A 72,089-nucleotide genomic window follows, 5' to 3' on the forward strand; every position below is an offset into this window, starting at 1 on the left:
GAAGGAAAAGAAAGTATATTCTTATTATTTGAGAATCGAGAGGATAGTATTCCTGGTGACCACAGCAGCTGGAAAGTGAGACATAAACACTGTCCAGTGATCTGGTAACCTATGCCATGCAAATGTGTGTGATCAACCCCAGAATACCCAGATAAATGGAAAAGAACTGAACAAAGTTCAGCCTCTGCCTACTACAAGAGAGAAAGAGTTTAGACTTTGAGTTTAACTAAGTTAATTCTTTGCTCAAAAGACATAAAACATATCTGTACTCTACGGAGCATAATAAAATCTAGACAGATCACAGATTCAATGACTTACCCCAATATATAGGCAAAGTCCGTTATCAATCATAGTGGTGTCTATCATGTGTAAGCCTTGGCCTTTGAAAAATTAAATCAAATACCACTAGTAAACTTTGATTACATCTGTCACTAATTACAACTCTTGAACCTGTTTGCTACTACCGTAACAATGCTGATGAGGAAACTGGGGTAAAGTTACATAAGTAACCCTGAACCATTTATAGTTAACATGTGATAGAACCTCTATGCTTAGATTCTAGTTTTGATACTCAAAAAAATGGAAATTCAGCACTTCAAGTAATCTAATGTAAGAATGTAACTGCTGACAGAATATTCTGAGTTTATGGATCTGAAATGTTATTATTCATGGAACCTTTTGCCAGTAGAAAATCTCTAAATATCATTCATCTTCATGTCATTAGAAAAAAAGAAAAAATGTCAGAAAGAATGGTTTGGTGAAAAGATATTTCTAAAGATTTACTGATACTAAAGTTTTTGCATGTTTGAACTAAATGGTAAACTGATAATAAAGTTAAGAAAAATAATCCTTATTACATATATTACATATATTTTCTGTAAAAGCTAAGACAGGGGCTATCTTTGGACCCCTGAGCCTTGTTGAACACTAACCCTAGGCAACTCTTGTTTTTATTTTGTATCCTTGTGCTTCTAAATACCTTTGAAGCCATCCTATTTTATTGATCCTACTTTTACAATTCTATTTTATCCAGATATATTGACTAAGACCCAATTTTATAAAACTAGGGGGCCTGAAGCAGAAAGTATTGAAGTAGAAAGGCCTCACATTCTAGAACAGGACATCACTTCATCCAGGTGATAGGATGTTCTATTTTAGGGCTGATATCTTGGTACTCATTTCATTTCTGAGCATTGGCCTTACCTTTGCAGGTTAGTTTGGATGTCCATATTTTATTTTATCCATTTCTCAGAATTAAATATACAGTCTAACAACATATAAGTTTAACAGCCACTGATAATTTTCTCAAAAATTCAAATTTGTTTTCTAGTCTCTTTTTCCCAATGGCTGATACACCTTTTAGGATGACAATCATTCTCAGGACCTGCTTCTGTGCTCATTCTTCAGAGCTGTGCTCAGCCCACATTGGAGCATCCTTAGCTAAATCCAGGTCTAACTATCAGAATTGTAGCTTATGTAGTCAGCTCTTTTTCATATGTTAACACATTATTTGATAGTCAGCCTGAGCCTTCTGTTTCTAATCCTTTCTGGATTTCTCTTCAGCTCCTGTGTTGACCCATGTATTAATGCTTGACTTGTTAGTTACTGACCTCCCATTGTATAATTTCAAAATGAAAAAAATAATTTTCTACAATTGAGATAGTACATATATCTTTATATTAAAAACACAGATTGTTGGACAGGGAAATTTCAAAAAAGAATTAAATGCATGCTCAAGAAATTTTAGAATACAGAATTTAAAAAAAAATTTATTAGAAAAATCTCCAGTGAAAACCTAGGTGACTTACAACCAAACACAGATCATATTTTCACCAGCAATATTGAATTTGAAAAGGCAATGGGACATCATCTTCAAAGGTCTATGGGAGACTGACTTTGAATGAAGACCTCTCTGCCAAATCAAACTATTCATAAAGTATGAGAGTAAAATAAAGACATTCTCATATTTCTAATGTCTCAGAAATTCTTTAGAAATTACTAAGTCAAAACAAAAAGAAAACCAAGATGGGAAGAGAGACTACATGAAAGAACCATATGGAAACAGGTATGCAATAGAAGAATTCCTGAAATGACAACTGTTTGAAAGATTTAGAAAATAAGCTTATACTTCACTATTTAATACTTAATATAATTTAAAAGCTGAATGAAGATCTTATTTACATTAAGAAGACATTTGAATTTTTCTGTAGAAAATGAAAAACACCTTTAATCTTTAAATTTAAGCTTTTAATGGAAAAGCTGCCAATAAAATTAATGAAACAATATATAGTAAGATTGACTAGGTTTTTTTTTTTTTGAGATGGAGTCTTGCACTGTTGCCAGAGTGGAGTGCAGTGGTGCAAACTCCAACTTCCCGGTTCAAGTGATTTTCCTGCCTCCGCCTCCCGAGTACTGGAATTACGGGCACATGCCACCACACCCAGCTAAATTTTGTATTTTTTGTAGAAATATGTTTTCATCATGTTGGCCAGGAGGGTCTTGATCTCCTGACCTCATGATCTGCTTGCCTCAGCCTCCCAAAGTTTGGGAATTACAGGAGTGAACCGCAGTGCCCGTCCATGTGTGTGATTTTTTAAGTAGGATTTTTGAGTTGATGCATTATAGAAAAATGACTTGATGTACAAATATTTGTTCTCAAAATGTCACAGATTAAGATATTTGATTGCATTCTTACTGTGTAGTTCTAATAACCCCATTGAGTCTAAATGATACTTATATAATCATACATTTAAACTTATTATTATTTCAGAATTAATCTATAGGCAAAACAAGAAAGAATTAGAGTTGCATCAGCTGATGATGTAAAAGCAATGTGAAGCTGAGAATCACAGAAGAAGGTTGAGATGATAGGTAGTAGAGGGATCCTAACCCACTCATCATAAATGAGCACTGTATTTCATACAACATACATGTATATTTACATATACTTATTTATGGCTATATATGTACATAATGGGATAATTAAAACTGTAACCAACAAAATGGTCTATGGTGAGTCAATAAATAAAATCAAGAAATTAGAGAGCACAATATTTGGAATTATACTGTTAGACAACAGAAAAACTAATACAAGAATTTGTTAGAGGTGTTCATCTCTTCGGTGTAGGACAGACAGTAGCTGTGAGGGCAGATATCTTTCCTCTTCATTTAATATCTATATAGACTGATTATTTAGCAGATGGATTTATTACAAAATATCATACGTATCATAATGAATATACATATAAATTGGCAAAATACATATGTATTTGAATATATAAATTAATTAAATAAATAATTAGTAAATGAACAACTTTTAGAGAATCTCTTCCAAATCCTAGGCCTCTAAATTTGTGGAAGCAGAGAGCAGTTCCAGTTGCAGAATTTCTGTGCCTCCTCTATCAGAGATTTCTCTTAGACCTGAAATAGATTTGAAGTTTGCGTATGCTATTTATTCGTTATATGGCCTTTCTCAAATCATTTTACATGAGAGGTCAGTTATCAGTTTGTAGAATGAACCTTATAACACTGACCTTATTGAGTAACTATCAGCATTAAATGAGATAAAATAGATTAAAGGGTCTAGCACAATACTGGGCAAATAGTAAGCACTCAACAAGTATGTTTAGGTTGTTATGATGATCAAAAAGTGTTATGAGATTATCACAACAATTAAATTGATTCCAATTTTTAAGAAATCACACAAGAAAATGAGATTTGAACAAATACTTGTATGCCAATGTTTATCTCAACATTATTCACAGTAGGCAAAAGGTGAAAACACCCTAAGTATCCATCAACAGATGAATGGATAAACACAATGTAGTATATATGTATAGTAGAATATTATTCAGCCATAAAAAGGAATGATATCCTAACACATACTACAATATTTTAAAACTTAGTGTCGAGTAAAATAAGCAAGATAAGAAAGGATTAATATTGTATGATATCACTTGTGCAATTTTTCTAGAACAGGCAAATTCAAAGAGACAGAAAGTAGTTTAGAGGTTACCAAGGGCTGAGAGTTTATTGCTTGATGTTACAGAGTTTCTGTGAGAGTAAATGAATGAAAACATTTTTGAAATAGGTAGAGGTAATGGTTGCCTAATATAAAGGCAATAAATGCCACTGAATTGGACACTTACAAATAGTTAAGTGGCAATTTTGTTTTATATATATATGTGTGTATATATAATTTTTGTTTTATATATGTATATATAAAATAAATACATACATATATGTATATATATGCTCACATATATAAACACAAGTTTAAAAATAATGAAATATACCAAAAATTATTGAATATTATATTTTAAAAGAGGAATTGCATGTATATCAGGAATCCTGAAATATCATATCAGGATTAATATTTAAAATATTTAATAGTGCTAATCTCAAAGGACCAGCCAGTTAGAATGGACAGTAGCCCCCTCACTGTGCTAGTGTACCAGCTCAGAATCAGCCTTGATCTTTTGCTTCAGGATCCTCCAGGAAAATAATCAGAGGTAGTTTAAGTCAGTCTTATTGTGCTACGTTTTCTGAGTGACTGAGTTTTAAGAACTTTTTATTGAAGTACAATACACATAGAAATAATTTATATTTTCTAGGTTTAGAGTAGAGGCTCCCAAGCTATAAGACTAAAATGGCCAATCTCCAGTGTCTGCATGGCCCACAAATAAATCCATGTTTTCTATTTGTACACGATTACATGTTAAATAGTTATGTAAATATCTATATGATATCCTTGATTTTACCTCTTGGTCCACAAACCCTAAAATATTTATTAGCTGTTTTTTCAGGAAGGATTTGTCATTCCCTGGTTCAGAGACTAGCTGCATTCTAAAAGAGAAAATAAAAAAGTCAGGTAATCCTTGAAAACAGTACCCACAAAGCTATTTTATGCTGCAAATCACATGACATTACATACATTGAATATGAGGAATAAATGTAGCAAAATATATAGAAGTTTGGCATAGAACATGACACAATATTATTTTTATTTTCATAATAATTCTCATTTCAGATACATATCAATGGATGAATGTCTAGGAATAGGATAGCATCCTCATGACACTTCAGATGGGACCCTCTCTCCTCAGAATATGTACATAATGAGCTCACAATGAACTTGGCCATCGAAATGAGTTATGGAATTGCCTTGAACACAGGAAAGGGGTATGCTGCTCTAACACTTTTAGGCTGTCAATATGTAAAAAAAGAAAAAGAAATTATAGCCCAGATTCACCTGAAAGCAGAGCCTGATACTAGGTTTGTATGCAATTCGAAATAACAGGAGAGCAAGACAAGGCTAGGATTTAGATATGAAAGGACATAGAAACATTTGAGGCTATGTCAAGCTACTTACTAAGTCATCCACTTGCAAAGAGCTAATGGCTAGATGTCTTAACATCTCTGGACCATCTACTAAGAAACTATTCAGAACTTCATTTTGCATGGAGGTGATAAGGAAGACAAATTAATTCTCATCGACTATAGTCAAACGTTCCCTCCACAGAACAATAAATAAAAGTCTTTCCAGAAATCTTTCCTCTGCTGTGAGGCTTGCGAAGGGGTCAATAGAGGATCTTCAGCAAGGTAATCAAGATGTATGAGATGTGAGGCAAGAAGCAAGGACCTCAGGAGATGTTCTCTCTGGTTGATTTGCTGGCTGAAAGTTTGGCAATGTCCATGCAGAGCTGGTAATCACAGCAGCCACAGATGAAAATGAGACAGGTGTGGATGAGAGGATTCAGACCAACATGTAAAGAGTGACTCATACAACAAATTCAAAAAATAAATAAATAATTAAAATTCTTTTCAAAATCTCCCATATTTTCAGAATAATAATAATAAGTAAATCCTAGGAGATTCAATAGGATATAAAATTAGTAAGTACTTAATAAGCAAAAAAGATTGAAAAATCTCAAATATTTGTAATTGATCCAGCAAATTAATTTAATTAGTATTTAGTTTCAATTACTCTCTTCATTTTTTTTAAGTGTTTTATGTAAGGTTATATTGAAACATGTAGTGTTTTGGGGGTTTTAAATTTCCGGAGTTGCTTTTCCATGTGAAGACAAAGAAGTGAGTCTCATCTTTTCAGAAGTTGGAAAAGAACAAATAGCAATTTTGCCTGGTTATGTGATGGATGAACTGTATCCTCCCTGATTCGGCGGTATCCCTCTCTTCCATTTGTTTCTGCAGTGTGTTTGACTGCCACTTCAATGCCCTCAACTCCATTTGGTACCGTGCTTTGTATTTGCTCTCTCTCAAGTGACTGCAGAAATGGAAGCAGCTGGTATTTTCAATTCCAACAACCACTGTTAAGCGCTAACCTCAGGTTCAGATTGCAAATCTGTTACAGATTGATATTTTTCTGTAAAATGGCATGTAACTCCTTCTGCTGCATTTTAAATTGCTGAAAGCTTATTTTTTATTTTCTTTTTGCTGTTAAAAAAAACTTTAAAAAGGAATTAATTGAAGCTAACCTAAATGGCATTTATCTTATTGAGAATATCTATAAAATGTCCTTAAATATCACTCCTGATACCACATGCTGTACAATTCATCCAATTAAAATATAATATTCAATGATTTTTGGTATGTTTCATTATATTTTTTATATATGTGTTTATATATGTGTGTATAGATAGTACTATATATGTGTATATGTATTTTGTTTTATATATACTTATATAAAACAAAAAGCTATATAAATATATACACATATATAAAACAAAATTGCCATCTAACCATTTGTGTTAACTACCTTTATATTAGGCAACCCCTAAAAAATTTTTTCTGCAAAAAAAATGTATATATGTATTAAAGGATTATAAGACAGAACTGTGGTATCTGTATTTTTGCATGAAATTTCAGAAAGCTTGATCACTGTTCAAGGAGAGACAAATTTCTATGAGAGAATCAATTCTAATATGTTGAAAGCTATTGAAAATTAAGTGTACAACTTTTATGGAGACGTTATTATAAGCAAATCCTGTGTTAAGAAATGTATACCCCTTGTTTCATTTCATCACCATTTCACCCATCCAATAGGGATGCTGTTATTAACTCCATATAGATGAGTACTCTAGACTAGAATGTCTGCTTCTTAAACAAGGAGGTTTAGAAATTTTCCCTGAAGATAGTAAGTAAACAGTGTAGCCAGATGCAAAAAAATGGGAGGCCTATATACTCTTCCTAAGAAGAACCCTTGTTATCAAACTTGTACTGTGGTCTCAAAGGTGCCCACATTCTTTAACAACACAACTTACTTGGATGTATCATTTTTTTAAGGCTGCCACAGACTTGGTGGCTTAACCAAGATAAATTCATTTTCTCATAGTTCTAGAGACAGAAACTCCAAAGTGCCAGCAGGACTGTTTTCTTCTGAGTCCTATTTCCTTGCATTGCAGATGACACCCTTTCACTGCCTCTCTATCCATGTGGTTGGAGTTTACAAGGACATCAGTAATGTGGTGATGTCCACATAACATTATATATATATATATATATATATAGTCAAGATGGAATTGTCTGAGCCCTTAATCAAGTTGTCAAGCAGTTGAATTAACCCATCAACACAACACTATCTTTGCATGTCTTATATATTGCATGAGATACAAGACCTTTATGGCTTTAGCCCATAAGGGCTATTTTTAACCCAGTCATCTATACTAGGTATTCTGTGATTTGCAATGAAAAACATCCTACATGACACAGAAGACTGGAGAATAAAGACATGGATTCCACCAAGAAGTTTTTTCTTATCAAGATGAAGAAATTAAGAGAACCAAGATGAGACCAGGGAGATATAAATTTGAGACTTTTTCTATTTTTTTTTCTTCTTTTCTCCCTTCTCTTCTATTCCTTCCTACTACTTCTTTACTTCCTTCTTTCTTCACTCCTTCTCTTTCTCCTTTTTTCCCTAGGCCAGTTAAAAGAGAATAAGAGACAATGGTGCCACAGTGAAGTGTTAATAGAGGAAAAGAAATGCTAATGGAAGAGATAGGATGATGTTGGAGGAGAGAAATGGTCTAATCCTTGAGAACTTGTGTGGGGGTGTCTAGATCTCTCAGTCTACAGCACAGATGGAGAGCTGACATTATTTAAGACAAAGGTTGTTCATTTATTGCAATAATAGAAGGAGGCATTGAGGGGCTTAAAATCTGATAGTTTTATTGCATCTGGGAGTTGAAATTAATGATAATTTTAATCTGATTATTTGTTTACCTGTTAAACATGAAATAAAGTTAACGGTTATAACTGATGTATGAGCAGAGAGACTATAGAAATGAGCAAGGAGATAGGAGCTGAAAGTCATGCTGACTTTAGAGGTGATTGCTTACTGAAGGCTGCTGTTCTAACTGTAGCTTGGAATAGAGTTCTGCAACTTGGTTTGAAGGACAGGGGAAACAGGAGTTTATTTTCTCTTGGGTCTGTGGGGATGAGTAACAATAATGTGAAATTTGGAGCAGCAATGCCAGCAGGACTGTCACAGTTTGTATTATTTGTTTACTTTTTATTTATCTTGTTTGGTGAAAAATGACATTCATAAGATAGCTCAGCAAATAACAAAAAGTAAGTGCATGCTCTGTGGAATTTAGAGTAAAAAATGTACAGTGTAAAAAGATGAAAATTAAATATATGCTGAATAAAGATGGTATATAGCATAAGATTAATTCTTAGGTAGAGATAACATTTAATTTTCTTAAAACAGAGATTACAGTCTCTCTGACTCATAAAGAATGACACTTCACTGTTTACACCTGATACTTCAGAGGGTTGTATTATTTGAAGTGAGCCTTCCTTTTGATCAAAAAGAGTTTCTTTAATTTTATATATTAGGTAAAACCAATTAACTAGAGAATAATGAAAAGTTTTCTTTTTGGGGATTCAGATCTTAAAAAGTGGAATAAAAGAGTTTTTACAATGGGATTCAAGAAGCAAAAGCAGAGCCTTTGTGGTGAACTGATTAGTGTTTTGTCCTTTTTTTCTGTTTTGAACAGATGTGGAACTAGATGTGGGTAGTGTTCACTGTTAGTATAAAAATGAGCAACAATTATATAGAGCAACCTCTAAATATAAATTTTTATGTGAAGTTAATCAAATCTGTCTATAGATTTAGCAATAAGATGGGAATTATGTCAAGAGACTATATATCTGAATTGGCCGCAAATATATAAAAAGAGAGGAAAGATATCAATTATGATACATGACATAGGTAGACAACTTCCCAATATGTGTAAAATTAAAATTTCAGAGATTTAGTTCATTCAATAGACAATTTATCATGTGTATAATATTCAAAGATAAAAAAATCAGATAAAGCATTATTTTTGAAAAAAAAATAACTTTGATGTGAAAAACCATACTATGCTATTTATTTTGAGTGGCACAGACATGCAGGAATAGTTTGACATTTATTCTGATTTTTCCACAGGATTTGAAAAACACAATATTTGTGAAAAGATAGCAGCTGGTCATAAAATATAGTGGTTCTAGAATGACCTAGAGAGAAAACATCACAGCTTGCTGGGGAAAACCACATGGGCCTTGGGAGGCCTGAGAATATCTGTATGTACAAACACGTGAAGAAAGAGTGATTTATCTCTCTGACATTTCTGATGTTATTATGGAATCCCAGGCCAGAAGGTTGATCAGAAAAAAATAACTCATAATGCAGATGTTTTGAAGAAAAGATTTATGACTGGTTGACTTATTTTACATGCAAACATTCATAAGCACTTTTGACTCCTAATAGATTATTCCTTTTTTAATCAAATTGTTGTTCCTCAGTTAATAGCTGCTTATTTACTCTATTTGCCTATAAATGCTTGTTTGTCCTTTCTAGAAAATAAGATTATCTTTCAAATGATAACAGTAACATAAGTGAACATAATGCAGTCCCTCCTAAGAAGAGAAGCTAAAACAATCCCATAGATTATCCACAAATTTAATGAGAGCACTAATTTGCTTGAATTAATGTATTGCCTTTTAAGATGAGCACCCGAGGATGTAAGGGATGTAAATTTATTAGAAGTTATAGTGTATGTGATAAACCAATATAGTCTTAGTGATTTATAGCTACAACTTATAACCATTGTATAGGAAGAGATTCTGATAAAAACACTCTGTTGTTATATTGAACATACTATTAATTTTTCTCACAAAATTAATAAAGATTCCATTTCATATAGAATAAAATAATTATGATGAATCAGAAACAGAGACTTGTGTATGTATGCATCAACCACAAAATAATCTTTTTTACACATGTGGGGACATTTGTTCTATTTTGCTTTCTCTCCCTCAACTTTAAGCTTCTACTTTGACTGGTATATCATGATGACATTTTCGTTTCCTAGAAATTAGCATCATTTCAAAGCCACAGTCTAGTAAGCCATGAGCAGTCTGCGTATGTACCTTTCTACCGCGAAGGAAAACAGCCACATGACCCTTTGGGAAATTTTAGAGGAATATTTATCACATTCACTTTTGTCTGTGGTGTTTCCCCAGAGCGTCTCTGTTTAATCCAGGTGCTCCAGTCAAAATATGGGCTTCAGTCAGAAAACTTGGGGAGAAGCCATGACTATCCTTTATGTTGATTCAGGTCAGGTTTCTAGAGGCTAGACCTAGAGTTTTCTCTTTTATTAGATGAAGTGTTATTTTAGCAGGTGTGTCAGAGGTTTTCAACTCCCCTCTCAGATTCTATGATTTACTAAAAGGATTCACAGGATTCCCAAAAGCTGTTATATTCATGGTTATGGTTTGTTACAGAGAAAAGATAAAGATAATAAAGAGCAATCTGAAGCCGTGGAGAGGGTGAAGTCTAGGAAAAACCAAGAGCAAGTACCAGGTGAGGAGTCTCGCAGGGGACGCTTAGTTTTCCTAGGAATAATGTGTGACAGCATGTGTAAAGAGTTGCCAGCCAGAGACCTCATCTGAGCCTTGGTGTTCTGGGGTTTTATTGAGGGCAAGTCACATGGATATACAGCACCCATATAACTGACCTCTGCTGCTCAAACTTCACCCTTAACCTCAAAGCTAACATAGGCATTCGCCATAAATCATATTGTTAGAATAAACTCATTTGTTCCAATCTGTACAACAAGATCCACGGCTTCAGGCATACAAAAATGCTCTTGTCAGGCAGAATATTCCAAGGGTTCAGAGGTTACCTCCCAGGAGCCAGTCAAGGACCAATCCTGAAATAGGCCTTCTTTGGAATGTGAAGGGTTTGAGTAACAGAGGTCTGCTGAGTCAACCTTTTTTTGCCCAGTAGATAATTCACAGATTTCGGAACACCATAATCAATTAAGCATTGCAAAGAGCTACATAGGTCAAAATATCCTCACTCTTCTAGCCTATTAAAGGAATCAAACCCACCTGTTCTGGAGCTTCATAGCTGGCAATTAGCCCCTGTTACTCTAGCATCCCATTAATAGAAGGAATAAAGAGTGGTTGGGGTGGGTCCTGAGAAGGTAGAAATCCCTTTGCAATACAGTTTACTTTAATGATGTTATTACATGATCATTAAGTTAGGGTGTCCTCAGATATGAGGGTACAAGCTGCTATGCTGGCAGTAACATCTCAGAGAGACATGGATTCAAGATTCCCAACTTTGAATACACACCAATGTCTCTATTCTGTTTTTGTATCTCACTCTTTGCAAAATATGCCCTTATTTTACATAAGAAGCATGGCAAAGTGGTGAATTCAATCTCCATTGTAATTCTACAATAAGCAAAATTATCTTCAAGCATGATTTTTGTTTAGATTTGGCTTGCATCTTTTTGCGACTGTTTCTTACAATTATTTCTGGTGCCAAATTTGTATCAACCCATATAGTAAATGCTATTTTTGCCAATTCCTGTGCCTTCACATCCTACTATTGTAGTATATGGTGGATTCAGCTGTCATTTGTTTGAGGAATTTCTCTGGAGGCTATAAATTTTTCTGCCTACCAGCACAGAAATTTTTCTACCTACAGAAAGGCTGCAAAATTAATGCTCCTTAGCAATATCCACCAATTAATGACTGACAAGAATTGCATATTAACATCTCACTTTGCTTGTTCCTTAGCTGAGATAATGCTGAAGTATGTGTTCTACACTAATTTCCATAGTTCTCCAGGCCGATTTAGCTCCCAGAGTCCTAACTGTCTTGACAAGTCACCGTTTATTGGCTGCTCACCTTCCTGAAATCATCTCCTGTGTCCCCTAGTGGCATAAGGAATAGAAAGAAAATAGGCAAACATGAAATGTAGTTTGAATATTTTGCCCCTTCTTAGGCGAGGAAATGATTTCATTTAATTTATACAATTAAAGTAACAAAAATCGTTGAAGCCATGGTCTCTAGCTGCTTTACTTTCTTATTGATGGAATTAGACAGCAAGCTCGAATGACAAGACTGGGCCATGAGTTTGATTGTATAGGTTGTGTAAGAAAAAATATATGTGCCAAGAGCACTTTGATAATTTAGACAGTCTTTGAGAAATGTGAAAGAATTTTTAGAGAAGAAACAAAGATTTTTAAATATTTCAAAAGCACTTGCATGTGATTTAAATTTAAAACTTTACCTTTCTAAAACACTACCTTTTTACTAAGATACATAGATGTTAAACAATATAATTTGAATTCAGATTCATTAACTACATTTATCTTTTCTTCATATGTAAAATTTTCCAAGGAAAATAATGCTTTATGTAGCCAAGTACTTACAACAACTTTACCTAATCAAAAGAAATACTTTCCTAAGAAGAATGCAATTGACCTTGATTAATTACAGAATTAATTGTGATTATCCACACAACTACCTATCCATGTACAAACACACAGTCCCAGTACACATAGAAAATAAATAAATAAATGTTTATTGTCAGTATGTATGGTGCAGATTGTTAATGTAGAAATGGTTCTTTCCCAATTGTTAAGTGCAACTGATTTCTTAATACAATTTACAAGTCAAAATGTCTGTAAATACCCCATACCTACAGAATTAGGGTATCTGGGCTGCAGCAGCTGGGCAGCCACAAAGTTAGGAACATGGCTCACATAATGTACCTTCCCTTATGACACCAACTACAAGTTCAGGAAATTACCCAAATGACCCTTGGTTTTACTAATTCACTAGAAGAACTCACAAAACTCAATAAAATTTGTTTCATTCACAGTTATGGTTTATTACAGAGAAAGGATACAGATTAAAATCAGCCAAGGGAAGAGATGCATGGACACAGACCAGAAGTGATACAACATGGAGCATTCAGATGTTCTCTCCCCATGGAATTATAGACAGCATTAATTATTACCAACAACGATGTGTGACAACATACATAGGATATTGTCAATCAGGGAAGTTCAGCTGAACCTTGGTGTCAGGCATCTTTGCTGGTGCTCCATTGTTTAGGCATGGTTGGTTGTCCACCCAGCTGATCTCTGCTTCCAGTCTCTCAGGAGAGCAAGCTAACACCTGTGACTCTAAGTCCTCACCCCAAATCACATTTATGGCATGGTTTGTGGTCCCATCCTAAATCACATTCTTAGGCTCACAGACAAAGAATGGATCTCATCCTGTATGACATTCCAAGGACTTAAATGTTATCTCCAAAAAGTCAAAGGCAAAGGCCAGACCCTTTTTTGGGAAAAGTAAATTCTTTACCACACGTGGGAGATTGGGATTGGATTGTAAGCACTCTCAAGTGATTTCATGTAGCTTGTGTAACATTGCTTTATAAAGCAGAATTTTGAAATCACTGCTTTAAATTACATGTATCTGTCCTTACACAAGCTGGTATTCAGTATAATTTGCTGAAGAAAATAATATTTGATTCCATAAAATTAAATCTGAAAACTGTCCCTTTTAGTCTTCTCATAAATTCTTAATTACAAACATTTAAATTAATGATGCGTTGAGACTTTCAAAAAAATCAGAGAAAGTGTATAAAATAGGAAAAATGTACAACATGGGCATTTAAAAAGGAAATATCATTAATTAAGCCATCTGGCATATTGTCTTATACATAGTAGTTATTTAAAAATTCATATATCTCATTGATTTTCAAAATGAAAGGAAGAATTAAAATTTAAAGTTTAGATAAACAGTGTTTTTATTTTAAAGGAAAACCCATGATAGAACTGGTGATCTTAGAAATCATCCTATCCAATGGCAATGTGATTAAATTAGAAACTGGGTAAGTTAGAATATGAAGTGACTTTCCTAAAATCACATTTTGAATTGGGATTGCACTTAATAGAAACCTGACTATACTAGCTTAACCAAAATAAGGCCGATTTTCCTCACAGGTGAAGAACTTCAGTGGTAGAGCCTATACCTTGCGTGTTTAAAGAAGCCAGTAAGGACTCAGCCCTTTTGAGGGAATGTGTTCTCTCTCCGGGTCCATGAAGGGGCGTAGTTTTAAGGGCAAGAATTTCCCAGTGCCATCCTCCCCTCCCCTATCTCTCCATCCAGGAGATTCAACGGTTTATATTTGACTTTTGGGGGCGCAGGAAGAAACTAAGAGTCAATCACCCCAGCGGACGTTTAAAGGAACTCCTTTTATTGGCCAGAGGAACTTGGGAAGGTGGGTTTCTCCAGGGTAAAAGTCCGTACTTCTTCACCTGCGCTGGATTTCCAACTTTCTGGAATCTCCTCCCACATGGTGGGAGCTCCCTCCGGGATTTCCCCTCTGGAATCCCCTTCCACACTCTTCGTGGAAGTCCTTCTCTTCTCTCGTTTCCTTCTCTTTTCTCTACCTAAATAAAATCACCTTTCTGTAATACGTTTTGGGTCAGATATTTTACTTTTGCGAGTGTCCGGTGTAGCTGAAACGGCCCCACCGCTATTCATTAAGAGGTTGGAGGCCAAGAACCCACAACATCCAAGAAGAAACCCTGTTACACTTCTGCCTTTCTATTCCATTATCCTCAGCATGTGACTTTTTCACCAATCTTTTGTGATAGCTTCTTCTCTTTGACATATTATACTAACATTCCAGGGAACACAAAGTAAGCAAAAGTAAATAAATAAAACACACAAAAAACAAAACACTGAGTCTGACCCTTTCCAGTATAATTTGACTTAAACTGAGTTGTACAAAACTATGTGGTATTATCCTCAGATGAGAGAGAATAAAGTATTGTCACTGGGCATGTAACAAATAGAAGAATCTCCAAAAGCTAGAGTTCTGCTAGTTACAGAAAGGAAAGAGTGGATATTGCCTATCTTAGTGTTTGTTGCGTGTTTCATTGACAAATATTTATTAAGCATCCCTTTGTCCTAGGCACAAATTATAAGGTGTTGAAATAAACCAACATAGCTCCTAGTTCCTACCCTTATGAAATTTATGGTAATGAAAAAAATGTATGGTAAGTTAGTAACACTCCTATGATTGCAAATTTTGATAAATGTTACATAAGAAAAACAAATTCTACTGTAAAGAATATGTGAGTGTGTATTGGTCTGTTCTTACACTGCCATGGAGAAATACCTGAGACTGGGTAATTTTTAAAGAAAAGAGGTTTAATTGACTCACAATTCCACATGCTGGGAAGGCATCAAGAAAGTTAAAATCATGGTGGAAGGCACCTCTTCACAGGATGGCAGGAGAGAGAATGAGTGCCAGCAGAGGAAATGCCAGACCTCTTATAAAACCATTAGATCTCATGAGAGGCACTCATTATCAGGAGAACAGCATGGGGATGTCACCCTCATGATTAATTACCTGAACCTGGTCCCATCCTTGACCTGTGGGGATTATAAGGATTATAATTCAAGTTGAGATTTGGATGGGGGCACAGAGCCAAACCATATCAGAATGTTAGGGAAGATGTGACCAACTTTTAATGGTGTCATCAGGAAAAACTTTTTAAAAGAAATGACATTGCATCTCAGACTTGCAGGAGAAATGTCAGCTTTGTGGAGGGAAGGAAGAGAGGCACAGGAGGTGGGAACAGAGTGTGTGAAGACACGGAGCTCTAAGGGGAAAGATATAGAAGAAAATGAGCACAGGACAGTGTGTTTAGAAGATGACAAATGAGAGAGAAAAACTGTGAGAGAAAGGAAGCCAAAATGTCCAGTTTCTGTTTACCTTGATTCTCCTATCCTCTTTAAAATACCTAAATTGTGAAATATCCAATAGATGGAGAAAAAAGGAATAAAGCAGAAATACCAAGTACTTGCTTTAGTTTCATAAAAAGGCCCTAAGATGCCTGTGGACTTAGGAAACTTGCAGAGATAAAAAGAATCATCTTCTACTACAAAGTAGAAAAGGTTTTCCCAATATTGAGAGGAAGAGAAAACAAAAATCATAAGGAGAGAGATCAGTAGTGTTCAGGATGGCAAAGCCATACTCATAGAGATCTCCTCAAGAGAAACATATACTGTTGGCAGCGGAGGACATCCGTGGCTTCTAGTTGGCCATGAGGTGAACCCTGTGACCCATACATGGAGTTATGGAAGAAATAAACCAGCACTTGTTGTCTGCCTAAGCTCCATCCGAGCACCTGGCAGAGCCTGTGCTCACTATCCTTATCCTTGTTGTCAAGCAGCTCTTCCTTTCTCTTTAGTAAATACCTTAGTAAATACCGCTCATTGATTACCCAGGAGCAATGGACGTCTATGCCCTCTGGCTTGACTCTGCCTAAAAGGTAGTGGTCTTTGTACTGAGATACAACCCCTAAAACATAATCTCTTTTCTTCTTCATGGTCCAGTGAGATAGAAGAATCATAAGCCAATGGAAAAAATAAAGAACACAAATTATAAATTCTGTGACTGCAAAATACTTTCTCTAAAGCCTACGTTTATTCATTCAGTACATGATTATTTAGTGTTTGTTATGAATTAGGCCCTGATCCAGCCATCCAGGAAGACACATCTTGAGCAGTTGTGTATGATTCTTGGCATATCACTGAATTTCTTCACTTTTATCTTACTTTCTGTCAACTCTGAAAGCTGCTAGTATCTCTATTCCGTACTTTAAGCAGCTTCCTTAGCATTTAAAACTCAGTCCTTTTGATCCTGCTTCTATATATTGGCCCATAACAACTCTGCAAGTTACACATTTTCTCTTTTGGTGTGGTCTGGTATCCCTGCCTTTTAATTCTGCTGTATCGCTGTCTGCAGGGCATGACAGTTTCTATTGGTTTGGGAAGACATTGTATAACACTACAGCTGATGTTTATACCATTCTGTGTAGTCGCAGACAGAGGATTTTGGCATAATGATCTCTTTAGTTACTTGTTATTCTTGTCACCACTTTATCAGCATCTGTCAGGCAGGGACACATGCCGTCTCTGTTTTGTATGACATGACTGTCCTGGGTATCTAACGATGATACCACAATCCCCACAGACAAGCACTTAACACTGATCATGATGCCGGTGCTAAGACCTGCTCATCAATCTTTCATGAATTACAAACATTTCAAGTTGGAGTCACATTTTATTTTTAATATGTTTTCAGAATGCCTTGAGAACCTTCAGCATGATAAAATCCTATCGGAGTTAGAGCTGCTTTTGTTGCTATTCTGAGCAATCAAATGCATTGAGTCACCCTTGAGTGACTGTGATAACCATGGCATTTCTAAAGAAAATGCTGAAGCTTTTTATAATGCTGGCTTAGGGGCTATTCACATCACAAATTCCATATATATACATATGTAGGTTTATATGTATGTATATGTAAATGTATAGGTAAAATCAGATACCAAATCGTAATAGAGACTTTAAAATGTCTGATTTTATAAAATTGCATTTGATATAAATATGTAAGTATATGTATTTATATATGATTTCAAATTTATATAAATAGCATTCTTTTCAAAATAAAATCTTATAAAATCAGACATATTTTTAAAATCTCTATTTATTACCATTTGATATCTAATCTGACCTATACATTTGAAACACAAAACATATTTGATAGTTTATTTCTTTGAAATTTTAGTTATTTCCCAAATAGCATTTTGTAATTGTAATTGTAATTTTGTTTTGCCTAAGGGAAATCCAGAGATTAGCCATATGGTCTATTTAATTGGTCCCTTGGGTTTTACTCCTCAGAATGTGCATTAATATAAAAACAGGCAAAACACAAGAAGAGCAGGAGGCATCAGGAGATAGCTGAAAATGTACTGCTCAGAGTCAGAGAGTTCAATTTTCAGTCCTATACTTAGTAAGCATATATATGTATATATATATATATGTATATATATATATGTGTTTATATGTATATATGTGTGTATATATGTATATATATACATATATATATAATTTCTTATTATTTTTAATAAAGACAAAGGATAATTCCCTCTCCCTGACTTCATTATGATAACCTTTTTCTGAGAAAAGACAACAAAACATGTATGTGAGAATATACATAACAAAATATTATGAACATGGGAGAAATCACTATTATTGTTATTTGCTGAAAATTGTTAAACACACTTAAGCAAATAATCCAACTATGGATAACAACTAAATTTCACTTATTTTTAATGCACCAAAAATTTTGAGAAAAATTATTATTTATCCACATATCCATACATTAAATGAGATATAAGATAATGCTAAATCTGAAACTCATTTTTTTGTGGTGTATTTTTATTCCTACTCTACAGTAATTCACCAATTAACTCTCCCTGTCCTTGTACACGGAATCCAATTTAGTTTGAGTGGCCAGGTCTTGGCCTCAAGAGATAGAATGGATCCATACTAATTATGGTTATCTAGTTTCACCCGTAGTGGTGATATAGTTAAGGACTAGACATATGACGTAGCCCTGGGAAAGAGACGAGAGAGAGAGAGAGAGAGAGAGAGAGAGAGAGAGAGAGAGAGAGAGATTGACTCCTGGGATCTTTCTATTTATTTATGTTTAATTTAGCAGAAACGGGGTCTTGCTCCATCACCCAGGCTGGGGCACACTGGCACAATCATAGTTCACTGCAGCCCAAACAATCCTCCTATCCTGGGTTCCTGGGGGCATCAATATGCCAACAAGTCAACTCTTTGACTTGTAGTCACTCAATAGCTTGCTAAGTTACAAAGCATGACCTTGAAATTTAGGTCACTGTTAGCTGGATTTTTTTGTTTCTTACAGCTGAAGGCATCTGAAATCAGTGTTGTTCTGATCCTACACTTTCTGACTCCCTTAGGCCCGTAAATACTCAGTGGTCACCTATAAGACCTGGTAGTGTGTTTTTTTTTTTTTCTCTCTGGCACAGTGATTGAAAACTTTTCAAATTATTACTGCCTTGATAGCCTGGATTCTCGACTGACTCTGATAAGCAGAACAATACCATCTAGCATGAATAGAATGTAAGTCTTTGTTACTGCAAACCACATGTATTTTGGACTTTGTTATTGCAGTATAATCTAGCTTGACTTGATTGATATGGTACCCTCCCAAGAAAATGTTGAAATTTTGTCCCTTGTCCCTCAGAATGTTACGTTATCTGGCAATAGGGTAACTGAAGGTTAATCAGTCATAATTCAAGACTATGAAGTCATACTGGAGTAGAATGGGTCCCTAATGCAATAGGATTGGTGTTCTTAGAAGAAAAGGGAAATTTGGAGACAGACACACAAGGAGAATGCCATGTGATGACAGGTATATTGAACTGTTGCAAATGCAAGCCAAACACCACCAAGGATGGCCAAAATACTCTACAGAAGCTAGCAGGAGGCAAGGAAGAATTCTTCCCAACAGGTTTCAGAGACAGCATGACCCTGTTGATACTTAAATTGGGACTTCTACCTCCAGAAGTGTAAGGCAATAATTTTCTGTTGTTTTAAGTAACCTGGTGTGCGGTATGTTATTATGCCAGTCCTAGTGTAATATAATCAGGTAAAGCAGGGCTGTTTTTATTGTTATTGTGTTATTTTGTTTTCACTCTTTGTAATCATGATATTAATGTCCTGTAGAAAAGGCATTAATGGTCATGCCTATTCCCACCTAGTAATTCTTTCAATAGGACTTAGGAAATGTACTAATATAGAAAATTCTTAAAGCCATTTTTTACAAAGTAATGACCGATTGGGGTTTCACATAAAAGTTTTATGTAATCTGGGTGATCAAAGTGATATCCATATATATATCTCTCTCCCCCTCTGTATATAGGTATGAATGTATATGTATGTCTATACACACAGTTACATAAAACTACATAGACATATATAGTTACATAGTTATTTTTAGAGTCATTCATATGAAGAAGTGGTCAAAGAAGTAGTTCAGGTTAGAAATCTTCTCTCAGCCTGGGCTTCTTAGAAGCAAAACAGTCCAGGTTTCCTCACCAACACATCCTAAGAATTGGCAGCAGTTCCATCCCACACAGTGTTTGTCCTAGGACAGATTTCTTGCCTCTTTGAACTATTGTTGCTAACACCCTATACCCTTGTCTCTATGGGCACCAAATTTATCTCTGATATTCAATATCTAGATCTCATCCTAGTTTATGCTGACCTAATTAAACTCTTCTCTGAGGACCTTCCTTAACTCTGCTTCATGCTTACTTCTGATTGCTCCCTTTTTCTTGGATCTACTTGAGAGTAAAAGTAATTCATCCATTTTGCCACTACCCTTTACTTCTGTGAAAATCATGATGTATTCCTCAGGCTTTCCACTTCTATGAAAATCATGATGTATTCCTCAGGCTTTTCTTGAATTCTAGAATCAAGAAAATAATGCATTTGTTTTTATTTTTATTTTTTCAATTTTAGATTCAGAGGGTACATGTACATGTCTGTTACATGGGTATATGTTAATAATGGTGGATATTGAACTTCTAGTGTACTCATCACTCTGATTTTTTTTTTTTTCTTTTTAGGTCATTGGACTCTAACCCAGGCTGGAGGGCAGGGATGTGATCATGGCTTACTGCAGCCTTGACTTCCTGGGCTCAAGGATCCTCCCACCTTAGCCTCCTGAGTAGCTGGGACTACGGGTGCCTGCCACCATGCCCAGCTAATTTATACATTTTTTTGTAGAGACAGGGTCCCACTATGTTGCCCAAGTTGGTTTCAAACTTCTGGACTCAAGAAATCCTCCCACCTTTGCCTATCAAACTGTTTGGATTATAGGTGTTAGCCACTGCACCCAGCTCACCCAAATATTAAACATTGTATACAATAGTTAAATCTTCAGCCCTCACCCTGTTCCTACCCTCCCTGCTTACAGAGTCCCTAGTGTCTATTATTTCCATCTTTATGTCTGTATATACCTATTGTTTAACTTCCTCTTACAAGTGAGAACATGCAATATTTGGTTTTCTGTGAGTTAGTTCATTTAGAATAATAACTTCCAGTTTCATCCATGTTGCTGCAAAGGACATAATTTTATTCTTTTTGCATGGGGAATAAAGTTTATTTTTGTTTTTAATTCTTATAGCTACATCCTAAAAGACTCATTAATAGTTTATAACTATTTGGATTTTCTGTCAGCAAAAATAAAATAAGAAATAGTAACAAACAAGTAACAAACTAGTTAATGTTCAGATATTTGTGAACATATAACAAAGATTTCAATATTATATTTAATAGTTACTATTTTACAGTATTTTCACCCAAGACCAAGCCCGATCTAATTGGTTCTTTTTATATACCAATGAGAAAATTCAGATTTTAAGTTCAGAAACCAAAATATTTTTAAATGTCACTTTTATTTTCTACAAATGAATATGAGATAATAATTAGATGTTACTACACAAGATTTTGTGATTTATGTTTCGCAACTTTCTTTGTTGCCAATATTTAGGGAGCAAAGGCTTCTTCCTGAATTTCAGCTTGGTGTGATTCATCAAGAACCACTGTCTGTGGATGTGGCCTTTCTCTTCCCAGGACTGAGGTTTCTTGACCCTTCTTTTATATTCTGATGAACAGGAGTACCATTCAGTTATATCTTCACTGATTTGAGACCCTGAGAAATGTGGCCTCTATTGAAGACTAAAAATAATTTTTAAATAGAGAATGTTTTTAATTTATCTAGACAGAAATCAAAATGTTAGAAGTTGGCAGAATCTTACATGTTTCTACTTCCTCTATTAGTTTTAATTTAGATAAATTAGTGACGTTTTATAAAACTTCTACTTTCTAGACGAAGGAAAGATGTTACTTGGCAAGTGACTGAGATGTCTGTGACTTGAATAGAAGACTTCCTGGGGATTTCCTAGCACAGGAGGAGTAGCTTAAGATATTGAAGAAGTTTGGCCCAGAGAAGAAATGCTTTCTCTAATGGTTAATATTTTGCAGGTTATGTATAAGAAAGACTTGATTTTTTTTTTCTGAATAGCACCAATAAGACAGGATGAAGAAAAGAAAGAGTTACCCAAATTATGTGATTTCTGTGAAATACAATAGCATCCTTTTGAAGTACTGTACTTTCTTATTATGTGGCATGTTCAGATAAAAAATAAAAGACCATTCTTTAGATAATATGAAGATGTTATTCTTTCACTGGATAGGATATTGGAGTAGAAAGCTACTAACAGGCCACTGAATGTTCTGTCAGTCTCCAAAAAAGACTTGGCTAAACTATTTAAATTGATAAAGTACTTGCTGTAAGTGAACTCTGCTGGTGGAATGGGCTTGAAGAGCACACGTGTGGTCTGAGGGAAAGAGCACAGACTTTAGAATCAAATCCACCTTGCTCTGGGCAGCTTTCTATAGGTTTCACATGATGTAAGGATTTCAACATCAATAAAACTAATAATGCCCACCTTTCAACATTTGATAGTTGAAAAAATTGCAGCTATTAACTATAAATTAATTATATGGTAATATAATGAAATAAATCATCTCAAATAAACAAATGCCATTAAATGACAAAAAATAAATCAATTGGCAATAGCTTCATGATCTTGCTGATTACATGAGGGTATTCTTTTTTAAAATATTTAACATTATTTATGTTTTAAACTTTTATTTTAGATTCAGGAGTACATGTGCAGGTTTGTTACATAGACAAACTCATGTCACTAGGGTTTGGTGTTAATGGCACTGTGACATCCACAACTCCCCTGACCTGTTTAGGCATAGGAGCTCTATCGAAGTGGAAGAAAATGCCTTTGCTTTGTGCATTGTGTTTATCTTTGGTATTGCTCTTTCTGTTCTCTTGTAACAACCAGTCACCTAGGAGCCATTTCAAAATGAAGCCAGACTTTAAAAGTTATTAAGTAAATCATTTACAAATTCTTCCAAATGGCAGATAGGTGCATACAAATAACCCTACTCACAAACTCCAAATTTTCCCAAGTTTAAACTATCATTTTAATCTTGCATTATAGCCAAAGGTGAATGAATCAAAAAACTAATATCATTATAGATAATACCCATGGAAAGTCAACTAAGGAACACAAACTCTGCCCAGTTATATCCCCTTGTTCAGTTTGCCTATTTTAAAAAAACTCATCTCTTTCTGTATAACTCTGCAATACTTTTCTGTTGGCATCCTTTGAAGTTTTGCTTTGACTTTGTAAGAAATAGTTTCGACCCAGGATGGGCAACATTCTTACCCTTAAATTTAGCATCCTAAATGTCATCTCTGACCCTGATCGATCTGTTTTAGGAATCTGGTTCTGATTCATGCTGCTGTCTTTTTATAGGTAGCAGAGCTGGGATAGAACTGATGCTCCCTCAAAATGGAGGATTAAGACTATTTGGTGGTTAGGGGAATTGGTAATAGCCCTACAGTGTTATGGGTATTTGCATATATTTGAGTTTGAAAAGAAAATAAATGACCAGATCTCGAACATCTGAATTCTTGATCTGATTTGAATGGCTGAATCAGATTAAAAGCAGAAACAAAGCAAATTTTAGGAAAGATCGTGCAATATTGTTCTAATAGAAAAATTTAACAGAAGAATTATTCTAATTATTTTGGAAAAATTTTTTACAACAGATAACCTTTTAAGAATTCTAGGAATAGATGAGGGAAGGCAAATACTTCGAAGTGGCAATACTCCTATTTCTGACTTCCAGAGAATCAATAATGTCTGCCTAAATATGATAGTGAATAATGTTTTTCTGAATATGAATATCAGCCTTTAAATACCTACATTGTCAAAAGCAAATCACCTCCTCCCCAATTCCAGCAGTAAATATGAAAATTGAAATAGCTATAAATATATTGATATAGTGCTATGCTTTATATATAATGCAACCTATCAGTACAGCAAATGCATCTCCAGAAAAGAATCCCATTTCTACTAAAAACTAATTACCTTAGATACAAAATTCAATATCTTTTCTAAATGCATATATTTGCACATGAGAAGAGTGGTTGCCATTGCATTTTGAGCTTCCATGCAAGCCTAATTTAACTCTAAAACTGGATACATATTCTTTTAAAATTAAGTGGTTTCTAGAAAGTCTTACTGAGCAAGAATTTCGCATGGGATTTTGTCCATAGTTAAATGCAGCTCTGAAAAGTGCTTGAGGAGTAAGCCTCCTTTACAAAGCCCAGGACTTTGTGCATATCTGTCCCTAATTTACTAATCCATACTTTTTTTTATACTTAATATAGAAAAAAGCATATGGCAGATAGAATTCTAGAATACTAAAAACATGTTGATATATGCCCAAAGAAAAAGTCCAGATAAATTTACTCTGTGTATTACTATATATGCATATATTTTAAAGTCCCAAAATCCTATCCGCACATCACAATCTTGTGAGATATCCAAACCTATAAGGACCTCTTTTGAATAAATATTGAGTATTAGTTATCTCTTAGGCCCACACTTTATTTACATGGCCTCTAAGAACTTGCTTCTATCCTAATACAAAGGGACAAAGAAAGATGAAGCTAAGGAAGAGTGGAAATAAGAAATGATATTTTCTTGTCATTATATAAAGTAGAAGCTAAGCAATTCACTCCATAGATTCACTCTGGGACCTGCCTAAATTTCTGCCTAGCTTTCTTAGGTTTCTGTTCCACCCCAGAAACAAGGAGGCCCCAGACAGGTATTTTAACCACCAATGATTGGGGAACATAAGCCTTAAATGTTGGAGAATCCCACAGGTATATGTTAACGTACCGAGGGAATGAAACAACTTTTGCCTCTGTGTAAACATCAGACCTTCACCAGTGAGTACAATGTTAGAATTTATCTTTGCAAGGGTTGGAAGGAAGGAAAAAACAAAGCAAAAGTTTATGCCTTCTCTAAAGGCCAACAGAAATCAGGTTCCACCTGCTGCATTAGAAAATTCTCCAATTGTCTCTACAATGTGAAATCCTTGAACAAGGACTAGGGGAATTCGGAAAGTCAAATATCTCTTTCAGACCATTAATTAGGATACTATGCTAAACGAAAATCAACTTATAATCAACTCAGGAACAAAAATAGGTTTGTTTTCTTTAGGTAAGTCTTTAAAACAGCATTTTATCTTGAGGAAGTTATATAATCACACCCACATATGTCAAACAATAAAAAAAGACATTGCCCTTGGTAATCATTATTTTTGAATCTCAGGACAGTTCACAGTTGTAAGTTGCCAGCACAGCATGCACTTTATTAAAAATTTAATATTGTTAAAGACAATATTAAATTAAAAGCCAGGGGCAATTGTCAAGCCACGTTGTGGTCCCTTTTCTTACAACTTCTCTCAGTGCTGAAGTGTTAGAAGATGATAATACCGAGAATTTCTTCATCTGTAAGTGATATATCAGAGGAACTAAAATCAGGTACCATGTTTCAAAGTCATTTGACAACTAGTTGTTTTGCCAATTCCCTTTGGCAGGTTTAAGAAAATGGATATGTTTCAAATACAACAGGCTTTGTATCATGGGCGAAATCTGAAGCTTGAAGTCAGGTCATCAATATTTGGTTCTACCGCTTTTACTTAAATCTGTATAAGATTGACCAAGTCTTTGAGTCTACTTTTTACTTTGTCAAACAGATAATAGTAGCTCCTTACACGGATTATTCTGTGTACCAAATTCATTAATGTTAATACATGGAATACTAACCATAAATCATTATGCAAATCTTAGTTATTTTTTAGAGAAGCTTAAAAGTTTCATGTCCCACACTGCAAGAACTCTCTACTTATTATTCTCTTGTAGCATCTGTAATTTCGCATCATTTATCCCCTTGGGCTGAGTTATCAAAACTTTTACTTTAAAATATAATTTTAGTGTTTTTAAGTGATAACTCAATAGCTATTTTAGTAGATTAGGACTTTTGATCTAGCAATGTTCATTGATTATGCATAGTTTATGGTAAAATTTGCAAAACTATCCTGTAAAAATATCATATATGGTAAAAATGGCAACATAAGCCAAATAGAAATAAGAGTTGCATACTAGAAGCTAGTCTCCAGGGGCAAACCCACAAAATTTGCCAACAATTAAATTTAAATTAAATTAAATTAAAATTTGCCAACAATTCAAAATTAGGATAATTCTTTTTTGTTTTTGTTTGTCTGTTTCTTTGTTTTCAGAGTGCAATGGTGAGATCGTGGCTCACTGAAGCCTCCAATTTCTGGGCTCAAGTGATGCTCCTACCTCAGCCTCCTGAGTAGCTGAGACTATAGGTGAGTACCACCATACCCAGCTAGTTTTAAAAATTTACTTCTATCTTTTAAAGCCAAAGTCTTACTATGTTGCTCAGTCTGATCTTGAACTCCTGGCTTCAAGCAATTTTCCCACATCGGCCTCCCAAGTTGCTAGGATAATTCTTAGAGAAATGTAATGTCTAGTTTTTTTAAAAAATAAGTATATTAGAAAATGTAGAAATACTTGGCATGGTTTCCATAGATCACCATCCTTAGTTTGTTCCTGAGTAACAGGCACAAATTAGAAAGTAGATGTATAATTTTTAATTTGCCACTATCTCCCACTGTTACCTCTTTCCTTTCCATAAAAGTAAGCTATTTGTCTGGTTCCTGATTTAGAGTCTCTGAATGACAACTGAAATATGTTGATCCAATTCAACAAAGACAAAGAAAAAAGAATAAGAAAATATGAACAAAGTCTATAATTGACAGATTCAAATTGACCCATGTGGGCCAGATATTGACCACTATACTAATGCTTTATGTCCAAGAACATGAGAGCAAGTTACCTATTAGTGATAATGCAATCTCTCTGAAAATAGCACATTGAAGCAACATGGTAAAAGTTTTCTTTACATTGCCACTTATTAGAGTATGCTATGATGAGCCTGGTAAGCTGTGGCATGGTGAACTGTCAATATTTGGGTCTCGTACATGTCCACAAAATTGGGTCACATGCCAGACCAACAACAGGCCAGGAGAGGAAAGATGTTGTTCATGGTAACCAAATGGCATGCAAGTAAACTAACTGTGCTTGGGTCTTGAGAAACTGTGCTCAGTATTGGATGCAGAAATACACTGTGCAGATGACCTAAATCATTCAAGTAGCTTCCACTGGGGAAGAAGAAGGAAGGAAGTTTAGGATCCAGATTTGTAAATGAAATGAAACAAATTGGAAGCACCAATGCGAAAACTGGACTTTAGGTCAGACTCCATGTAACAGTAGGGGTTAATACAAAAAGCCAAATAATAAAATTCAAGGAGAATAAGTCCAGTAGTATTTAGCAGGAGCCAATTAGCTAAAATAATATTTTAAATCCTAAATTTTTATTCCTAATGTGTAAAGCCATCATTCTCAACACTTGAAGTAAGGAAGGCTGATTTTTTTTTTCTTTTTTTACTTTTAATTGAAATTTTAATCTGCTTTTGGTCCATTAATTCTTCACTTTCTTAAAATAACACTTTTACAATTCTTACATATCAATCATGAGTAAAATTGTGCTTTGTTTATTTTCTCTTCCATTTTGCTTAATTATTTAATTAATTTAGCTTTCTTTTCCACAAGTTATAGTGGTACTTGGCTATGTGAGTGAGTTCTTTAACGGTGATTTGTGAGATTTTGGTGCAGCCATCACCTGAGCACTATACACTGCACCATATTTGTTGCCTTTTATCTCCTGCCCTACCCCCCTTCCTTGCAAGTCACCAAAGTTCATTGTATCATTCTTATGACTTTGCATCCTTATAGCTTCGCTCCTACATATCAGTGAGAACATATGATGTTTGGTTTTTCCATTCCTAAATTACTTCACTTAGAATAACAGACTCCAATCTCATCCAGGTCACTGCAAATACTGTTAATTCATTCCTTTTTATGCCTGTATAGTATTCCATCATTTATATATATATATCACAGTTTCTTTATCCACTCATTGATTGATGGGCATTTGAATTGGTTCCATGAGTTTGCTATCATGAACTGTGCTGCTATAAACACACGTGTGCAAGTATCTTTTTTGAATAATGACTTCCTTTTCTCTGACTAGATACTCTGACAAGTTACTTCTTGGAGACTTTGTTCATATTTTCTTATTCCTTTTTCTTTGTATTTGTTGAACTGGGTTAATTCAAAGACCTTATCTTTGAGCTCTAAATTTCTTTCTTTTACTTGTTCAATTCTATTGCTGAGACTTTCCAGGGCAATTCATAGTTCTAAAAGTGTGTCCAAAGTTTCCTGAAATTTTGAATGTTTTTTCTTTAAGCTATCTATTTCCTTGAATATTTCTCCCTTCACGCCTTTTATCATTTTTCTTCAATTTCCTTGCATTGGGCTTCACCTTTCTCTTGTCTGTCCCTGATTAGCTTGAAAACTAACCTCCTAAATTATTTTTCAAGTAAGTCAGAGATTTCTTCTGGTTTGGATCCATTGCTCATGAACTAGTGTGACTTTTGGGGGGTGTTGATGAGTCTTGTTTTGTCATATTAGAAGGGTTGGTTGGTTTGGTTTGTTCTCATTTGTGTAGGCTCTGTCAGAGGGAAGGTCTGTTGCTGAAGGTTGCTGTTCAGATTCTTTTGTTCCACCAGGTATTCCCTTGATGTAGTACTTCTCCCTTTTCTTATGGATGTGGCTTCCTGTGAGCTGAATTACAGTGATTGTTGTCTCTCTTCTGGGCCTAGCCATTTAGCAGGTCTACCCAGAACTGGGTTGTCTGCACAAAGTCCTGTGATGTGAACCGTCTATGGCTCTCTCAGCCTTGAATACCAGCGCCTGTTAAGGTGGAGGTGGCAAGGTGGTGCAATGGACTCTGAAGGTTCTTAGCTTTGGTGGTTTAATACTCTATTTTTGTGTGGTTTCCTCCTGCCAGGAAGTGGCACTTTCCAGAAAGCATCAGCTGTAGTAGTATAGAGAGGGACTGGAGGTGGGTGGGGCCCTAGTCCTCCCAAGATTATATGCCCTTTGTCTTCTGCTACCAGAATGGTTAGGGAAGGACCATCTGGTGAGGGTGGGGCAAGGCATATCTGAGCTCAGACTCTCCTTAGGCAGGTCTTGCTGCAGCTGCTGTGGAAGATGGGGTGAGATTCCCAAGTCACTGATGGTGTGTACCTAGGAGGATTATGGCTGCCTCTGCTGAGTCATGCAGATTGTCAGGGAAGTAGGGGAATGCCGGCAGTCACAGGTCTCAGCCAGCTTCCACAGAAACCAAAGGGCCAGTCTCACTCTCGCCTTGTTCCCGCCAACAGCCCCAAGTCTGTTTCCAGGTAGAGGGTGTAACTGGCTTGAAAATTTACCCTGGGCTACCCATCTTCAGCTGCAAGAGAAAAGTGCTTGGTTCTTCCCCAGCCTGAGGAGTCCGCACACCAGATTTGTATCCTCTCTTGAGTTCTGGCCAGGAGGCTTCTTCCACTATCCGAATTGTTAGAAAGTTCAGCTAAAGACTTCCTTCTCCCTGTGAAGTTATACCCCATGCTCCTTTGGTCACCCACCTGGTGGATACTTGTGGTGCCAGGTAGGAATGGCTGAATAGGGGACACAGCGAGCTCCTAGGGTGTTTTTGCTGCTTCCTCTACCCCTGTATTTCAGCTCTCTAAATTGGCTCAGCTCCAGATAAGGTCAGAAACTTTTCCCGCAAACAGATGTGCAGCTTTCCCAGTCGGGGTGTGTGCTCAGGAGAGGAGAGTCTCCCTGTCCCAATTCTACAGTTGGGGCAGTCACAGCATTTCCCAGGTCCTGCAGGAGCTGTCTGCTTCCTTCAGAGGGTCTGTTGGTCATCTCTTGAATTTCTCAAAGAGAAATTTCTCAAAGAGAGAGAGGATGTAGTGGTGAACACCTGAAAACTTATTCAGAAAAGGCAAGTAGACCAATCATGTTGATCAGTAGAATAAGAGAGCCAGGATAGATATATACACCTTTGTAATATACAACTTCTGCATCAATACCCTGACCAAAGATAGCAGATGAAGCAAAATTTAGTGCTCCAGAACTCCTTAAACATGGAGGTTTGGATATTGTTGTTTACATAAAAAGGAACACTTTTTCATCTTTTATTATCTCTTTTGGCTATATGTTGATTAATTTCCTTCCTCAAAGTCCTGTATAATTTTGCATAAAAATTACTATTATATGTATTCCTCTCTTTATATTACTATTTTCTTAATCATGGGAAGGGTCATGATGTCCTAAGGGAAGGTCTACGGGGGCATTTTTGGAAGTAATACATTAATATTATTTTATCTTTGAAAGTTTGTGAAATCATGTTTGGCTTCTAAATAAAACTATATTTAAGTTGTTACATCTTATCAATCGAACGTCTGTTAAGGGGATCCAGGGTTTCCCTCAACTTTTTAAATATTGTCCCACTTCTTGGCAATAATATGTATTTCTGTAGATTATAAATATTTCTATTTTTTATATTTGAAATGCTATTTGAACTTGAACATTCAAATAGATTAGGTTGTTATTTGGGGTTCATATTATTTTCTATTATAATAATTGGGGAATCCATGATATTAAATAAGTGTGTGTGTGTGTGTGTGTGTATGTGTGTGTATGTGTATATGTTTGCTCCAAAATTTTAATTTCAGCCTTTTGCTATAGTATTCAAGTTAATTTAATTTTTGTTTTCATCACTGTCTATTTTTTTCCTTATTATTTAAAATATACTATTTAATGTACAGGAAAAGTCATTAAAAAATAATAAATACAATGATAATGTTTTAGAACTAGAGTTGGTGATTGTACAACATCATGCATGTCTAACATACCACTAATACCACTACTTTTTCATTTTTAAAAAGTTAATTTTATTTTATATAAATTTCATCTTAATAAAAAATACTATATTGAAATTTTTTTCTTAATGATAACTCTAGTGCGTAGGTGTATACATGTTTTAATACATAATGAAGACAATCACAATCAGTTCTCAAGGGGATTGCTACGTGAAAATACAGGCATTAAATAGCATTGAGTCCAGTGCTTTTGCTCTGGTGCTTCATAGGTGAAGAAAGAGAATCAGGAAATGTCAAACAGAACAGATTCACTATTGTTTGTATATGTAGTAAGGATTTTTGCTGCTAACACGTTTGTCAATCTCTAAGCTAAGCCAAACCCTAATTTAGCAAAAGGGCTATTAAGGCCAAAAGAAACAAATGCTTTTCCCAAGGTCACTCACCTTGTACCAGAGCCAAAACTGGAATTCTTATCTCCCATTTCTAAGTAATGATTCTATTCAAAATGCATTAACACAGTGTCTAAATGTGTATGGAAACAAGGAATGGATCAATAGTTTTTAGTTTGGAAGGATGTAAAGAACCTGTCAGTGAAGAGTTTCACCTGTCAAACCTCACAGAAATACCCATCAAACCAGGAGACAGACCTGTGCATAGATGTTTCCTTGCCAAGGAAGAATTTCACACTTGTCTTTGAATTAACAAATGCAGTGAATTCAGCATTTTGGTCACACAAAAATAGATCCACAGCAATGATCAAGGTAGAGGATGAGCACACAGCATGTTTTAGTAATACTACTTCAAGAGTATGAGGCATATAATGCCATTCAAAATATGGCCAAAGGACTACAGTGCAAAGATTTTCAAAAGGCATAGTAAAGTAAGTGGGGAATTCTGTTTCCAAGGTCAATGAGCTGCTAGGCATTGATTATAGGCTTCATCCTTCTTAACTGTCTATGAAATACTTGTCAATAAAATGTCCTTTGGTACTTTAAAATTATTTTTTCATGCTTTTTTATTTTTTTCATTTTTGGTTATCTGTACCACAAAATTTGCTATTTTAACCATTTTTAAATGTACAATACAGTGGCATTAATCATATTGACAAAGTTGTACATCTTTCACCACTACATATCCAAAATTTTTCATTACCCCAAACAGAAACTGTGCTCATAAGGCAATATTCTTCTATCCCACATTTATCTTGGATCCTAGTAGCTTCTAATTTGTTTTCCTTCTCTATGAATTTTTCTGTGTGAGACATTGCACACATAAGTGGAATCACATATTTGTCCTTTTGTGTCCAGACTATGTTTATATATAAGACATTATCTTTCAGAGCAGTTTTAGTTTTGCAGATTAAGTGAGAGGAAAGTACAGAGATATCCCATGATACTCCTTGTCCCCACCCATGCATAGCCTCTCACATTATCAACATCTCACACTAGCGTGGTATATTTTTTGAAGTTCAGCTTATATTGAAACCTCAAAATCACCCACAGTCCATTAGTTTACATTAGAATTCACTCTTAGTGTTGTACATTTTATGGGTTTGAACAATATATAATGAATAAAATGATCCACCATTATAGTACCATACAGAATAGTTTCACTGTACTAAAAATCATCTGTTCTCTGCCTATTTGTCTCTCCCTCCCCTCCAACACCTGGCAACTACCAATGCTTTTACTCTTTTTGTATTTTTGCCTTTTCTAGAATATAATAGGATTGGAATTATACAGTATGCAGCCTTTTCAGGTTGACTTCTTTCACAGAGAAACATGCGTTTAAGTTTCTGCCATGGTTTTTTATAACATGATAGCCTCTTTTTAGCACTGAATAATATTTCACTGTCTGGCTGTACCACAGTCTATTTATTTTTACATCTGTTGAAGTACATCTTAGTTGCTTCCAAGTTTTGGCAATTATAAATAAAGCTGCTACAAGCATCCATGTGCAGGTTTTTGTGTAGATGCAAATTTTCACCTAGCTTAGGTAAATATCAAGAAAGCAATAAATAAATAAATAAATAAATAGACAGAAAAATAAGAAAATGAAAGACAAAAAAGATGAAGACAGGGAGAGAAGAAAAGGGAAATAAGTGGAGGAAAGAAAAGAAAGTTGAAATGAAAAAAGAAAAAAAGATTGAGAGAGCAAGTGAGAAAGGAAGATGAGTAAAGTCTGCTGCCACTTCCACAATGGCTTATAGCAGGTAAAGAGATGTGAATATAGTGCACACATATGTAAAAGATAGTGGTTGCAATGTGACTGTTAAGCTTAGCTCTTGTAGCTAACTGTGATGGTGAATTTTGTATGTTAACTTGACTCCTGCATAGAGTGCCGAGATTAAACATATTTCTCTGTGTGTTTATGAAGAAATTTTTGGATGAGAATTGTATTAGAATCATGGACATATTAAAGCAGATTTCTCTCCCTATTGTGAATGGATATTATAAAATCTTCTGAGGCCCTGAATAGAACAAAAAAGCATAGCAAAGAAGGATTTATCCCTTTTTCTTTCTGCCTGACTTTGAGCTGGGAAATCAGTCTTCTCCCGACTTTGGACTGGGATTTACACCATTGGCTGACCTGCTTGTCAGGTCTTTGCACTTGGACTGAAATTAGAATCCCAGCTCTTCTGTGTCTTCAGCTTGCAGATGGCAGATTGTGGGACTTCTTGACTTTCATAATTGTGTAAGCTGATTCTTCATAATAAATATCCTTCTTTCTGTCTGTGTCTCTGTATCTGTCTCTTGATAGATGATAGATAGATAGATAAGAGATAAAGATAGATAGGTGATAGATTAACCAATCTCTTACTTTCATTAATAATGCTATATTGTATAGTATATTTGTCAGTGTTCTCCACTAATACACCATACAACAATATTAATATATCATTTTGTCTCTCAATCTCCATTTATTATGACACAATCCAAAATCAAAAACTATGTGTGTGTGTGTGTGTGTGTGTGTGTGTGTGTGTATTGCATTTAAAGTATAGCCCTTTACTTTACTCACATTTCTATGTGGGTTCTTTGAGAATGATTTGGATGTGAGTTAAAGTGTAGTGAATGGTGTCCCAGTTTTGTGATACTATTAGCCTATCAAGCAAGGTCTGTGGGTTATGGGTATTCTTCTTTACACTCCAAAAATGAGTTAGCCTTGTCCTTTCTGTCAAGCACTGTGCATAATCAACATGCTTTTGACTTTGATATAGACACACATACAATGCTCTGTTAGATTTGGCAGTTACTTGCATTTATTTTCATAGGACACAGTAAAGATCCATTTATAAGTTATTATATTCAAAATAGAATACATTTAGATCATTTTACAGTTTGTAAGGGAGTCCTTACATGTTGCCAAGTTATCAGCTCTCTAGGGACACCTGAAATTGCCTAATTTAGTAGAGAGTTCCTCCACTTAGTCTATTTCTTTTATGTTTTCATAAAAATTTATTTGCAAAATCCAAAGGTTTCCCAGAAAGAGTTAAAATGAGTCATATTTCTATGAATAAAATGATAATTTTAATACTTTAAGTAGTTAAAAGAGTTGCTGAAAGTTAAGTCAATAGCAGTCATGTGCCTGGATAAACGCCAGTACCAGGCTTAGATCACTAAGAAGTGGAATGACTTTATGCACATAGGCACACACACATAATGACTTTACATAGATAAATAGATAGATAGATAGATAGATAGATAGATAGATAGATAGATAGATGGATAGATATCCTCTCTGTGTATATACTTGGGCAAAAATAACCAAACATGCACATTGTACTATGGGCTTCCTCCGGAGAGCCGTTTTTGAGTACACTAGTAACAGGTTATAATGGGTGGGCAATTATTACACAACAGTGAATCACTGGTCTTTTATGCATGCACTGGAGGTCTCAAGTGGTGTAATGGGAAATTAGAGATTTGGAGAGAGTGATGGGGTTACAAGAGGTTTTTATTTAACATGATTATGGGCTTAGCAGAGTTGCTTTTTAATTCTGAGCAAAGGACAAAGAAAATGGGGTGCCTTTTATGCACTTTGGATGATGAAGCAGGAAGCAAGTTTACAGAAGCCGGAACAAAGAGCAGTTAGTTAACTTGTGACACGTTTTGTGATGTACTTTTACATTTGAAAAGTAACATATTAAGAAACACATTTTGCAGTTTTCGTTTCTTCGCTTTGTGACCTTGCAGTTGGTTAACAAGAAAACAGGAACTTTTAGATGCCTGGGAACTTTGCTAAGAATGTTGGGAGGATAGAGAAGGTTAAATGGTTTACAGGGAGGCAGTTACTATTCTGTCTTAAACAGAGCTGGGAAGGTATTATATTAAACAGCACACAAAAGAGCAAAATTTATTATATAGCAACTACAAATTATAAGGTTTTGTTTTACTATTACTGCTATTAATTTCCTTCTACATTGGCAGTTGAGTTTTTCTTTTTTTCCCAGTGCATCTTTGAAATATCACATCTTTCAAGTATCTCAGATCTGACTTCTGAGCTCCAAATTTAGAACCAAGAGGATACCAAGAGGATAATTTTGAACCAAAATCAAATCTGAGTTTCGTAAGTAGAGACTATTCAAAAGAATTTTTTGAAAAGAGTGTTGAACGGACTGTTGCAATAGGAAAAATGCTGTCATCATAAGATCTACAAGTATCACAAGAATTAGACCAAAAGGGATTTTATTTCATAGAGAGGAGTAAATAAGGCTAAAAAGAATGAGGTATGTTTAAGTGGGATGAAAGCATAGTGTTGAGGGAATAAAACCTTTTGGGTCAATGGGAACCTTTTGGAAATCCTAACGGGAAAAGGTCAACACGGTTACTTCAATTATATCAGGAGGCTGTGTTCAAAATATCAGTCAGCTGTTGAACCACATTTCAATACTACTTGCAAGTTCAATAGAAACTAGGAAACAACCACAAGAAGGACAGATTAGGTGACTTATGGTCACAAGCCCCCTCCCCTCACAGGACTAAGGGACAAACACTCAGCAACTCAGAATTACTTGGGTTTATCAATCCAGGCAGCCCTAACCATCAACAGCAACCCTTTTGGGCCCCCTTCCACCCTTCCATGCTGTGGAGGCTTTTACTTTTGCTTGCTCAATAAACTGCATCGCTGCTCACTCTCCAGATCTGCAAACCTTGTGGGGGTAAGGATCTTGTTCGATACTTCTAGCAAGGGAAGTCAAGAACCTGAGCCCAGAACCCAAGCTGCAAATCCAGTCACAGTATTATCAGTCAGTTGATCAGAGGATGTTTTATTCTGATACCTGCCTGTTCTCAGGAGGGGCAGTTGGATGGCTTGGGCTGAGGGTGGGTTAAAGTTCAGGGACCTTGACGAAGAAGAGAAACTTAACTGAAGTTTGGTTAACAAGCATTCTGTTTTTATTGATCATTGGGAACAAGCAGTTTAGTTCATCATTTATGAAACAAGGAATGGGAGTTTGAAGGTTCTGAACTTGTAGTAGGTTAAACAAAGAAGCCATCCACATTTTGATCTAAGTCCTACAGGGAGGGGTGTCCTTTGTTTTATGCCTTTTCCAGAGCACAGAAGAATAGAGCAAGTTCTTAACCTTGACTGTTTTCTGGACTCACAGGTCTCCTGCAAAGTTCAACATTGTCAGATTTATTATATTCATGCACCTCCACATCTGCATCTGAGAAAATGGCATTTTTCAAACAAATACATGTGGTCTTTAGAGGAATATTGACAAATTGTAGATAACAAGATCAGCATTTGCCTTTGTGCTGCCTACACATAATTTGTTGCCCATGGAGCTTTTATAGCAAGTATAAATGGTGTTTAATATTTTCTATAATGTATTAATTAATCAGAATATCTAAGTTGGTACAACTATTTCTCCTCTTAAACATCACCATGATAGTTTTCTAGATTGTAAAGCATCTGCTAAAAATCCACAGCCAGGCATGTTATTCTCAAGGACAATAATTAATATAAGTAGATAAAACTGGGAATTTTCAAAGCATCCTCTGAGAATATAGACCAAAGGAAATGGTATTTTGCTATAAAAGCAGTAAAGACAACATTAAAATATTAATGAAACACTGTGTAGGAAAATTGGAAATGTATTCAGTAGTATTTCACTTCTAAGTTTATCATCTATATTCAAATTCAGTAACTACAAATGAAATCCATTCACCTTAGGGTCTGAAAGTACTCTCAAAAATGTCAAAAGTTAATTTCAATAATGTCAAATATGAATTGAATATATGCTTGGTGTGTATGGATCTGTGAGTATATATACACATATATACATGTATATATCTCCTTATGTATGTGTATGAGTACTAGTATGGATATACAGATGTAATATGTGTATATACACAAACCACATGTATATAGACTCTATATCGACATGTCATTGGATTTTCTTATGAAAACATTATGATATACACCTGGTTCTCTCATTAGTGAGAATAATCAAATCTTTGAAATCTATTTATTTTAATCTGCATGATTTCTCCTTTTTAGAAAACCCTTTATCCCCAAGAAAATTGGTTTATAAACAAGAAAACAGATATCTGAAAACTGTTTTTCTGGTTCCAAAACCTAATGGTTTTTGTTTGCTTTATGCCACCTTTTCTTCTATGAATCTGGAGAGCTGGAGGAAAGTTACATGCACTTTCACTACACAGAAAGGAAACTGAACATGTGAGAGCATTTCCTCTCAGAAACAGAGGCAGTATGGTTGTTTAAATGGGATATGCAGTCCTGAATCTCTAGTGTTTGAATTCCTTTACTGTTAGTCTTTTTTACTAAATAATTAAACTGATATGATGTTTTCCTGTAGAGGGGATATGGGCAAAACTTGGAAGTGATACTGTAAAGTAAAGAAAGACATAGCAAGAGGACTTTCAAAAAGACAAAACAATAGAAGAGAATGAAGTGTGATGAACACCAACCAGATGATTTAAGGGCTGGGATGAAGACATTTGATTAGCTAGCTCAGGGGAGAAAGAAATCAAAAGGCAAGGTAAGCCATTTGAAATCATGAATTGAGAAAAGCCCAAATTCAACTGGGGCAGGAATCACATTTTCTAAGCCTCATACATTCTCTTTTCAGCCAGATAGGTTAGAAAAGAATTATTGTACCCTAGCCTCCACTGAACTAATAAATATCTACTCCCTAACATAATAGTTTAGAATTAAAATGTAAAATCAAATAAAATCCTAAGCAACAGGACTTTTGTACATTGCTAAACCTTTATTAAACTATTATTGATAAATTGGTTCGGGAGATATCACTGGAACCACAAAGATGATTCAGCTAAATTCTGATCAAAAAAAGAGATAATCAAGGAAGAGGATAATCAAGCTGAATTCAGTTATAATGGTTTATTCTGTTACTAAAAAAATAGACTAGGAAAAGGGACCCTGAAATATCGTTATTTATTGATTTTGTTTCATTTGACCACTGCAGAGCTAATCTGACACAGGTTACTATTTCACCCTGTTAGTGCAACTACTATAATGGCAAAGTGAACCAAATATTCTAGATAAATGGTTGATAAGTTATTGACAATGATGTTTGATCGCTAAATACTAAACTTATCCATAAAATGAATTCTATCTTTGCAGGAGAAAGAGGAGCTTAGAAATAGAATAGGGCTATTTTGGATAATGGTCTGCAATCAAATACTTGAACAGCCTCCAGAATTATTATTATATTAATTCATTGATTTGATGTTTGCCTGTTCCCTCAAATGCATTTCAAAACATCTATGTGCACAGTTTCATAACTTGCAAGAATTATGGTACAATCTTTGTTAAGGTCAAGATATGACAAACATTTATTTAATTGATTTGCATTGAGTTTCTTTCAAAATACAGAATTTCAATGACTAAGAAAAGAGCTAATATTTGATACTTTCTTTTTTCCAGCAATTTTTACTTAAAAATATATTTCTAAGTGAATTCCACACTCTGGATTATTTTATACTCACATGGAAGAAGTTATAACTTCTTCTAGGTAAACATAAATCATATATAAATGTGTTTTAATATCTTTGTATTTTTCTATGAAAATTCCTTTGTGTGTTAATTTAAAGATATCTTTAGTTTCTAGAAAAAAAAAAATCCTTTGACACACAGTAACCCACATTGGCAGGAAGCTCCTGGAGTACTTAATTTTTATTCAGAATTGTTTCCACCTAAAGCAATTTATAGGTTTGTTCATTAACTTATTCACATTTTGAACAGATATTTGTTGAAGATCCCATGTGTCCGGATCTGTGGTCGAACTCTGAACATAGTACTAAATGAGAGAGAGAAACCTCAGTAGGTTCTTAATCGCTAGTAATGTTTAGTGTAATGGAATACACAGATGTTAATTGTACAATTAATTATTTCACTTATGTTTTATAATGCTATAAATGAGATGACAGCTATTAACACAAATCTTTCTTTGTATTATGATTAGGTGTTATATACTCTGTTATTTTGAAATTATTAAAAAAATAGTAAGATTAAACTTATGTGGCTATTTTTAATTTTAAATTTATTTCAATTCTTCCATGAGTTTATGATAAGTACCTTCTCTTGGAAATAAAAACATGAATCTGAATTTAGACAAGTGTGAAAATAGCTTGGGTGACACACTTTTCCCATATTGTTGTTTTACGGAAAGTAGAGTTATTTACAAAGATTTCATTTAAGAAAGACAATTTTGCACAGATGATAACAAAAAAACTAATATTTCAAAATCTAATGAAAGTATAATTTATTTCCTAAACCATAGCAAACAACAACAAAGAGACAGAAACAAATATCTAAGTAATTCATCCATGCTTAGGAACATAATTGTAAATTTCTAGAGTTGTTTCAAATGGTTTTAATTTCATTTGGAAGAGTATATATGACACTGATCTGGAAAGTTCTGGAAAACAGTGTAAGATGATAGAGTTGAGTTTGAAGATATACTTATTAAAACTTTAAGATTCTCATATAAGATAGATCAGTAAAACAGAAATTTTATTAATTAGATCATTGGCAATAAATAAAGATAAATTTTCAAAAATGCAGGAGCCCTATCACATATCATATAACAAAATATATCACACATCTATTAATGCTACAAATTTAAATTATAAAATTGTATGATGGCTAGACAACTTTAGTCAAGATCTTTTTATTACTGTGGTGAAAAATAACTTTATAGACAATTATGTCAGAAAAGTCAAAGTATAAGATATATTTGATTCAGAAGATATAAAATATCTGTATGACAAAATTATCAAATATTTTTAAATGATGAAAAATGTTACATATATGAAGATTAGAGATAATTTTTTTTTTTTTTTTTTGAGGCAGAGTCTTGCTCTTTTTCCCAGGCTGGAGTGCAGTGGCACAATCTTGGTTCACTGCAACCTCCACCTCCCAGGTTCAAGCGACTCCCCTGCCTCCCACGTAGCTGAGATTACAGGTTCCCACATCAAGCCAGGCTAATTTTTGTATTTTTAGTAGAGATGGGGTTTCACCATGTTGGCCAGGCTGGTGTAGAACTCCTGACCTCAAGTGATTGACCTGTCTTAGCCTCCCAAATGCTGGAATTATAGACATGAGCCATTGCACCTGGCCTAAAGATAAATACTTTAAGGTATACTTATCCTTCACAGATAAACAAGGCACTCTAAATAAGACAAAAACATGAGAAAGAAACCAATGGCATAATTCAGCTGTCCACATACAGAAGACTTACCAAGTGCAAATGAATATGTGAAATGACTTAAAGCATTACAATTAATAAAATGAATACAAATGAAAGTGATAATTTTGTCTTTCTAAAATATATATTGACTGTTGTCTGTCGGGTTCTGTTTTTAAGGTTTGTTTATGAAACCTTTACATTTACATAAGTTACATTACAATAAGGCCCAGGAAGAAGATAGAGAAGGGAGTAAGTGTGTGTCTATGTGTCTGTGTGCGGCATAAGAGATGTGGAATGTTTACTAAAAATATAGTAATTAGAAAATTAATTTGCAAGTGGATGATATTGAAATGAAACTTGAAAGGTAAAGAATCATGCAGATAGAAGAGCTAGAGGAAGAATTATCCTGGCTTAAGGTAAAACAATTGAATCATAATAAAGAACACAGAATTATTTCAAAACATAAAGGAAGCTAAAGTAATAGGGGTGAAATAAAGTGAGAAAAAAAGTGGAAGGGGGTGAGGTTGAATGGATACATTTTTAGATTAAGGGAGTGGCATTGAGATTTAGAGCTCAGGGAAGGACTTCAGATTTCACTGTGTCAAGGAAAATCATCGATGAATTTGGGGTGGGGAAAGGCTGCTGCATGGAGTCTACATTTTTGAGGTGGGATGGCTCAAAACTTGGACAATGAAAGATATGTTCATGGACGAAACATGGTCACAACTTGGAACTAGATATTAATTGTTTATCTGGGAGGAATGGCTTATCTGGGAAGTACAATAGCTTCACATTCTATTGTACTAGTAATAACAGGACTTGAAGAAGAGTAAGAATAAGATATGTTAAGACAAAGAGAAGAGATGAATTAAGGCTAACATTTTTATTTTTTCCTGAGCAATTAGATAGAAGGTTTATTTATTGAAATGCTTCTGACAAGATCTCCTCAATCAGCTTCACTGAGTTCTGCATGTCCATCTCCAAAGGACCTCAGTTTCTCCTGAAAGTTTCTCATAGCACTGAGGTAGGAGTTGGTGAGAGTCATTCAAGAGTTGGGGTTTGTCTTGGTAGGTCCCAGCACTCCCCACCTGTTCTAATTATCCTTGTTTTTGCTATATTAAGCCTCCTTTTCCCAATGGCAGGTCTAGCATACCTGCTGTGACTTTAGTCACAGTAAAAGACACAAGACCATAGTCCTGCCTAGACTGCTTCGTCAGCTCCACTAATCTCTGTTATAAACTCCTCCTTCTTCATCACTTGCAGTTTTGCTGCTTCTCTGATCAAATTCTAATGGATACAGATGTTTCTGTCCACACAACAGAAATGAGAAAACATGATTAGAGATGAGGCAGGTTGGTGGGATTAATAAAACCGAGAGACAAATTTTATGTGTTTACTCCCATTTTCTCACTAAATTGTGAGGCAAGACCACAAGCTTGGTTTTAACAGGGTGTGGGAAGACGGAGCTTCCCAAAGCTGGGACCTCATTTACTAAAAAATGTATCAGGAGATCTGATCAGTGTCCAGTGACCATATGAAATGTGTGACAATTATTTTATAATGATATGTTAGATTGTATCATTTCTTACTCATTAGTTTTAGTTAACTGACAAGCACCAAGCAAAGACCCAGATGAGTTTTGAATTTTAGCTTAGCAAATACTGAAGAGATTTGAAATAATTAATATAAATGAGGCTATCAAATATTGGTACTTATTAATCCTGATTTCTATTTTAAATTAATATAAATTTTCTAAAGCATATTATAATCATACTAATAACTAATTTTATACATTATATTGTCTTAGCAAAGATTGTAATTGAGCAAGGAAATACTAGATGATTGATTTTTGTAATTTTAATTTGCAAAAACCGTTTGTACTGGAAGCAGAATCTATTCAGCTACCTAATAACAAAACATTGTGATAATAGAGTTTATAAAAAATTTAGCTAGAAAACCACCTAAATATTTAAGCTTTCATATGTAAGTGTGATAACACAATACAAAAGCAGACTGAAAAATCCATGTGTGTTCCTTATGTATTAATAGATATAATTCCTCTCTTCAGCGTTAATGGCTGTGTGGCAAGTAATGCTAATATGCCAAATTCCAATTTTAAAATATAGGAAAATATCTTTTATATTCATGTTTGCAATCATTAACTTTCTTGTAGTTCATCCACATTGGCTTTAAAGACATTTTCTCCAGTGGACAAAAATATGATCCATGTGCTTCTGGAGAATATATACTTTAAATAACTTCACTCTGCATTTGAAAACAATATTAATAATACAAAGCTTTTTACACAACAAAAGTCAAAGAAATTCCAAAGATCCCATCTAACTCTTCAGTTAATTTAAGTACTTATATGATTAAGGAACACATTTAGAGACAAGCATACAGTTGTCTGTTACTTTGAAAATCATAGAATGGAGATAATGATCAATATGTGAATTGTGCCCATCAATAAAACATTTATCAGAGAGCTTTTGATACATAATTTCAAAGATATATAAAAATTTCTCTTTTAAGTACCTGCATTGGTCATGTTGAGCATATTTTTGCATTTTAAGAGTTAGATTGTTTCTTATCTTAAACACTTAATTTTTAAAGATTTTCTAGACAAAAAGTATAAAACAAGCTTTTTGCACAAGTTTTCTTTTGAATATGATTAATGCAGTATTAGAAAAAAACAGCGCTACAAGGGTCAATTTTATAAAAACAACAAATACTTTAAAGAAACTGCATGAAAAAAATATAGTAACTGTTATCAATGATTACTTGAGGCAATCAGTATTATTAGGGACTTTTACTATTGATTTTTTCTTGGTTTTAAACTAAAAAAAAATCAACTGTACAAGAGAATATAGCATGTCACAATAAGCATCCAGTTACTCGTGATCAGGAATTTAAAGTATTTTATATATTTAATTTAGATATTCTTATTTATATTGTCATTTGCTTGTTATGCAATAAGCAATTTTTTTCTATATATGACTACAGGTTCAGTGTGTTTATAGGGAATGTGGCAAGTAAATGGAAATTAACATGAAATAAGAGATTATTAGACAAAGAACAAAGTACACATCTTTATTTTCAAAATGAAAAACTTGTGCCAAAGTGGAATCATAGAGTATGGCATGTTTGTGGAATGGTAAGAAGTCAAGTTAATTAAGAGAATAAACCTTAGCTATTAAGGCGAGTGGCTCTGAGTGTTTGGGATCTGCCAGAATGTTGCGAGGTTCAGATTCCAAGAAGAGATCTTCACCGAGGATTCTATCCTTAGGCAAATAAAAAACAGAGAGCATTAAATTGAATGCTAGTGAAATTGGAAAAACTGGGTTGATGGAACAAGGGTGCAGAACAAAGATTGTCATGAATCACAAATAGATATTTACAGGTGAAACTAAGCCAAAAATAAGCCAATGTCATCTGAGATTTCACCAGAGGGAGAAGTGTTTTCTACATATTAAAGTTCCTCTTTTTTTTTTTTTTTTTTTTTTTTTTTTTAGCATTGTAGGAAATCAGAAATTTTTAATTTTTGAAAAGCAGTTACTTGTAAAACTTAGATTTTTCTATTTCTCAAAAATATAATGACTTTATTTTTCTTTTACCACAGATATTCTGATTGCCCACAGTTATGTGTCCTTAAGCAAATGCCAAGAAGTTTACAGACACAGTTTGACTCTGGAGTAATCTTAAATCTGTTTGATGGTCCTTTCTAAAGGGATGTAGATTTTTTTTCATTGTTATTTTTTTATTGGCTATGGAACAAAAAATCTTGCAAGTTTTCATTTTTCTAATGTGGTAAAGAAAATGGTGCCAGGTTTTAGCTTCCATTCAGTTTATACTCTTCTCTTTTTTTTTTTTTTTTTTTGCTTTAATTTCTGGGGTATATGTACAGATCTTGCAGGATTGTTACATAGATATACACATGCCATGGTGGTTTGCTGCCTCCATCCCCCCATCACTTACATTAGGTATTTATCCTAATGTTATCCTTCCCCAATCTCCCCACTCCCTGCTATCCCTCCCCTACCTCCCCACCCACCAACAGACCCCAGTGTGTGACGTTTCCCTCCCTGTGTCCGTGTGTTTTCATTGTTCAATATTCACTTATGAGTGAGAACATCAGTGTTTGGTTTTCTGTTTTTGTGTCAGTTTGCTGAGAATGATGGTTTCCAGATTAATCCATGTCCCTGTAAAGGACATGAACTCATTCTTTTTTATGACTGCATAGTATTCCATGGTGCATATATGCCACATTTTCTCTATCCAGTCTATCGTTGATGGCCATTTGGGTTGGCTTCAAGTCTTTGCTATTGTAAACAGTGCTGCAAGGAACATAGGTGTGCATGTGTCTTTACAATAGATCAATTTTGGTATTTCTATTTTTAGATCCTTGAGGAATAGCCACACTGTCTTCCACAATGGTTGAACTAATTCACACTCCTACCAACAGTGTAAAAGCATTCCTATTTCTCCACATCCTCTCCAGCATCTGTTGTCTCCATCAGTTTATACTCTTATTTAAATCTTATATTCTAATGATTGTTTTTATCCAAAAAGCATTTCTACTTCTATGTAATTTATCTTCATAACTTGATTCAGCTACTTGGCATTTTTCTTTGCCTCATGCTTTTTTGCTTTCTTGAATATCAAAACCATTTCTATTGTTTTGAAGGAGATCCAATCGCAGGTAAATTTAAAAAAATGCCCAATTTGATGATGAGTAAAAAATTAAACTTCAACACAAAGCATCAGCCATGAATGTTCCTGATACCTTGGAGTTCAGTCAGACTTATTCTCAAATCGTCACAACATACCATTAAGTAAAAGAAAATCTATATTCTGACTCCAACTGTCACATTATGATAGAATTTAAATCTGACCCTAGACACTTCGAGATAGCATTATATTCCACAGGTTTAAGGGGATGGTTCCCAGCCACACTGCTCCCACTCAAGTGTCAGCCATCAAGTGGGGTATCTCTTGATTATTCACACTTTGAACCAACGGGTACAAATTTGGGGGGAGGGGTTGCATAACACCCATCAAGTTGGATAATTCTCTAGAAGGACTCACAGAACTTTCTTCACACAACACCGTTGTCCTCACTACATACTGTATGCCTTAAGAATTCTCATTCATATTCCACCCAATGTATATGTCTCCTTTTAAGATGATGTTTTCCTTGACCCTGAGAAGAATCTATCACTCTGTGCTATTTTTGAACATAGTCACAAGGGTTTCTATTAGGCATTTTAATTGTGTATGTTCCTTGATAAACTCTCGCCTCCTTAAAAACAAGGCTTATGTCATTTATCACTCTTCATCCCTTGGGGACCAGCACTGTGTCTTTTACACAACTGCACAAACACATACACACACTCCCCCCCCCCCACACACACACATACATATATATCCTCACATATATTTGGGTATATATGCACATACTAACATAACTTTTGTGCATGTATATATATACTGCCATATGTCTATCTCAAGGTAAGATATATATATTATATGTAGATATGTAATATATATAGCTATATACATATAGCTATATATAGGTATATGTATGTGTGTGTATATATATACACACACACACACTGAGATATATACATTTATGTATATATACACATGCATATATATGTCTTGCCTTGTGATGGACATATGGTGTTGTGTATATATATATTTGCTCATATATATATTTGTACGTGTATGTGTGTGTGTGTGTATATATATATCAATTATATATGTGTGTATATATGTTGCTCATATATATATATTTGTACGTGTATGTGTGTGTGTATATATATATCAATTATAAAGTCAAATTATGTCTTCTCTGTCATGCTTTCTATTTTTCTAATAATTGCTGTTTCTCTTGCTATTCATGTGCTATTCTCATATAAAAAATGGAAAATAAGCGACTGTTCCTTTTCTCAAATGTCTTGAATCACTTGCAATGCCTACTGACTATAAGCTTAGTATCTGCCACCAAGGCTAGCAAGAACTAGTAGGTTAGAAACCCGGAGAGAAGCTTTCCCCTGTTTTATTTGAACCCATTTTCTCTTTACTTCAAAGCAATGATGACCCAGAGAAAATTCATTAAGGGATTTGTGTCTGTTTCTTAATCTAATATAATGACTTTATTACTATCAAGGATGTGCAAATATAGAAAGAAATATAATACCTAATATTGGGCTTAAGTTAATATTGAATTCTTGAATTGAAGTTTTATAAAAATGTAATCAGTTATACAGGGGATTCAATTTGCTCATTTATATATTCTTCCATATGCTAAAACAAACCTGGGCACCCAAGAAATATGATCATTTAATTAATTTTCAATGACTAAGTGAGTACTATTGAGAAAATAATTGTGCTGATAGAAATTAAGGAGCATGCTGAAAACATGTGGAAGCATTCTGAGAATAAAAGAGACAGACAGAGAGAGAGAGAGAGAGAGAGAGAGAGAAACAGACATTATCCTCAGTTTGACAATTGCTTGATCCACAACAGAGATTAAAGAAACTTTAACTTGAGACCAAATGATGGCAACCTCAATGTGTTATTAGTCACCCATACAATCATGACCTGTGATACTTATCACAATCTGAGCATTTAAGTGATCATATTAAAGTGGATGCTAGGATGTGATCAGTGAGGCAGGGGCTATGATTTTTTATTTATGATCAACTTTCTTTTATACATGCAGTTGAGTAGAAAATTTATATGTGAAATTATCTTCAATGAAGAGAATGCATAGCATCAGGTTTATTGTTTAAAAATGACGAGGAATGGCCTTTTTTCACCTACTGGGACACCTGATTCTGTTGTAACATATTATCAATGGGTCTGTAAGAAATAGAACAGGAGATTACCTTTTCCTGAAGTAATTAAAGTACCAATGTAGGTAGCTACAAGGGAGTCCTCTGTAACTAAATGGGTGATCTTATCAAGCTTGATAATGTATGGCTCAGTATAATTTTTCTTAATTAACCCATTATGGAATTTAAAGTCTTGGCAAGATTCTACTAATAAAGGAAACTCAACCATACTAATACATTTTTAAAGAAAGGTGATTATATATTTTATTGAAACTGTTTTCTGCATGAAACTTGTTAAATGAAAGAGGCAATGTGAGAAGAATGCATTGGATAAAGCAAGACATCCTAAACTTTTCTGTCATTCATTTTAAAGAATATAATTACTAAAGAGAATGAAATTGTCAACACATAATTTTAAGTAGATGAAGATTTCATATTAAATTCTAAAATTAATAGAAGTATGATATTCAGCAAATATTCTAGTTCATACTGAAGCATTAAAATTAATGCATCTAATCAAATATGTCATTTATTATTTCTCAAATTTAGTCTTTCTTCTTGAAGACCAATATTAATCACATATTGATTTTCTAGTTAATACATCTTGTTTTTAAAAGCATTTTTAATTTTCCAGAAATACTGAGCAGAAGTGCAGAGTTCCAATACGTGTTGTCTTTCTCCCATAGTTTATTCAATTATTAACATCTTGCCTTAGTAGTGTTCATTTGTTGCAACTGGCAGACTAATACTAATACATTATTATTAACTAAAGTCGGTAGTTTACATGTGGGTTCACTCTGTTTAGTTTCACGGATTTTGACAAAAGTATATTGTCATTTACACACCATTATAGTATCATGAAGAATTGTTTGACTGCCCTGAAAATATCCTGTGCTTTACTTACTTATATCTACCCCACTTCTCAAACCTTTGGCTACCACTGAACTTTTTATTGTCTCCAGCGTGTCATCTTTCCTTGTAGTTTTTGTCACAGAGTTGTAATCATGGAGTCTGTAACCTTTCAAACTGGCTTATTTCACTTAGTAATTTGAATTTGTTTCCTTCATGCATTTTTGTGGTTTGATAGCTCATTTCTTTTTACTGTAGAATATTACTCTATTGTATGGATATAACATGGATTCCCCATTCACCTGTTGGAGGATATCTATGTTGCTTCAAGTTTGGGAAGTAACATATAAAGCTGTGAAAACATTTGTGTGGACATGATCTTCAGCCCTTTGTAAAATACCTAGAAGCACACTTGCTGGACAGTGTGCTGAGACTGTGTTTAGCTTTCTAATGGACTGGCAAACGTCTTCCAAAGTGGCTGCACCACTTTTCATTCTCACTATTAGTAAATAAGAGGACCTGTAGCACTACATCCTCATCAGCAAATATTTTCTCTTCTGTATGTTCATGTAATGCTAGAGCTCTACCTTTTTGTGCATATTAAAATTTTGTATATCCTCTGCCCTTAACCTAAATCAGAATGAAGTCGTCTTGAGATTTAACTAAGTATGTGTATGTGTGGGTTTATTTCAATGATAATATCCAAAAATATTCAAATAATTTGGATGACTACCAACTTCTATTCTGTAACTCTATACTCTTTCAGAATCAGCATTTTTCTTTGACTTTACAATTGTTCCGGCACCTAAAATATGACTTTAATTGTCTTAGGGTATTGAGAAAAGAAGCAAACTTAATAAGTAAAAGATGACTTTGTGCCAAGTGAAAGCCAATTGATTCACAGGCGTGCTTTACAAATAAAGTTTCCACAGTCCTTTGCATAGAGAAATGCAGTGGGAAATTAAGTCCTCAAAGGGCTCAGAGAAGCAGATAAGTGCTGACTCCAAAGAATCTGTATCATGGCAGTCAATCGCCTAGTCATATGGTGAGTGGCAATTTAGCTAGAGAAACCCTCAACTGACACTTTAAATAAATGATGTTAAGTTAAATTTTCTTTGTTTTGTAGTTTTTCTTTTATTTAACATAGACATTTATTTCAGTTTTGTGGTCTTATATAAGTTATAACACCAGGAGTTTATACTTTGGTTTATATTTGTACATATTTAAGCAATGTTATAATCAAAATAATTTAACTCAACATTGAAAGACTGAGACTTCCTTTCCCTTTTAATATGGCTTCATATGTTAACTAAAATTAAAGAAACAGTGTCCTAGACCAACATATTTATTTCCAAAGCCAAATGTTTCAATAGATTAAAGAAGCAGGGTTTTAACTCTGAAAGACCTGATGCATTTCCTGCTAGAGATTGCTGGGCAAGAGTGTAGCTGAAAGTTTGTCCACCATGTTTTATGTAAATATATTATTGTCACTTTTTTATTTCTATTTAATCTTTCAGTTAATATTCCAAATAAAAATATAACCTCAGTCATTACTTTAAAGATTTATGACTTATTTGTCATATTATTAATACTGGATATAATATTCACTGCTTTTTTACCTTAAATATAAAATGTTAAGATTTTTGCTGCTTTCAAATAATGGAAAAATACTTATTTAAAAAACTGCATTCTGGAAAAAAAAATTGTGTCTGAATCTCTTCTATAGTACTTATTAATACCTACCACCTTCCATAGCACAGGCTCCAGGCTGTAAAACAGTTTTGTTTATTCTGTTAACTAGCTCTACCTGGCCTTTATCAATTTCAGGAACAGCAGCATGACAAAACAGGGATCCTGAAGTGAGTTATCGCATCCTATGGGACAAAGGAACTTGGAAAGCAAGTTTTTTCAGGACCAAATAATTCTGAATACATTGCAAATCTACTACACGGATAGTCTTGTAACTTAGTATATATAATTAAAGCACAAATTTAAAATTAAAAATGAAGCTAAAACTATTTTGCTGTGATTTCTGGAGAGCATTAGGTTGTAAAGCTGATAAAAGGTAAAGAGAGCATTGTTGCCATTGGCAGCTGAGGCAGACATTACACAGATACTAACTGGCATTGGCAGTGCTGTTAGTGCCAGTGAAGGTGCTTACCACAGCAAGCACACTGGGGGTGACTACAATTGTTACTGTGGCATGATTGTCCATGTTAGCAATATTGTCAGCTGTGCTGGTAAAAGCATTGGTTGGTATTCAAAAGTCATGTTCCTGCCAGAAGCATTGGGAGAGGTGCTGTGGATGACAGCATCAATATTAGCCTCTTCAGCATCTTTGGCTGTGGCCATTAATGTCAGCTTCTAGGCTTTCACAGTATTTTTAAAAATTGCCAATTGCAGTATCAAATCACTGGGAGAGACAAAGGCAATGAATGTATTTTAAGCATTTTTCTTTCATAGAATTTTCTCTTTTTCCCTTTTCAGGGAAGTCTAAGTCTCTCCGCTTTTCTTTTTCTTTGTGGAGTCATCTGTTTCAGATGGTTGCAAGCATGAACACACACCACTGAAAGTCAACAGGGAATTCATAATATGATGCAATTATTAGTTATGTTTAAAGCAGCAATTAAACAGTGCATGTTTCTCTTTTTGCATTTGCCAAAAAAGCCAAAATTATAGAAGTATATAACAAATGTTGATATGAAAGAGACTTGGATTTTAGTGCACAATGGGCCAAAAATCTGGAAAGCAATTTGGCTACACTTAGTGAAAATAAAGATGTTAAGACATGCCCAGGGATCTGACATACATTTCCACATAGATCATTAAGAAGCTGTCCATGTGACATTGATTGTGGAAGTACAGAGGAGAAGGCAGCCTATGTTTCCATTATGAGTGGGCAATGGCTGTAAGATGAGCTGATGTATTTCATGGAATGCTCTAGAGCACACAGAAGCCAGGAACTAGATTCATATTCAGATCAGGAGATAAATCATATTGTGTGTAAGAAGTAAAGTAACAAAGGAGCACTCAAATATATTAGAATGGGCATCTATCAGGTGGGGGTCCTATGGGACTAGGCAGGAGAATACACATGAAATAAAATAAACCCAGGGTAAATATTGCATGTCGAGGTTACTATATTATAAATTAATAAGCATTATTAACTCATTTCTCTAGATGGGAGGTTATATATCTATGAATATGTTTTTTAAGTTTTTAAATTTTTCCATTTTTTTGAGATGGAGTTTCACTTAGTCACCCAGGCTGGAGTGCAATAGCATGAGCTCAGCTCACTGCAACCTCCCGCTCCTGGATTCAAGCGATTCTCCTGCCTCAGACTCCTGAGTAGCTGGGATTACAGGCCCACACCACTAAGCCCAGTTACTTATCTGTATTTTTTAGTTGAAACAGGGTTTTCACCATGTCAGCTAGTCTGGTCTCAAACTCCTGACCTCCAGTGATCCACCTTCCTGGGCCTCCAAAGTGCTGGGATTACAGGCATGAACCTCTGTGTCCAGCCAGGAGATTACATATTTTTAAATGAAAAATTTATGTATATAAGCTTTATTACTGTTAAACATGTTTAAATTGAACTTTTATTACTTTAAGCAAGCCATAGCAACAAACGTAATCCAAAACAAAACCAATTTAATACTAACACAAAATGCTGTTAGTATTTAAGAACAAAGTTAAATACTCCTTTTAATATTAGAACATTAGCAGGAGTAAGAAAGGAAGAAGAGGGAAGAAAGATGATTTGAAATGTTACATATCTGTTGCTTACTAAGTATATGTTACATGAATGTACTAGATGAATGATAATCAATACTCTCAATCTTTACCATAACCTCTCAATGTAGAAATATGATAGTGTTAAAAGAACTGGAGTGTACTTAACACAAGATCAACAATCTAGGAACAGAGAAAGAATTTTTGAAATAAGAACACTTGATAGAGGGAAAAAAAATAAAAAAGAAAGTGCAAGAGAGAAAAAGTCATAGATGAGGAAGGGAAGACAAGTTGGACTAATAAGATATTTTTGAAAAGTAATTAAGTTAATCATAGGTATATCGCTGGTGTTTTGTTTTGTTTGTTTCCAGAGTAGTTTCAGAAGTGGAGACAATGAATGAAAAATTATGTAGTCAAAATGAATGATAAAACATGGCAACATTTTAATAAGGGGGAAGTTATAACATGTAAAGGAGTTATCAGGCTTTAGGATGACTTAAAAATGCATCAAATCTAGCTAAAAGAGTTAGGGCAGGAGTAGAGACTGAATATTTAAGAAAAGCATTAAGAAATGAAGCACTGTAATTCAAGTCTAAGTATTTAATTTCAGAAGAGAGTTAGCATGGAGAAACCAGTTATACCTAAAACTATATAAGCAATTCTCAGAAACTCCCTGTAAAACTAACCAGATATGAGAGCAGCAGCTTCCAAGCATTCCGAAACCATAGCAAATCTATCATGACCAAAAAGGTGCTGATGTAAATCTCAGATCACCCTCTACCAGCCTCCAAACTATGCTTCCTCTGCCTCCACATATTCCAAGCAAATGATTGTCATGCCACAGGTCGGCATTCCAGTTGCAACAGAGAGTGTGTAAGTGTGTTGGGAAAGCAGATTGACAATGGTGGGCATTTTCAAAATGTTGAAAGAGATTCAGAAAACTGTGGGAAGCCACAAATGACAGATATCACAAAAATCCTAAGGAAGTAGAAAGAGATGGCAGGCAAAGCACAGCAGAATTTAAAGCAAAGGTGTTATAGTAGAATTGATGGCATATCTAGATAATTCTTCATAATTCTAATGAGCATTTGATTTGTGGTTTCTAATTCATCAGCGACGATTTTGACATACATCAATAATTTCAAGTCCTTTAATATATAAATTGTTACTGGTTTTTGACGTATTATACTGTCTAAGCTTTTTGGCTTTCCAAGGATATCACAATCAGGAATTAAAAGAGTATTGTGGGTAGGGTCACCCTTTCCAGCCTTTTCTGAGGATGTGTAGCAGCAGTAAGGTTAGGGATCAGGAAACCAGGTCTTAAGGGGCATCCTGATTTGACTGAGTTAAGCAATGTAGTCTCACCTCAGTCATTAGTTGCTTTACCCAAGAAATACATACAGTTCATCCTCTCTGTACGTGGTTGGATATATACAAGTTTATCTTACTATGATTTTGTGAAGTAACACCAATCCCCCAACATGTGGCTCAAATTTTAGTGACTGTGATATATTAATTATGAATAATTGCATAAAGCACAAACTTTACTGCTAGCTCTTGGGTGCACACATGACAATGCAAATGACACATGTACATCATGATCATTCATTGGTCACATCACGTCTTTCAAAGTCCATTGGTAGTCACTGCGCATATGTTTTTCAGTTCATGCACAGTATGTATTTATGCTAACTTCTTGTCTTTCAGTGACAAACCCACATGGTATTTTACAAAACGTGGGTACTACAAAGACAGGATTTGCCAACAAAAATGACAGCAAAGAAACAAAAAGTGATAACACTGGAGGTAAAATTCAAATAGAACATAAATGGGGCTATAAAAAAATTATCTTGAGAATGACTACATGACTGCCAGAGGAAAGATTCTAGAAATGCAGCCAAAGAAGCCCAATGAAGGTGAAGTTATCAACATAAATAAAGGAAGTGTTAGTGACAGGCAGAATGAAGACATCACAGATGAAATGATAGATCCAAAATTTCTCATGAAGGAAATTCTCAAAATTAAAAGTGTGAAGGATAAAATGATGGAAGCTGATCCAAACAAAGCAAGTAATATGACAACACAGTAATCTGACAACTCATCAAGACATAGAAAAACTACTCTCTTCATCTTAAGTTTCACTACAGTAACTTGGAATGCAAAAGGAATGCAAGCACTCTTCAAACTACTCAATACATTTTTTTTTACAGAGAGAAAACATTTTAATTAGCACTGTTTCTAGTGTTTAAATTACAATTACTAAATATTAGTTTTACTAAATTTTGAATCCCCTCTATATTTATAACTAATAATAGAGGGTTTTCAATATTTTGACAAAACCTTTTAAAGGTCATGAAACAATCATAATTGCTTTGCATGATTTTGGTTGACACAGATAACTTTACAATGCCACTTAGTAAAAGTGAGGATTCCCTGCAATTGACATGTCCCCTAAACAGAAATAGAGTCACCATTTATCAAGATTATAGAAGAAGTAGAAGAAATAATGAGAAGTAAATTCAATAGCAGCAACATAGCTGCATAGCTGGATCTAAGTCAAGTAAAAAGGAAGAGGGACGAGATTCACTAATTCTACACAGGAATGAGATGAAATGCAAAGGAGGAGTTTATTTGTGCATGTTGAAGGGAAAATTTTAAGTTTCTTTGGAGAGTTAACAAGATCATGAAAAGCTATTTTCTATGTATTAATTTATTTATCTATCAATTATCTATCTACCTTTCTATCATCTATCTACACTAAGTAAAATAAAAAGGTGAAAATAAGTAAGCTCCTGTATGTAGATAGATCACCAAGAAGTGAATTCAAAAATAAGATCAGAGCTAATGGAAGCCCAGAAAGAAACTGACTAAAAAAGAAATGTCACCTCAGCATGTAAGTGATTCAGCAACTGTCAGAAGTATCTGCTTGGAGCACTTCTTCTAGGTAGCAATTTCCAAGCTGACAAGGATAAAACAAACCTGTAATAAATTGGAGTAAATTTGAGCATATTGGAGTAAATGAGTCCCCAGTGGTTAAGAAATAATTAAAATCAGAACAACTTAAAAATGTTTATAAATTTTCTACTGTAGAGAATGAAAAATTAGGAAAAGAAGTAACCTTGGTATTGTGCGCTTGATTTCTGAGCCTGACAAATCTGTAATACCCATTATCCTTAAAAGCTTCCACTCTGAATGTGATACTTTTCTTATTTCCTTTCCTTTTGTGTGTGAAAATACTATTTTGAAAAATATCGGCCTTCTTGAATGAAAAATGAGAAAATTGAGGGTTTTCACAACTGGATCAGAAAATGCAGGAATCAATTTACTTCAAGCAAGGCACTAAGAAAGAATGGGATACATACTATATCTACAGTAAAAGTTACACAGTTAAGGCAGGGCAAGTGAGGGACCATGAAATCCTATTATACAGTCTTCATTGACATGAATTGCCTTCTGCCTTCTACAGAAATAAAAGTCTTACTGGTCAGGTGTGGTGGCTCACCCCTGTAATCGTAGCACTTTGGGAGACTGAGGTGGGAGGATCACCTGAGGTCAGGAGTTCTAGACCAGGCTGACCAGCATAGAAAAACACTGTCTCTACTAAAAATACAAAATTAGCTGGGCATGGTGGTGCATGCCTGTAATCCCAGCTACTCGGGAGGCTGAGGCAGAAGAATCACTTGAACCTGGCAGGCAGAGGTTGCAGTGAGCTGAGGTCACGCCATTGCACTCCAGCCTGAGCAACATGAGCAAAACTTAGTCTCAAAAAAAAAGGAAGAAAGAAAAGCCTTACTTTAAACTATTTTTTACTAGTCCTATTTTAAGATGCCCTAGTAGTAAGTGAGGTCAAAGTTGGTGAAAAAGTTGAGGTTTTACTTTAAAGCTTTTTATTACTGAGAAATGGTGTTATTTCCTAGTTGATTTTACTGAATTATTGTTTAGGAAACCATTATAATTAACAAATCATTATTCAGTATTTATCATATTCAAATAATATTTTGCCACCTTGTAATGAAAGCAATAAAATATTAAATATTCACATCACCTTCAGAGTTATTTATATTAAGTGAGTATTTAGAGTCATTAGAAATATTATAAGGCATCTCACAGGCAAAAATTAAATAAGATAGTCAGATAACTTGCCTGTGATTTCAGGTAAGGGAGAGAAAGTTTCTCTTTTAATCAGATCTTTTGTTTTGGAAATGAAGCCTTAGCTATGTTAGTAGAGGTACAGATCCTATAGCTTAGGCAAAAACTGAGAAAGGGTACCGTGTGTGTGTGTGTGTGTGTGTGTGTGTGTGTGTGTGTGTGAAAGAGAAAGCAAGAGACAAAAACAGAGAAAAAGGAGGGACTGAGCAGATCTTCAACCTTGTTAAGCAGTCATGAAAAATCAATAAGCAGTTTGCATATTTCAAAAGCCAGCCTGAAGAAAGAAGTCTAAACTCTAGCTCTTGTTTCAAAGACCATTCATTGATTCTGGGTTAATTTACTACAAGTAATTCCTTAGCAAAGGCATGATGCCAAGGAAATCCAATAAAGTATGTTTTTCTTAACAGATATCATTAATTGATTTCCTAGAAAGTCAACATATAAGAATATGCTAGTTGCCCTCCCTTCTTTACCTGGGGGCATTTCCAACCCCCGACCCTGAATAAAAGTAGTGTATCACTGATCAGTTGCTTGAACTGATTTTCCCCAGTCATTATCTCCTTCCCAAGATCTATCATTCCATAATTGTTTAAGAAACCTGGGCCATACATAGTTCAAAGAAATGGGCAAGCCTGTTTCCAAATGCTGAACAAAGATATTAGGGGAATCTAAACAATGTGCTCCAAAATCATATTCTGTGCTTTAGCCATATGTATACATGTGCAAATGTTATAAGAAGAGATAAAACAGATATCTAGATCACATATGTCCTCCAAATAGCTCAGATAAACAATGGTAATAAAAGTAAGAATAAATTAGATAAAGGAAAATATGGCATGAGAGATATGAAGTGGTGGAAAGAAGAGAGAGATACATCTTATTCCAGAAATAATCTGATTGATAACATCCAGTCCCATGAATGTTAACTGGGCCATCCATATACAATGTATGTTGAGTTCAAGGCCAAGTGTGGCAGGGGAAGAACAGCATTTGAATCTATGGTAAATTAGCATGGTGAATGTGATAATTTTTGAATTTTGAATTGTGAAATACATTGTTGTATAGAGAATGAGTTAAACATATATGTACACTTATTAAAAGTTATAATGTATATGACCAATGTCTTTATAAGAATGTTCTTGCTGGCATCTCAGCAGTTCATCCTAAGCCCTATGCCTGTAATCCCAGCACTTTGGAAGGTGGAGGTAGGTGGATCATTTAGGTCAGGAGTTTGAGACCAGCCTGGACAACATGGTGAAAGCCAACCTCTACCAAAAATACAAAAACTAGCCACGCATGGTGGCAGGCGCCTGCAGTCCCAGTTACTTGGGAGGCTGAGGCAGGAGAACTGCTTGAGCCCAGGAGACAGACGTTGTAGCAAGCTCGTAGCGAGCCGAGATCATCCCACTGCACTCCAGCCTGGGTGACAGAACGAGAGAGAGAGAAAAAAAAAAGAGGTTCTATTCTTTCCAATCTTCCCACTTGCCCCTTCCTAATGACAACCAATATGCTGACTTTTAAGTTATTTTTCTCTCACTGTCTCTGTTTTTTGCCTTTACGTGTTTTTTGTATTTTTACAATTGTACTTTAAACTCAGTTCTGCTAAACAGAACAGGATGTAGCCTTACCCATCTCAGCCAGTTTATTGCTTTTTAAATACCATGTGATATTGGTGGTCTCTTTTTAAAAGGGAATAAAAAAGGAAGCGTAGCACTTATCATCTTATAAAGATTTAGATAAGCAGATCGTTAGACACAAGTCAAATAGGTTTTCTACTCTTGGATGATGTAATAACCAATAACTGCTTTAAATGAGAAGTAGAGCTGAGAGCTGACCAGAGTTTTGGAATCTTAATAGTTCTTTGAGCATTGTTGTGTTTACTATTCTGTTCCCACTCTTCTTTACCAGGCCACTCCACTTACTACCTTGCCTAGGCATTTGGTGCCTAATGGAATGCTTGGATGTTCAGAGTCACCATTCTTCTGCTTCTACTGTTCCTAGGATATACTGATTATGTATGCATATGTCTCCTTTCCTTTCATATTGTCCATTCCTAAGTCATATTTTCAATATACTGCTAGGTAATTGCACTCCTCTGCATCTTTTAGCGAAATAATATCCTATAAAGAGGTAATGTGCTATCATTATCACAAACAGTGTATTTCCAAAGGGGGCAAGATGATACACACACAAAAAAAACCTAGAAATAAATTAATAAAGTCAAAAATTGGCATCATTTGCCCATCAAATACTGAAATCGTGTTTTAAAACCATTGGGAACATTTTGGCGGAATTAATTCAATTTCACCAGGTAGGTAATCATTAATATTTTTAGTCCTTCTCCCAGTAGATTGACAAACTAAGACACAAGATAGTTATTGTGTGGATGTTTGCAGGGCAGGCTGCTTTGGGGTATCTCATAAATACTTTACAGAATTCTAGGGGAGACAGCAGTACTAAACTCTGAAATTCAGAAATTTAAAGAAATTTCCATGCAAAGCAAAACTAGTTTAGACATGTAAGAGCTACTATATTAGATAGGCACTAAACATTACTGAAGTCTGTTTATATCATTGATAGAAAAACCAAAACAAACCAAAACAATTAGCGAGCAAAAATTTAGGAGCTAAAAAGTTGGTTTTGGAGATCACTACTATATTATTCAGCCATAAAAATGAATGAAATACTGATGCATGTACTGACTTGGATGAAGCTCAAAAACCTTGCGCTAAGTAAAATAAGCCAGACATATAAAGTGATATATTTTATCATTCCATTTATGTAAAATATCCAGATTAGGTAAATACACGGAATCAGAAAGCAAATTGCTGGTTTCCAGAGGATAGGAACTGGGGAGTAGGTAATGACTATTTATTGAGTATGTGAGTGTTTCTTTTAGGGTGATGAAATATCAAAACTTGATAGAGGTGATGATTGCACAGCAACGTTCAACATCACTATTTTTTTTTTTTTTTTTTTTTTTTTTTTTTTTTTTGAGATGGAGTTTCGCTCTTGTTACCCAGGCTGGAGTGCAATGGCGCGATCTCGGCTCACCGCAACCTCCGCCTCCTGGGTTCAGGCAATTCTCCTGCCTCAGCCTCCTAAGTAGCTGGGATTACAGGCACGCACCACCATGCCCAGCTAATTTTTTGTATCTTTAGTAGAGACGGGGTTTCGCCATGTTGACCAGGATGGTCTCGATCTCTCGACCTCGTGATCCACCCGCCTCGGCCTCCCAAAGTGCTGGGATTACAGGCTTGAGCCACCGCGCCCGGCCAACATCACTATTAAAAATGTTAGATATACACACATATACTTAAACACACGCACACGTACACACACACACACACACACACACACACACACACATTAGATTTTCCAAATTAGCTGCATGGCTTTCTGCTCTTATTTTTGTATTCTATCTATGTTATTGTCTTTTTCTATCATATGTTCATTCCATAGGACTTGAGATAGTTCTTTCCTGAGGCTTTCTTCGACTTTAAGACTCTGGCATATTGCAATTTGGGTCCAAAGATTACATATAACCAGTGTGGAGTAGTAAGACTTGGTTAACCTTTGTTCAGTTTTCTCACTGTTGGTCCAATTGTTTCATTCCTTTCTGAATCTCCACATTCTAAACCATTTGGTTAGCTTAAGTCCTCACCTAGATCACTGCTATCACCTCCAAGGTGGATCCTTAACACCAGTTTCTACCTGCATTCATTTTCAAAGTTTTTGCTTATTTTGTTTCAATTTTTTTAAATTTAGCTACAAAATGCACAGAACTATAGTGAATGATTGGATATCTACCATCCAGAATTAGATTGTTTCGTTGTGCATACATCATTTTTATAAAGAAATAAGGATTGCTAACGTCAAATTCCTTTTTATAAATCTCTCCAATGCTTTTTCCATTCCTCTATACATGGAAAACATATGTGGATATTTTATACAGTTTTAATCTATATGTTTATCCATGTAATACGTATATGTAGCATTATAAAAATAACACGGTCTTGGAAATTGAGAAGTACTAGCAGGTAAAATACTATTTGCATGACTTTGCAACTTGGTATTTTTCTTGTAAATGTATTTTTTAAATTTATCAATGTATTTTTAAGATTATTGATTTTAACTGTTCATAGATCTTCTACAATGTGAATTATCACAATTTATTTTTATTTTTTCTTATAAATAGAATTTTAGATTTTTATTGTTATCATAAACAACAGTGAAATAACCTCGCATGTGGATGACACGAATAAATATTTACATAGATATACAATTAAAAGATGACAGAGTAAAATATATACACAGCTTTATAGATTTGGAAAAGTTCTTTGCAACCGTGTGTGTCTGGTTCTGGTCTCAGTGTCATTATGCACTCATTTTCTTTTTGTCTTTTCCACAAAAGTCTGTTTTCTTAACATCTTTGTGTATTTCTGAAATAAACCTCATTTGTGATGCTTTTTAATGTATTTATACGTAAACAATAATGTTTTACAAATGCTTTTGCAAATACGGCTTTGTGTTAGTGAGATTAGACTTTATTTACCTTTTCTTTTACTATATCATTTCTATTTTGCTATAACAATTAGTGTGAGTTGTGTGGTGTTATTTCTTTTAAAATTTCTCTGAATTGTATAAGGTTGCTATTTACCCATTACTTAAAGTCTTTATGTAACTTGACTCTAAAACTTTCTGGGTCTCATGCCTATTTTGAAGAGTTTTATAAAATTTATAAACTGTAGTGGTTTAGGAAAATTCAGAGTTTCCATTTATCACTACATCAAGTGTTTTTTAATCATAGTTTTCCTTTATATTTAGGATTTTAAAATTTTTTGGCTCTGTTTTATGTTAATTTATTAATACTTGAATTCCTGGGCTATAGTTTACAAAGTTTATTGCTGACTTACTTTTATTGTGTTGGACACACACGAGTATGTTGTGGCTTTTCTCTGATATTTATTTGTTTATTTACTTACACAAACAGCTTCCATCACAAGTCCTGTGGAACCCCTGCTTGTGGAGTCAACCAAAGGGATATTAGCATGATAGTACTCAGTTTCTACCTTTTCTGGGCTCCATGGTATTCATTGTTACAGGAGCAGTTTATACTTTACTAACAATCTTTAAGAATTTGTGTAATTTGAGGCACACAATTTTATGTGCTATATACTAAGACAAGATTCTTGACTTGATTTCTCATGCTGCCCCAACTTATACCCCATTGTCCCATGTGTATCCAACATGATGCCATATATGTTTTTTAAATAAACCTAAAATTTCCACATCCTAGCTTTATACAGGGTGTCAAGTTTCAAGCTTTCTTCTACAGCCTTTACTCATGTCTCATGAGGTCACCGACATTCCCACTTTTAAGTTATGGATTAAAAAAAAAATGTTGCCACTTGGGCTATCCATTCCTTCTTTTTGTGGCTGACTGGGTCTTTCTAATTTATTCATGTGTCCAATTACCTATTGACAAGTAGTATACCACCAAGTAGAAAAGACTAGATAGGACTCCAGATATTAAGGCAGTCTGCCATCTCTATTTACTGTTTCCAAACATATCTTGATTTCACTGTTATTCAGTGTTAGACTTGCAATTGGCATATCATTAAATATGACAGTGTTCCCAATCCTGTTCCAACCCACTTGTCCAGCATCCTTTTCTGCCAATGTCCCCTCATTTTACAAGTGCCTTGTACCCTCATCATAAAAATTTTACACTGAGCGTTACATTAAATACTTGCCCAATACTCTTTTCTCTCCTTGGAGTGATTTCTTCCATGCTTTGTATATGACTTATATTTTAACATGCACTTTTAATGCCTCATGATTTGCAAAACCATAACTGATTTAATTATGTAGTGTTACTTCCTGTGGCATCTTGCTCATATGTAATTTATAGCACTTAACTTATTTCAGCTTTATATTTGCTTGTATATGTTTCCCTTACTAACTGTATTTTCTTTGAAAAAAATGGCAATATGTTAATGTTTCATCTACATATGTATACATTGCCCAGGACACATAATAAGTGTTTGAGAAATAAATGAAAAATAACAATTTGATGAAATTGCTTTCCAATACATCTTTTATCAAGATCCTTGCTTTCCTTTCATTAGCCATCTCTTTATCACTTTCTTAATCAGGCTTTACACTGGTAACCCAGTTCATTTGGTTTTCAAGTTATTTTCTATCCAATAGATTCAAGGTTATTTTTGCATGTGGGTTTTTAATCTCCCATCTCAGCATTACAAGTCAACCATAGCTTCTAGCCTGCTTAAATTTATTGTCTTGGATTCACTCCAAAAAGTGGTAATGATCAGCACTCCATCCAGTGAAAGTCAATATCTCTACTCTGAACTGTTGAGAAATTGTCAGTAAAAAAAAAAAAGAGAAATGTACATATTCCAATTGTAAAGTAAGAATACTGAAGTTTATCCAAAAGCCATTTATTTTCTATTTGGGAGGCAACGACCAGCCGTAATGTAGAACAAAGTATATGCTGTTATATTTGCATGTGGTTCATTTTGTTGTTTGTACTATTCCCTATTATGTGAACAAAGAAACACTCCTGTTAACAGTATTTTATAAACTCATTTTGATGCTAACGACTTCCTCCCAAAGCCAACTTGTCCTCTCTGCCCATTTCTAATAATGTGAAGTGGATTATTGCCAAAGGTCAGGATATGCTGGCATATTTTCAGATAATTTTCTATGCTGTGCCTTAGATAAATATGTAATTTTGCCCATGTAGAAATAATTGTTTTCTGTATTCTATTTCAATACAATTATCAGTTACCGGATGAATTCCCTCACAGGGGCGACATTGTATCAGATGCTCAGGACCATTTGGTGGGGATATAGCAGAGATGACTAGCTGAATGTCTTCCTTACATCATAATTGAGGCCCTTTCCAGGAAGGGGAAATGGAAAGAAAATAAAGAACAATAGCAACAACATCAACATCCAAAACTCAAGTTTGGAGTGTTTGCTTTGTGAAAGGCAACGTGCTAGGAACTTTCCATACAAGATTATATTTTTACCTCATCATAACTGTTTTAAAGCAGCTATTCTAATTTCTGCTTTAATTGTGAAGCAAATTAAGTCACACAGTAGATAAATAATGCTTCCTTGGCAACAGTAGATACATGAATCTGTAGTTGCTAGATTTCAAAAATGATTCTTATGGGATATAATTCCTTTTCAAATGTAGCTTTTCACCCTTCTATGATTTTTTTTTTAAGTTCAGAATGGATCCTAAAACATTTTTGAGGGTTGTGAAAACTTTCCTCTCTCTCTCTTTCTCTCTCTCTCTCTCTCTCTCTCTCTCTCTATATATATATATATATATATATATATATATATATATGTATGTATGTATATTCTTTTAAAAGAAATGCAGTTTTATTACTTTCAAGAACATGAAGTTAATTAATGGCCAACAAAATATTGTCAAGTAGCTACTTGTCATTCCCACTGTAATAAATCAATGCTTTTGGCATAAATGAAAAAGTGGACTTAAGCCCAGCCCATCTCTAGATTATTGAGAATTTTAAATTAGCACAGTCTGAAATAATAAGGTTACCTCCACCGCTGGGTAAGACAGAAGTCTAAATATAAAAGCATGTGTTGATAAAGAAGACATATAAAAATTTTTAAAACTTTCTCTTTAATGGTACTAATAAGGGCCTCATTAACAGTCAGGTGTTCTGCGCTTTCTCATAGAACCAAGGTGAACTAGGCAAGCAACTACATTACATAAATGTACTGCTTTAACGAAATCACATATAGGGCCTTATTTGCCAAAATTATAGCACATGTGCTTAGAATTTTGAATTCTTAATTCCTCTTCTTTTGATTAATTTAATGACTTATTAATTCATTTTTTAAAAAAGAGGATCTAAAAAGGCCATTTAGAAAAAGCTAAAGCCATACACAGCAGTGAAGCTACTGCAGCCCATCACACAGTGGATGAGAAGACGGGGCTAGAAGGATCTGCAAGTTGTAGGAGAGGACACGGGAGCCATTCAGAATCCTCATCAGGAAGAGGGAGCTCGGCTGAGTAGCCTCAGGTTTCTTTCTTAGGTGACTCTTTGGAAAAGATTAAGAAACAGAGAGGGATACAGAGATACCAAGACCAGCTCAGTCATAGAGACCCCAATCCAGGCAGTACTGAAGGCATTAAGAAACACACAGAGTGCAAAGTGGGACTATCAGGGTCTAAGATAAACTTAAAAGTTTAAGAAATCATTTTGAGATGTGATATCCAAAGAAGTCAGAGAACCACTTGAAGAGATTGGTGTCAAGAAACCTTAAAGAAGAGATTTTTAATAATTCAAAAGAAACCTTTAGATGTTGCACTCAGAGGGTCACTGATGCTGGCAGCTTATTGTCCTGGTGGAATCGAAGCCTGACTGGGGCCAGTTGTGGAGTAAGAAGTGAGAAAGTGGCGATGTCTATCATAAACCATTCTTTAAAGAAATGTAGTAGTTAAAAGAGGTATCTAGTGGAGAACCTGGGAGAAACAAGGAGATTTGGGAGTAAATAGGATCTAGAAAAGCCGTGATAAAAAGTCTTCCGAACTGAGAGTCTCAAGCAGCCGCTGACCCACGTATTTATTCTCTCTGAACAGGTGATTTTTATCAATAGGCAGGTGTTCTGTTCTATGTTTTCTCATAGAACCAAGATAAACTAGGAAGGCAGCTGGTGCCTGCTTATCACTGATCAAAGACAAACCAGAGAGCCTTCTCCAAGGGGAAGCCATGGGGACAGGGTCACATATCCAGTGTTTAAGGAATTGGTTTAACTGGTGTATGATACACATACACTGTTTACTACTTTAGAACAACCCAGGCTATTTTCCACTTGGGGAGCTGGCTCAGTTGGCTTTTTTTTTTCTTCCCATCATTCTCAGCAAACAATATACTCCATCACACACGTTAGGATTTGTCGCAGCACAGAGATTTGTAAGGAAAAATATAGAGTTAATGTTGGACTTACTGTGTTTGGGATGCTTACGAGAGATCTAGAGTTGTTCATGGAGCAGTTCACATACAGATCTGATGCTCAGAAGTGAGGGTTACTTGAAGATAACCAATTTTGGAATCACTGACAGGTAATAAAGGAAGATTTTCACAAAGGGCGGCTATGTGAAGTCAATAGAGAATAGAACAAGGAAGGGTACCATGAAGATTTAAGGAAAGGTTCAGAGAAGTTTATCTAAGAAACTGTTTTGAGAAGCGATATCCAAAGAAGTCAGAGAACCATTTGAAGAGATTGGTGTCAAGAAACGTATAAGAAAAGATTTTAAGAACTGAAAAGAAACCGTTAGATGTTGCACTTCAATATGTATTTTATGTTATTTTGTAATTTATGTTATAAATTACAAGTTTACTATTTCTGCTTCAAAAGCTAACCAAAGCATATACATTAACTAATAGTGGGTTTAGAGTATCGCCATTTAAGAAGAGGATGCTCTTCTTTATGGAGACTTATGACTTTTCAGTGAAAAATAAAAATTTATGTCAATCATTATTTAGATAAACCTCATCTGTATCTGCCACAATAGTGCATGCTTTATTAAATAACTCTAATCTTGATAATGACTTTGTAAATTCATTGTGAACAACAAATTTAATTGGCCCCATTGATTGAAATATTTCATTCCTCGTCTTTTACTGCTTAAAAACATTTAAGGAAAAGGATCAGAAACTATTACAGTTAGAACTCTGAAATGAAATTTGGGCCAAGTAATTTTTTTTTGTACTAAGTGTTCAAATATTTGGATGTTCAAAGGACAATGAAGTGAACAGATAAGTTGGCTTCGGACATGTGTTCCACGCTCACTGCTGCAGACTCCAGCTGAGTCATCTGCATCTCACTTGTCTCTGTCTTACATATGTTTCCATTAGATTAAAATCCCAGGTTGCATATAACCTATTACTCATGCCCCAGTTGATTTCTTGAATCATAAAGCTGTATAACATTTGGAAGCCTTAATTAGATGCTCTTGCTTACTAGAAGAACAGTTTTCATGTTTAAAATAAGAAGTTGAAAAGGAAATAAAAACATCTATACCAGGATGCACAGACTGGGAAATTTGTTCTTTATCTGTATAAAAATGAAAGGAAGAAAAGAAAAACTTTTATGGAAGAAACTTTAGTCAACCGATCATCAAATACTTGTTAACTATCTCTTGCTAGGTTGGCAATTTCTGCCTTTTACAATGACTTTATCTATAAATGTATTCTGAACTATAGACTCAATTCCATTAATTTAAGTTATTTCTTTTGTATTCTAATCTATCACTGCTTAAAAGCATTAATGAGAACTATCAAAAGCTATCAGGTTTGGAGCAATGAAATTAAGTTTAGCACCAGTAATATTTTCAATGTGTTCAAACATTTGGATACAAATAAAGAATATAAAATTATATAACCGCTAATCTCAGAAGTGATCATTATATAGTGAGTGTGTGTTTGTGTGTGTGTCTTTGTCTTTTTTCCCTAATAACAGTTGTAGGCCTCCAAACAGCAGATTAATCACATTGTGAACAAATATATTTAAAGAAAATTGTATGAAATCTTCAACAGCAAGATTCCAACAGTTGGACTGGATGGTCTTTAAGAATCTTTCAATTCTAAAGCTAAATGCTTTGTCAGATTCTGAGAGTTCTTCTCATAATCTAAAATGAGAACCATATAAAATAATTTTATTATGTGCAGAGGTACAATCCATTTACCTTTTAAACATCTGTTGTCATCTTAAATAAATAGATTTAATCTGTCACATGTGTGTTATAGTTACAGAGATAAGTGAGCAGAGGGCCATCCTGAGAAGTGTATTTGGAAGGTCTTGGGAAAGGATACACATTGTTTTTAAATATATTGTACATATTTTTATTCGTAACATACAATGTATTGGATATATTTGAGGGTTGCAACATGATGTGATGGGATTCTCTATTTTTAACCTGTTTTTTCTATCACAAAATCTCTAGTGATAGTCAAAAAAGTACCTGTGATGCATTTGAAGTTCCCTCTGCCCTTTATGTTAACATACTCCAGGATGGAATCTTCAAATCATTAATGGCATTTTAGAGCCAATATTAGAGTCACTATAGAACCAGATTTTGAGAGAAATAAAGAAATTTTAAAATTATCCTTTCTTTATTCTCTTACCTTCCATCTTTGAGATCTACAAATAATAAACTTGGAGATTTCTTTTAATGGTCTTTCTTTTCTCAGCACTAGACAACTGAGAAGGGGAAAAGCCAGAGCCAGGAAAAGGACGTGGGAACCTGGTTACTATTACCTCTGTACTGAAAATCATGAACTACAATAACTAAAAAGGTTCTTTGTTTCTTTTCTTCCAAGGTCATACCACCAGAATACAATTTAGGAAGGACTTTAGAAGAGGAGATGATTCAAATATCATGAATGTACATTTTATTGAAGCCACTCTGCATGATGTCTCTCAGTAATTTCTTCAGAAGATAGATAAGTAGAAAATGGTAAAGAATGAGGGTTGGTGACGGTACCCTTTTGTCACAAGATGTCACTTACATTGTGAACAAGGGTCTCCCTGAGAAGATCATATATGAGTCATGACTTGAATCAGAAAGGGAACAACATGAGTATTCAGGGAAACATTTTTTCAGGCAAAAAGAATGTCGAGAGCCTATTTCCTGATACAAAGATGCATTTGGTGTTTCAAAGAGTGAGAAGCAGGCCAGTGTGGCTGTAGAGAGGGGCACCTAGGAGGGCGGGCTAGAGAACAAGGTAAAGGAGCTAGTCTGAAGCTAGAACACAAAGGATAACAAAGACTGTATTAATGCTTTGTTTTTCCCTCTGAGAGAGATTGGGAGCCTTTAGAGTGGCAGCGTTTTAAGTTTTAGACAGTTACTTTATTCCCATGCAGAAAATAGAAGGTGTGGTAAAGGATGCAACCAAGGAGCCTATTTAGGAGAACAAACATAATAGGTTAGAATAAAGGAGTGGTAGAGAGGAGGGACTCAGATTCTGGATTTATACTGGAGCAGCATGGGCAGATGCCCTTAAAGGGTTAGATATGTACCACAAATGACCCGGTGAGTGGCATTCATTTGTTGGGCTGAAGAAGACAAGAAGTAGCTGCATTTTTATTATTCTGATTGTTTTTTAAAGGCTTGAATATGGGACATGGAACTCAAGAGTTTGGATATAAACATGTTTGAGGTATTTACTAATGCTACTCTAGAAGACTGGTCAAATGTGAATCTAAAATTTTATGTGGTCTTTGTGCATAGTGTTTATCAATGAAGTTGAATGAGTTCTCACAGGAAATAAGCATAGAAGGAAGGTTACTCAGGAACTGAGTCTGGATACTCCAGCATTAAGAGGCCTGGCATGTGAGGAAGCAGCAAGGAGGACTGAAGAAGAATGACAGTAGTCTTTGATTGAAAAGAATGATGAAGGGACAGAGAAAATGGATAGGTGATTGATAGATGATAGATGACAGCTAACTAAATGGATGATAACTAGATAGACATAGATATGTAGGTAGATAGATCTTGATGTTCAAAGAAAAACCACATTTAAAGAAAAAATGAGAAAACAAATTGGTCAAATGCAGTTAAATAAATTTAATAAGGTGAAAACTAAAAAAAAAATGTATTGGACTTGCAATGTAGAAGTCATTGATAAAACTGATGAGAGGGAGAGAGGAGACCCCTCCCCATCTCCTTTTTCCCAGCCTTCCCCTCCTCCCCTCCAGATGAGAAGGAGGGTAAAAAGAGATAAAATACTAAAGAGCTTGAATCCATGGTCAGGCGACTTGCTGGCACCACTGACCAGGCCATTAAGAGGTCCAAGGACTGGGAAGATAACTCCCTTTTCGGTTCCCAGGTGTCACTGGTATCTATTAGCCTTGAAAGAGTTGCAAAGAATGTTATTACTACCAGCTAGAGCCTGGCACTGGGTCATGTCCTCAACCTTTGCAGGACCCAGGCCCCTTCCCTGAAATACCTCTTCAAGGAGAACTACAAGCCATTGCTCAACGAAATAAGAGAGGATACAAACAGATGGAGAAATATTCCATGTTCATGGTTAGGAAGAATCAACATCGTGAAAATGGCCATACTGCCCAAAGTAATTTACAGATTCAACGCTATTCCCATCAAGCTACCAACGACCTTCTTCACAGAACTGGAAAAAAACACCTTAAACTTCATATGGAACCAAAAGAGAGCCCGCATAGCCAAGTCAATTCTAAGCCAAAAGAACAAAGCAGGAGGCATCATACTACCGGACTTCAAACTATACTACAAGGCTACAGTAATCAAAACAGCATGGTACTGGTACCAAAACAGAGATATAGACCAATGGAACAGAACAGAGGCCTCAGAGGAAATACAACATACCCACAACCATCTGATCTTCGACAAACCTGACAAAAACAAGCAATGGGGAAAGGACTCCCTGTTTAATAAATGGTGTTGGGAAAACTGGCTAGCCATGTGCAGAAAGCAGAAACAGGAGCCCTTCCTGACACCTTACACCAAAATTAACTCCAGATGGATTAAAGACTTAAACATCAGACCTAATACCATAAAAACCTTAGAAGAAAATCTAGGGAAAACCATTCAGGACATAGGTGTTGGCAAGGACTTCATGGCCAAAACGCCAAAAGCAATGGTAACAAAAGCCAATATAGACAAATGGGACCTAATCAAACTCCACAGCTTCTGCACGGCAAAAGAAACAGTCAGTAGAGTGAATCAGCAACCAACAGAATGGGAAAAAATTTTTGCAGTCTACCCATCTGACAAGGGGCTGATATCCAGAATTTACAAAGAACTAAAGCAGATCTACAAGAAAAAAACAAACAAGCCCATTCAAAAATGGGCGAAGGATATGAACAGATACTTTACAAAAGAAGACATACAGGAGGCCAACAAACATATGAAAAAATGCTCATCATCACTGGTCATCAGAGAAATGCAAATCAAAACCACATTGAGATACCATCTCACACCAGTTAGAATGGCGATCATTAAAAAGTCGGGAAACAACAGATGCTGGAGAGGATGTGGAGAAATAGGAACACTTTTACACTGTTGGTGGGAATGTAAATTAATTCAACCATTGTGGAAGACAGTGTGGCAATTCCTCAAGGACCTAAAAATAGAAATCCCATTTGACCCAGCAATCCCATTACTGGGTATATATCCAAAGGATTATAAATCATTCTACTACAAGGACACGTGCACACGAATGTTCATTGCAGCACTGTTTACAATAGCAAAGACCTGGAACCAACCCAAATGCCCAACGATGATAGACTGGATAGGGAAAATGTGGTACATATACACCATGGAATATTATGCAGCCATCAAAAATGATGAGTTCAAGTCCTTTGTAGGGACATGGATGAACCTGGAAACCATCATTCTCAGCAAACTGACACAAGAGCAGAAAATCAAACGCCGTATATTCTCGCTCATAGGCGGGTGTTGAACAATGAGAACACATGGACACAGGGAGGGGAGCACTACACACTGGGGTCCGTTGGGGAGAAATGGGGGAGGGGCGGGGGGTGGGGAGGTGGGAAGAGATAGCATGGGGAGAAATGACAGATACAGGTGAGGGGACGGAAGGCAGCAAAGCACACTGCCATGTGTGTACCTATGCAACAATCTTGCATGTTCATCACATGTACCCCAAAACCTAAAATGCAATTAAAAAAAAAAAAAAAAAAAAAGGGGAAAGAAGCTGCTTCTCCGGAAGCTTGGTCATTAAAGCATTAGCCTCCTGCAGCTCCCTGCAGAATAAAAAGCCACTTCCTTTCTCAGTTCAATGTTGGAGAGGTTTTATCCACCACAGTTCCTGCTACAAGAGCATTCAGCAGTGTTAGCCATTGGAATCAAACCCGGATGGGAAGAAAAAGAAATGAAGATGAGGATGTCAATGATACCTTCACATAGTTTGACAGTAAACTGGAGTAAATTAATGCGTGATGATTCACTACAATCTACGTTAAAGTGTATTTATATGGAGATAAATGGAAAATGTTTGATGTCTGTTTTCTGTACTAGACTCTAAACTTCCTGAAGGCAGGGATATTATTAGTGTTCACCACTTGCACATTTGAGATCTAGAGTGCCTGGCTCCTGTGAATTTCACAATACGTATTTGTTGAATGAAAGAAGACTGTGCTGGATTTGGTTCTCACTCAGTCACCTTTTTCCTCTGGTTCCTGTTAGCAAAACATAAACTATTCAACCTGACACTCCACCTCGGCAGGTTTCTGCATGTGGCATTCATTACTCTGACTTAAGACGTCTTTGAAAAAGAAGATAAAGAACACTGAAACAATTAAAGAACTGAATCTTTACACTGGATTTCAGTGAAACCTGGACCTTCTGGCACGTTTTGACAGAAATACAAACCGTGGGGACTATCTGTTTCATTTCCTCATTATGTTATTAGAATATACAGTGATTGTGATTGTAAGCAGCAGTTGGTAAACAATTTTAAGACTGAGCCTGAGGGAACTAAAAGAGAAGAGCAAAGAAATAAAATCAAATTAGAAAGTCCAGAGCGGCACATTAACATTCAAAGAGATTAAATGTTTTCTTTGCTGTTGGGAAAAAAAAAAAAAAAAATTCTGGCCTGTGCTCATCCTATGGTCCTGAATTTGGATAAAAGGGAAATCTGCATTCCAAATGGAAGATCATCAGTTTTGCAATATGTTACTAATAAAAAATAAACAGACCAAACCACTTCTTCTAAATCTATTGTGTAATATTTCCATATGGAACTGAAGAAACTGGCACTTTATTCAGAATG

This window comes from Saimiri boliviensis, chromosome 1 (assembly GCF_048565385.1).
Source record: "Saimiri boliviensis isolate mSaiBol1 chromosome 1, mSaiBol1.pri, whole genome shotgun sequence".
Lineage (NCBI taxonomy): Eukaryota > Metazoa > Chordata > Mammalia > Primates > Cebidae > Saimiri > Saimiri boliviensis.